Here is a 72,089-nt window from a genome sequence, read left to right on the forward strand (position 1 = left end):
GGCCTGGCTTGCTTGGGTCGCTTTTACGATGCAAGGACCGCTTCTGCGGTCTCGCACCTGCGGTCCACCAACCGCAAGTGCGGTTATAACAGAAGCAACAACATTCAGCTCTTCTCAAAAATCACATTTTGGATCCGTTAACCAGTCGGAATCCACCCGAGGCCCCCGGGACCCCAACCAATCATACCAACCAGTCCCAAAACACATTACGGACTTGCTCAAGGCCTCAAATCATAATAAATAACGCTAAAATCTTGAATCAACCTTCAATCCAAGCTTTATGAACTTTAGAATTTCAAACTTCTACTTTCGATGTTTAAACTTATCAAATCACGTCTGATTGACCCCAAATTTTGCACACAAGTCATATTCAACATTACGAACCTACTCCAACTTTCGGTATCGAATTCCGACCCCGATATCCAAAAGTCCACTCCCTGTCAAACTTCTCAAAAACCTTCAAATTTCTATCTTTAGCCAAATGACTCCAAAATGACCCACGGATCTCCGAATTCACTTCTGATCATGCTCCCAACACCAGAATCACCATACGGGGCTACTCCCAGACTCAGAATCCCAAACGGACATCGATAACACTGAAATGCACTTCAAGCCAAACTTATGAAATTTCTTCCAAAATGCTAACTTCCACAATAGGCGCCAAAACGCTCCCGGGTCATCCAAAATCCGATCCGGGCATATGCCCTAGTCCAAAATCATCATACAAACCTGCTGGAACCTTCATATCCTGATTCTGAGGTCGTTTACTCAAAAATCCAATCCTAGTTAATTCTTTCAACTTAAAGCTTCCGAAATGAGAATTCTATTTACAAATCAACTCCGAACTTTCCGAAATTCAATTCCGACCACGCATACAAGTCATAATACCTAAATGAAGCTACTCATGGCCTCAGATTGCTGAATGACGCGCTAGATCTCAAAACGACCGCTCAGGTCATTACATTCTCTCCCACTTAAACATACGTTCGTCCTCAAACGTTCTAAGAACTGCGCTGGAGTAGTCTGAAATCACTGTTTAACATCTTATGCACCTACCTGTTCTACCATAACTCAGTTGAGCACATGAGCTCAATCAATTCAGAAGATATTCCCTTTTATTCATGCAAATAAGCCTTAGAGCCCAATCCAACATCCGGAATTCTATGCCAGGACTGCTTCAAATATGCGCTCACCGTATCAATAACTACATGTAGCACCAAGGTACGATTGCATACCTTAGGTGAATTCACACCTTGCACCATTTTACTCATAGGACCACAATAACATTCTCTGATCAATTTAGTCGAAATTCCATGACTCTGATGCTCCCCTTGCACCTCATGACATACATAGGTCTTGCTTTAACTCTCACAATACCGCCACAATGAAAGAGATGTGTAGAGATTCATAACCAACTACTGAATCAATAAATCATTGGGTTATACTCCTGACAAGAACCATCACCCCATTCTGAACCAAATAATGGTCTTAGCTCCTTAATATACTTCATATAATCAGATTTCGCTGATCCTAAATCCAATGATTTTGTCTCACCCAGTACGAACTGCTCAGGCAATAAGCCACCCCAGATAGGATCAAAAGTCTCATATGGTGCCACAATGTGCCAATAGGCTACTGATTCGAACGCAATACAAAAGGATAACAAACTCTGAAAAGGAAATCCTATTACCCCGCTCGCGAATCATACATGCGATGCGGTCAACATGCTAAGCAGACACCCCGCTTGCGAATCATACATGCGACGTGGGCACACATCTAATATGAGCTTTCCTCATAAAATAGGAAAAAAACATAAAATAGATGCGAGGAACTGTACTCAGCATCATACTGTTGCGGCGTGCAATGCTATTCACATAACATACCCATGGCGGAGTGCCACCTGATCTACACATAGAGCTCACATAAGGAGATATACATCAAGCTAAATTGCTCATTACAGCAAGATACCGAATATCGGTCACAAGCACGCTAGGTGCATAATACCATTCCTGGGGAGACATATAGCGCTATAAGCTACAACACTTGAGCACAACTGAGGTGCGATATACGATCTGAATCTTAAGAGCCATTCTGCTCATATAACATCATCGCTACACGGAACCGCAACACATAAGAAATTCACCAAGCCGCCTCACAACTCACACAACGCAATATATCATTACATGAAATAGCTGACAACGAAATAACACCCCAACTACTCTTCCATAAGGAGCACATCGCTGAAATGAACACATCTGCCCTGATATAGAGCCCATATTCACATTTAAATCCATCCATATGCCTCAAGCTGATTCTGATCACACTGAACTAGGCTAATAACCTTTCAAAGGTACATAATAACTCCCTTTTTTTCTCAAAACACATAAAAACATCATAACCAGAGTAATCCTCCCTAGTCCACAACCCAAAAACCGAGTGCCCTTCAGGCATCAATTCTCAATTTAACGACATCACTACAATCTTCATACTTGGTTTAACTCTTCAATCAATTAAGGGGGTACATGCCACACTTATACAAAATTCTGTGGGGCACGCTCCCACAACCTTTCATAATAGATAACAAGTCTGTACATCCAAACCACCAGTTGCACTAACACTAAAAAGCGATCAAGAATCCTTAACCAGGATGCAAAGCCTTTTTCACAAAACACCGACCTCAGGTGACGCTGAGGACAATACCAACTCACTTTAAACATCCAAACTCCTTTCCTGCTCATCCGAGATCATGACATCCTTGTCAACACCGGATCGCAACCTTGATCCTCACTTCAAATTCCACACCACTCACTGCACCCAACTTGCCAATATACGATAGAACACGATTTTCATCATAATTATGGAACCACCAATAGATTAACACTTCATCATATAAAAACTTTTCACTTAACTCTCTTCAGGAGAATCATAGCAACATAGGTGAATTCTCATAACCGTAGAATATTCAAATCTCTAAGTAGTGGTCTAAGCCACCATTGCCCTTATGGGATCTGCCTATACATAACAGACCATAATAGTAGAATACTTATGAACAACCTCAATTACGGTGGCCGACAAGCCTCACACGTACCGTCACAAATCACTTGCATAACTTGATCACGCTGAAGGAACTGATCACTCCCACCAATATGCCAATTAAATTATGGTTAGCCAATCTATCTTCTTCCAATTTATCCTTGATTGACTTAGAAATAATAATAACTTCATTCAACACATAACACACTCCATCCGCACTTATCCCAAGTGACCTTGATTCACGAGACCATGCCGTCTCAAATCCCACGAACCATTTCATACCTCCCTTGTATGCATATTCGCATCCTCATCTGGTATGTTCCTTCTGAAAATCCCTCTATGAATTCAAAGTCTCTTCTCATTTTCCTCCCAAATGCTACACTGCAAGTCAAAACATCATAGGATATTTCGGGCCTCTTCTCATATGCTGCTATAAAATCTTGATTCTTAACCGTACCTATAGGCTCGAAATCATCAGGCACCACACTTTAACCTTTGCATCCACTAGGACCGTTGTTGAGAGCCACTCGCTCCGACTTGGCCTCGAATATAATCAACTCCATGAATCTTCTAGCATATGAATACCCTCTCGACGAAGCACCCGGCAGAATCACTTCCCTTGAAACCCGCATCTATACAAGGCGCAAATCCTGAATCCTTTCCCAAGTCTGAACATAAGCCGACAAGGCCAACTATAGCACACATTTAACAATCCTTTTGCTCGAATTACCACTTATGTTTCTTTCTCGTAGCTGAAATAACCCATGAATATACTAATAACTAGAAACCTCGCAAGTAGTTAACTATGCAACCCAATCATAGGCGGTGGGACTCTCCCACTTAGCTTGAAGCCATTATTACACCACTCTAGAATTCACCAGGATTCTTTATCTCTTATTGACATAACCTTGCGCAATCAACTGCCAAAATTCTCGGAATCTTTCTGTAAACCCCCATTTTATACTCTGAATCATCAACCACATTCGCACGACCAATCTATTTGTTGTATAACCAATAGAATTTTTCGTAAAAACTTCGCCAACCATGGGACCGGTGATCTGCTCACTTGAGATAACCCACCTGTGGAATTTACGTGCTGACATCTTCCAACGCTGCTGCACGGTGTACAATCACTACAACATCAATAACCCATCCTGAGTCCGAGCTTACTCTCTAGCTACACAAGTCCATCCACCGCCTCGTGGACATCAATTAATTGTGCGGCAACATCCTTCCAATTCAAAGTTATGTTGTATCCTTCTTCATTTCAAGCAACTCATTTCCGTTATATAGCCGCATAATAGCCCATACTTCAAATTAAATCCATAGGCCCCAATAACCAATCACTAAAATTCCCAATCATTCCAAACTCTCCTTAAGGTGCGTAGTCATCCTACCACAAAGCCCATATGCAACTCTGCCACTTTTCCACTTTGGCGGAACTCACCTTTTTAATCGACTACTCGACGTTTGCTTCTTATACTTGGCCTTCTAGAAATTTTAGCCACCGCCTGACACTTCCCACATGTCCTTCCTCGTCCTTTGCTGCTCAGTTGTTGCCTTAAATAAAATCTATTTCGTAGCACTTGAACCCACAAATTGTTACTAACTTTAATCCTTTCTAGAGATCATCTTTCACGAGCCGTCGACATTAGGAACACCGATTCAATCCTGAACCACCGCACCCCGCGATCTCTGACAGTCGTTTCTCCAATATTATTTCACAATATTGAGGACGACAACACTACATCGCAAATCCCAAGGGCAAATTGCAGAAGACCATAACACCGACAAACTTAACACATACAATCGAGGACAACAACACTGCATCGCAAATGAAAATTCCACCACGCTCGAAAATACCAAGTCTCGTTACTCCATTACCCCAAATCTGGACATTCATAGGCCAATTGATTTTCCTCCGCCGGAAATGAAATATCAGATCTCTGAATCGTGCATTGAGTAGACTTCCTTTCAAATCATTCACCGTCCAACACATAGGAAAGGATCCTACCATCATGTAGTTACTGCGCGATAACTAATGAGCATCATAGCAACCTGTGCATAGACTCCAAGCTCTTAGAAGCACCACTACCGAGCCGAAATGATAGAAAAATCCTTCTGCAAGGCGAGGACAATAGCCCAACCAACTATACCGGGAAAAACATCCCACACCACATTTGTAGTACCATTACGATTCTTCAATTCTCGATTTATAACCAGCGGTTCACGTCGCATAAGATTGAGTAGGAAGGAAACAAGGGCATAAGCCTCAAGGAATCAAATCGCACGATGAGGAATCAAGAAGGGCAGTACTCCTAACAGCCCTATAACCTCCCGAAGATAAGTACAGACATCTCAGTACCGATCCGCAAGACTCTAATAGACTTGCTCATGGCTCATGAGACCTAAGGGAATCCAATGCTCTGATACCATATTGTCACGACCCAAAATCCACTAAGGGTCGTGATGGCGACGTACACTGCTGTCAGGCAAGCAAACCAAGTTACTTGATTAAGTTCTCATGTTAACAATTTTGAAAACTAAGGTTTTCCTTCAATTTTACTAGTAAAAGACAATCTTTACAATGTAAAAAAAAGAATGTTTGGGAGTAAATACAAGATACCCCATAATAATCCTGGAACCAGATGTCACAAGTGCATGAGCATTTACTAAAAAGGAAATAAAATGCAACAACCGTCCGGAATACAATATTGGACAGAAAATAAATACAAATAACTGAAAGAGACTCTGCTGGCTATGGGTCGCCTTGAGAAGTGCAGCTCACCTATGTCTCCATATCAACCATGCTGCTACGCCTAGTAGGCCACTAGAGATACATATTCATGTGCAACAAAAATGCACAGAAGTGTAGTATGAGTACAAAAACAACGTGTACTCCATGAGTATCCCGTCTAATCTCGAAGAAGTAGAGACGAGACGTCGACTTTGAAATTTACTAGTGGTCCAATAACAATATAGTGAAAATGTGAGGAAATCATGGATTTTTATAAAGCAATATAAACTCGTAAAAAAAATAGATAACAGGTAAACAACATCTCAAATATGTTTGGAGGGCAAATATTATCACATAACATTCTCAGGCAAGCAATACAAGCATGCGCATATCATGCCGAGGTCGTACGGTCCGATCCAACAGAAATGTAAAATGTGCACTGCTGAGGGTCGAACGGCACGAACCATAGATGCATCTATTACCCCGCTCGCGCATCATACATGCGACGCGGTCAACATTAAATAAACAAATACCCCGCTCGCGAATCATACGTACAATGCGGGCACACATAGATATACACAGTCAAACTGCCAATTAAGGGTTTATCGGGAAATGTTTATTCCAATAAAAGCCAATTCTCCTTTAATGATTTAAGAAAAAATGAAGGTTAATCTGTTTGAAATTCGTTTACCAATTCGATTTATTTTAAGAAATTCAAGTTGTCAATAAGCTTACAAATAATCCATGTACAACATGCTTTTGAGTCCTAGACTACCCGGACAATAGCATAATAGTAGCTACGCATGGACTCTCGTCACCTCGTGCGTACGTAGCCCCCACAAATAGAAGCACATAACTAATTAACTCACCTATGGGGACAATTCCCTCTTACAAGGTTAGAAAGAAGACTCACCTCGCTCCGAAGATCCATAACCGTCATTCCACGCCCTTCCGAAGATTCAAATTGATGCACAACGCTCCAACACTAGCCAATATTATGCAAATACATTAATATATGCTCAATTACTCATTACAATTAAATTTATAACAATTTTTAACCCCGATCGAAAAGTTAACAAAATTGCCCTCGGGCCCACGTGCTCAGATTCCGAATTTTTTTTCGAACATAAGGTTTACCCATGAGCTCACGAACTCAAATATATGATTTTCTCTTAATTCCATACCCAAAATCGTGGTCAAAATCCAAGATTATCAATTATCTAGGTTTTCCTCAAATCTCAAAATTTCTACCCATTTACATGCTAAAATCCACAAAAAATCGATATATTTAACTCAATATAGGTGGGTTAGGTTACCTTATCGTTGATAATGAAAATCCTCTCTTGAAGCTCTCCAAAATCGCCCTTACCAAATGAAAAATGGAAGAAAAATGACCATCTCCCGATTTTCAAAAGAACTCACTGCCTCAGCGATTTCCACATCTGCAGTCAGGGGACCGCATCTACTGTCCCTCATCTGCGAGAAGATGACCGCATCTGCGAAATGGGGAGAGAAGGCTGGAACCACTTTTGCGGTTTGGAGGCCGCATTTGCGGAGCAGCATCTGTGGCTTGGGAGCCGCTTCTGCGTTTCCTGGCCTGGCTTGCTTGGGCTGCTTCTATGATGCAAGGACCGCTTCTGCGGTCTTGCAGGTGCAGTTATGACAGAAGCAGCAACCTTCAGCTTTTCTCAAAAATCCCATTTTCGATCCGTTAACCACCCGGAATCCACTCGAGGCCCCCGGAACCCCAACCAATCATACCAACCACTCTCAAAACACATTATGGACTTGCTCGAGGCCTCAAATCATAATAAACAATGCTAAAATCTCGAATCGACCTCCAATCCAAGCTTTATGAACTTTAGAATTTCAAACTTCTACTTTCGATGTTTAAACCTATCAAATCACGTCCGATTGACCCCAAATTTTGCACATAAAATGACATTGATAACACTGAAATGCACTTCAAGCCAAACTTATGAAATTTCTTCCAAAATGCTAACTTCCACAATAGGCGCCAAAACGCTCCCGATCATCCAAATCTCAATCCGGGCATACTCTCAAGTCCAAAATCATCATACGAACCTGCTGGAACCTTCAGATCCCGATTCTGTGGTCGTTTACTCAAAAATCCAATCCTAGTTTATTTTTTCAACTTAAAGCTTCCAAAATGAGAATTCTCTTTCCAAATCAACTCCGAATTTCCTAAAATTCAATTCTAACCATGCGTAGAAGTCATAATACCTGAAATGAAATTGCTCATGGCCTCAGACTGCTGAACGATGCGCTAGAGTTCAAAACGACCGGTTGGGTCGTTACACTTGCAGCACTTTGAAAGAGGTTTATTGCAGTGTTTCTCACTCTTCTTTGCGTTAGATTCTTTTCCAAATGATATATGCAAATACCATGGTAGCACTCAGGAAAATCTTTTGCAATTCCATTTGCAATGGCCTTGTGTCGATCTGACAAAAACATTAAATCTTTACGAATCCCGATTGCTTTTCTTAATTCTCTAAAATACCATTCATATGATTCGTTATTCTCTGAATCCGCTACGCCAAATGCTACAGGGAAAATCTGGTTATTTTCATCTTTTGTAACAGCCACTAACATAACACCTCTATATTTATTTTTTAAAAATGTTCCATCAACAGCAATAAGTGGTCTACAATACTTCCACCCAGAAATTGACGCCCCATACATAAAAAATATGTAAACAAACCTGTTAGATTGAAAAGTAAATAACATTCAGTTATACTATATGATAAGCTGAATACTAATAACATAGTGGACAACAAGCTTAAAGACGACAGACTTTCATTAAAATATACTGAAATCAAACTTAAGTATTATATACTGCATTAAAGATCATAAAAAAAAAAGAAGACAAATAATCACTTAAAAAATGTAATGACAAATAAAACAAAGTTCTAGGTTAAATAGAAATAATCCAGTATAATATACTGGAGAGAAAGCTTATACACGACAGACGTCCCGTAAAATATACTGGACTCAAACAAAACTCAACTATGTTATAATATTCATCCAGTATAACATATTGGAGGACCAAAATTTACACAAGATTTCAGTATAATATACCTGACAAAATTTATTACAAAATTTAATAAGCAAAAAAACATTAGAAAAAACCATAATCAAAAGACAGATTTCCCGTAAAAATATTACACCATATTTATATATGAAGGCCACTATATTATAATTAAACATAAGAAATTTACCTATTTTCTGCATCTCTCTGAATATAGTATATGATCCTGGATTTTTTTGTTCGATCATATACAAATATGATGGAAGATGCTCATAATTTTGTTCAGTTGTTCCTCTTAATAAAGATAACCCTTTTTGAATAGCATGCCATGCTTTTCCATAACCAATATCTATTCCGTGTGCTCTTTTTATTTCTGAAATCATAAACTTAGGCTTTACTTTAGTAGCTATGTCCCTTAAATTGTCAATCATGTAATCTCTAATCACATTTGAAGTTGCTTGTCTTTAATGTGACTTTCTGATATCAACCGAGCCCTCATGTGTCCTCTGAAATTTAACTGTTCTAAAAAGTGTTGATTCCTTAATTCTTGAACCTCGAACAGTCCAACCACACTTTTCATCAGTACATACGAAAGAGTATCTCGTGTTACTTGACCTCTCAACATAGAACTCAAAGTGCTCATTTATAGCTGCTAAGCAAAAACAACTAATCATAGCATTTTTGTCTTGAAAAACAGATCCGAGTTTTACATCATCCAATGATGCATTTTCCTTTAGTATTATTGATGGGGATTCTTTTGCCTTTCCTTTTGTTTTCCTTTTTCTTCCTTCAATAGTGTCTAGTGATTCAATGTGTTGATCTTTCACAGGAATTACAATTTTATTTTCCATTGTAATGTCATAAATTGGCATCTTCTACTGTTCTGCTATTTGAGATATCAGCATCACTTGCTCTTCCGGAACATATGTAGTTCTGTGCAATAATTGTTGATTGTCAATTTCCATTATTGCATTACCTTCTGGTTGTTGATTTTGTATTTCTTAAATTTCAATAACAAATTTGGAACCCTTATAATATGGATCACTTTTTAAAAGCATCATACACAAGGTGAGATCTTCATCTTTTGTCACTTGTATTCCCTTAGTAGTACCTAGGTTGATATTAAGTCATACTTTTGCTTCAAACTTGTTGTTGTCGAACTCTATAACTTGAAAAATTTTACTCATGAATTTTTCAAATGAAGTCTCATCATTTATAAGGAGAAGCTTCATTTTATGATCTAAGTACTTGTAATCTGCTGTCCATTTGCCATCGAATGCGATAAGCAAGAAATTTATATGCATCATGTATTTAATGAACCCAAATAATTAGATATTTAGAAGTTATACTATTTAAAAATATAACTCCAGTATAATAAGCTGGAAATATTTGAGATATTCATATTAATTAAGCAAATTCCAGCTTATTATACTGAGGTTACTGGAGTCACACATACTTCCAGTATAATATATTGGAAGTGTCTAAGTTTTACATATTAAATTAACAAACGTCCAGCATTCTATACTGGTGTTTTGTTCTATACCATTTTGTTTACAATTTTTTGTAGTAGTTTGGATGAAAGATACTTCCAGTGTAATACCTTGGAGTTTTTTGAGTTTTGCAGATTAATACAAAAAGCTCTGGCGTATTATACTTGCGTTTTGTTTATTTTTGGAATCAAGCACTGTAAAACTATTTTATGAGATATTTTCAGTATAATAAGCTGGAAGTATCTCAGCTTTAGATATTATTTAGAAAGGTCCAGCAAATTATACTGGCGTTATGTTTTGCGGGATTTTATATTGTTCTTTGTGGTTTTTGAACAATCTAGATTTTATTAGTTACGATCTAAATTACAGAAAAGAAGATATATAATACAATTAAGCACAGATTAATGCATTGAGAAAATTAGACATTAACACAGATTAAAGCATTAAAAGCAAACCAGAAAATTCGAAGAATCAAAAATTCTTACTGATACCTTGAATTTTCTTGTTTGAATTACAAAGAGAAGAATCATAGATTATCACAATTAAATCTGTGATTGTAGAAGAAATTCAAACTAGTTAAATTCAAATAATCAAATAAATAATTGAGAGAGCTACTTCGATTTGTAGATTGGCACCGCAAGATTGTGCTAAAGAATAATATGAGGTCAAGTCGCGTAAATTTAATAAACAGAGTAGAGGTATTTTAGTCAACAAATTGTTACCGTGCTAATTTCGCGGTAAATATCGTTGACCTTTGATTTTGTGGCTAAATTTGATTGACCAGGCATAAAACTTGCCATTTATAATTTTTTCGCTCGAATGTTTCATGAATACAAAGATATTTCTCCAATTTGCCTTCGATGCTTGCTATATTATTTTATGTTAATGGAGACTCTGAATGCATGACTCTGCCTGCTGTTGCCAATATCAAGCCCGGGTGTGAGTATTCTTTCTGGCCTTCGATTGATTAATATGGCCTTGCGCGGAACCTTTTGCGATCCCTTGGATCAAATCTGGATCGGGCCGATGAACTCGGGTCTCCGGGACCTTGACTTCGAGTAGAATGAAAGTAACGTTTTGGGCCATGAAACCATGATTTATTACTTAAATTCCGTGGTAACCTTTGAGAAGAAATTTGCTTGGAGGCCTGTGGATAGGGACTGCCTTTGATCTCTCGAGGGCAGTCCCCGAGCGGAGGTTCGTTCAAATTCAGACTACCTAGAAACTCGCTTTGAGCTTAGTGTAAATAGCCTTAAAGCGTTGTAGATAGATCTTGAAAGAGGGTCTGTCCGATCTCAGATCCGGGGCCAAGCCCATACGGGTGGAGTTTAAATGCTTATTTCCTTGAAGCTTGATTCCCTTTTGACCAAAAACACCCGAGGTTGGGTACCACCTCGGGTCTCGTAATGATGTCATTGGCTTCCTGGAGCCTAACCTTCCCTTTTGACAAAAAACACTCGAGGTCGGGTACCACCTCGGGTCTCGTAATGATGTCATTGGCTTCTTGGAGCCTAACCTTCCCTTTGATGGAGGTCATCGAGGTTGGGTACCACATCGGAACTGGCGATGATGGTGTTGGCCTTTCAGAGCCTAACTTCTTTTTGATGGAAGTCCTCGAGGTCGGGTACCACTTTGGAACTAGCGATGGTGTTGTTAGCTTTTCAGGGCCTAACTTCTTTTTGATAGACGTCCTCGAGGTCGGGTGCCACCTCGGTGCTGGCGAAGGCGCCATCGACTTCATGGAGCCTAGCCTCGTACTGATGGAGATCCTCGAGGTCGGGTACCTCCTCGGGACTGGCGAAGGTGCTTTTAGTCGGTTTCGAGGCAAGCGGATCGTCGCCATTTTTTCCATGAGTATATATACAGGGATGTTTTTGCTTTTTGGAGATCCTACCATTTCAAGCAGTTGCCCTTCTCTTTCAACGTCAATCCTTTAGTTATTTCAGTACTAATGTACTTGCACAAATTCCTGCTTTAGTTCTCCAATTTTGCCGAAATCATGACCGCTGCATCGGGGTCTGCCCAGCAGAGAAGGGAGAGCTCTGCCTCCGACATTCAGGACCAACGAGAGTATGCCTTGAATGTTGCTTCTTTGATAGGAGAAGAACATCTTGGTTTAGTGATAAAAGACTGCGGATAGGGGGAAAAGGTAATGTTACAGATATTTTCCCCGGGTGAGGGCATCATGGATCGTGCCGATGGATTCTTGAATGTGTACACATACCCTTTCACACTAGGACCTCTTGATAGGGTTGTGCTCGACTTCTGCCTAGAGTATCGGGTTACCTTGGCGCAGATCCATCCGTCATTTTGGCAAACAGTGATGATGATGAGATTTTTCGCGGAGAAGGCGGGGCTTGACTTTACTCTTAGTCATTTTATCAGGCTGTACCGGCCCTTACACTATCGAGGTCTGATGACCTTGCGATGCCGATCGACCACACCTTTTGTTTTTGACGATGAAGAAGACGGAGATCGGGGGTGGATGAGTCACTTTGGTGCGGACCGCTAACATTGTCCCCATGGAGCTTATGCCATTCCCTGAGGAATGGAACTATGCTCGTAAGTGGAGCATCTCGTGCTTTCTCAGTTCTGTCTATGATGAACGCCTGGTTTCGTAACCGTGCCTTCTTATCTTTTCCCGCGGCGGTTTCATGGGCACCGGGCGACGTTCTTGATTTGCCAAATTGGGTCCAAAAGTTGGCGACCCACTCGACCTGTGATAAGCACAAGTGGCGAGTTGTGTCCCAAGGCAAGTGGGAAGCGAAACACCATGGTGAGTGTTATGTTATACTTTCCCCTCCCTTCCTTCATTTGAAGAGGCATTTTCACTTTATGTGTATTAAGCTTGCTATTGTAGGCATTGAAGAGCCTTTTGAGGCGAGGCCGCGCTCCTTTGGAGAGTGGCAAGGGTTGCCAACTCTCGGGTTAAAGAATGATAACAATAAGCGAGAGATGCTTTCACAGGGCGATGTCGCTCAAAATAGGTTGAACGGGACTGGGGCTTCGGAGTAGAAGCGTCGTTCTAGCCTGCCATGTCTCCAGTTCCTGGTTCTGGAAAGAGGGTTTCTCCATTGTTGTCGCCCTCTTTTTCCGTCGATAGTACGTTGAGGGATACTAAAAATTCTAAGTCACACACACCAAGCGACCGTGCTTCGACCTCAATCGACTCATTTAGGGATATAAGAACTGGATTGGCAGGTGTGCGCTCGGCCTTCAAGGAAGCCCAACGACTTCACTTTGCGGTGAGTTTCGGCATAGGTCTTTCGAGCTTCATGCCTTCCCTTTCTTACTGGGTTTCCTTTTTGCAGGCATTCGACAAGCTTAAGTTTGGGTTGCTTCATTGTGAGGCCAGGCTGCGGAAAGCTCTGGATGAGGAAAGATCCCTTAGGCTCCTTTGTGAGGTGGGCCGGAGCTTGAATTACTAGACCCATCTGAAGGAGCATGTAATTTTCTGCCCTGGGTGAGCATGCATTCCGCCTCCTGGTTCTTAATACTAATGCTTAGTCTATTTCAGTTGCAGAAAAAGATAGAGGCCTTGGAGCGCCTTCAAGACGAAGTTAGCCGGACAAGGTATGAACATGATAAGCTGAAAGCTCGGGCGGAGGCTCAAGCTTTAGAGGGGAAGGATGCTTTGGCAAAAGTTCCTGCTTTAGAAGCTCAACTTTGCTTAGCTCGTGATAATGCTTCGGCTCAGACAGAAATAATTGCAAAACTCGATCCCGAGCTTTCGAAAGTCAGGGCTAAGATCGTTGATGCCCGGGCAGAAGTTGCAATGAGTTGTACTAAGGCTGACCAGGAGATGGAAACCTATTCAAAGGATGCTTCCAATGCTCAAGCTGAGCTAAGAAGGATCCTCGACCGCGAAGGGAGGATAGAAGAATATGCTCGCTGCAAATCTCGAAGAAAGCCTCGAGGAGATTTGTGCTAGGGGTTTCGCCCTTTCGGAAGAATTGGCACTAGCAAGGGCGAACGAGCGTGATGCTCGACTGCTTTTGCCCGATACCGAAAAAAGCGAAGATAAGGCCGGTAGGCCATAGCCCTTGGGGGCATAGATTTTGTTGTCTGCATGTAGCACTTTCGTAACATGTTTGTAGATGGATATTGTGTTTTTTCACATATGTGTATAAAAGAAAACCTCGCAGCTTTATTTCTTTTGTATCTTTATTCTGCCTTGGATTTGGCCAGGTGGACTGGTCCTTGAGGTGGTAGGGATCCTTAGAGTCGTGATATGGCCCCGGGGCTCATTAGACTGGCCCGTAGGTTCTTACGTACTTTCGCTCTTAGGCATGTTTAGGCCACCTATTTTAGGCTCAGTCCCCAAGTTGGGCATCGACTCAAGCTTATTTGACCTTCGAATGGCTGAAATTTAGGCTGGCGACAGTGGCTCTTATGTTTTTGGTCGATGCGACCTTTTGGTATATGTGGGCTGGTGATAATGGCTCTTACGCCTTGGGCCAATGCGGCCTTTTAGTGTATGTGGGCTGGCGACTATAGCTCTTATGCTTTTTCCCTTAGGCATATTTGGTTAACTATTTTGGGTCCAGTCTCCGAATCGGGTTACGACTTGAGCTCATTTTGACCCTCAAGTTTTCAAATTTCAGGCTGGCGAAAGTGGCTCTTACGCCTTGGGTCGAAGCGACATTTTGTGTGTGCGTCCATGAGGCTCATTAGGCTGGCGACAATGGCTCTTATGCACTTGGTCGATGGACCATTTATGCAGGCTTTATTATCCTCTCATTAAGGGCTTTTGAAGTAAATTTTGCCTGACCTGTCATCAGTTCAGGAAGAACCTCGATTTTGAGCAACTTGCGGCGATGTTCGAGCACTTTGGGAGGTTTGGCTTGGAGGCTGAGTAGCTCGAAGTCTGTGATCTGGAGCCAACATGGTCGAAGCTCTTTTGCCTATTCGAGGGTAGCCTATTTAACTGGTTATTTCCGAAGTAGATTCGGAGTAATTGAAGGCCTGTGTGGGTTGGCGACAATGGCTCTTACGCCTTGTAGCGACGGTTTGGCGTCCCCGAATCGCGTTAGTTCGGCTGGTATAGCCGTGTGACCGGAGTCACTTGTGTTTGGCCGGATCCTTTGAGTCCCGAGTGAAGTAGTTTCGGCATCTATATTGAGGGTATGCCTTTTTAGGGGTCTTACAAGTTCGATATATAGCCGAAACTTTGGGATCGGGTTTATGCCTTTAGTGAGGTCTTACAAGTTTTACATGCCATCGAGCTCTTACAGTTTTTGCATGCCATTGAGGTCTTACAGTTTTTGCATATTGTTGAGGTCTTATAGTTTTTGCATGTCATTGAGGTCTTACAGTTTTTACATGCCGTTGAGGTCTTACAGTTTTTGCATGCCGTTGAGGTCTTATAGTTTTTACCTGCCGTTGAGGTCTTATAGTTTTCGCATGTCGTTGAGGTCTTACAAATATAGTTGCTGCCTTACGTAGGTCTTACGAGATCGAGTCTACCCGCTCGAGGTATTAGGGCCTCGGGTTTTGATAAGTCGATGGAGATGGCGCTTGACGGCAGTCCCCGAGTTGTTGAGGGTTTCTTGACTCGGGAGCCATTATTTGCAAACTTTGTATTTCCTCGTCGAGGGCTTACGATTTTGGAGATCCCGACCCTAAGGTCCTACGTTTTTTGAGATTTTGACGCCAGTCCCCGAGTATTCGGGGTACTTTCAGCATTGGAGATGTTTTGAGATTTTCATGTTGCCTTATCTAAGGGCTTATGATTTTGGAGTCCCGACCCGGATTTCATTCAGGTGTTGAATCATGGATGCCAGTCCCCGAGTATTCGGGACGTTTTCGGCGGAGAAGTAGTTTTCGCTGAGGTACCGAGCTTCTCTTGGAGTGCGAGACATTTTGATAAAAGATATTCTTCAATTGTCTGATACAAGTGTACATGTTTTTGTTGCCCGGGGACCGGCTATACGGGCACAGTTCATTCGACCATTTGTCCCGGTACATCATTTTCCTATATGGACCCTATTTGGCGTTTCTTGGCTTTTCCAAGCAGATGGCCTTCAGGGGGGGATGCCCCTCAGTGTTCCAGGTTGATTGCAAAAGAAGCCTCGAACACTTGTTAAGTCTCCCTTAGGTAGCATGCAGATGTTGCCTCGTTAAAAACCTTGCCGGTAAAACCCTTTTCAGGATAAAAACTCGGTCGACGGAAAAGAGTGCAACTAATGCTTTAAAACCTTAAGGTCTTCGAGCTAGGTTAACACTCTGACTATTTCCATCGGGCGCCTGCATAAGGGTTAGTCTGAAATATGAAATGAAAAGGGAGATGGTTATACCTTAGTGCGAGATACGCCGGTGATGTTTCGAGGATCGATACGTCCTGGTTACTCAAGACAAGGATGCGGTATAGTCCCTTACATTATGTAATTGGGCTTAATCGAAGGTGCAGCTTGATTACCTTTCGGCTCTTTTGCGGGCGGAGATATTGGTGTCGGTACCACGTCGTGCACCACGAACATTTCCCTTGCTGCATGTTGTTCCCTGTATACGGTTTAACTCCATCATTTGTTGGGAATTTCATCATTTGGTGGAGAGTAGATGGTACTGCTCTCATGCAGTGTATCCACGACCATCCGAATAAGGTGTTGTACCTCATGTCTCTCTCGATGACATGGAATTAAGGATTTTGAGTTGTGCCGGCCATGGTGACTGGGAGGGTGATTTCTCCTTTCGTTGTTTCACTTTCCATATTGAATCCGTTGAGGACTCGAGTGGCGGGCACGATTTGGTTAAGCAATCTGAGCTGCTTTATCACCCTCGACCTGATGATGTTGGCCTAGCTACCTGGATCTACGAGTACATGTTTTATTTGAAAAGAATTCATAAGGAAAGAGATTACCAGTGCGTCATTGTGAGGTTGGGACAAGGTCTCGGTGTCTTCTTCGCTGAAAGTGAGGGCATCTTCGAGTATGTACCCCCGTGTTCGCTTTTCTCTAGTGATGGATATTTTTGTCCTTCTCATCACGGGTTCCTATGGGGCATCCACGCCTCCCAAGATCATGTGGATGACATGTTGTGGCTCATTTGTTTCGTTATTCTTGGCATCCTCTCTTTCTCAGAACTAATTTTTGGCTCGGTCGCTGAGGAATTCCCGGAGGTGGCCTTTGTTAAGTAGTCGAGCTACCTCCTCTCGTAGTTGGTGGCAATCCTTGGTCCTGTGGCCGTGCGTGTTGTGAAACTCGCACACTAAGTTATGATTCCTCTATGAAGGATCCGATTGTACAGGCCAGGGCCACTTGGCGTCTCTGATTTTACTGATGGCGAACACGATATCCAATACATCGATGTTGAAATTGTATTCTGACAAGTGAGGTGCCCCCGTTGGCCCTGTGTTCCTATCCAATCTAGCTCTGTTGATAAGTCCCAGAGGATCTTGTCCTTGGTCTATCCTTCGATCATTGCGAGGTGGGTTGCGCCTTGGGGCGTTCCTACTATCTTCGATGTACGGCTGATATCTTTTTTTGTTTGATTTTGGATCCTTTTCTAGGAGCTTGCTCGGGTATACTGAGCCCAAGGGGGCTCCCAACTGGTCATCTTCGGCCCTGATTTTCGACTGGTACCGGTTTTGAACGTCCGACCAGGTCACAGCTAGATACTCGATAAAATTTTGTTTCAACTACTTTGAAGCCACCGAGCTTCATTCATTCAGACCTTGAGTGAAAGCCTGCACTGCCCAATCGTTGGAGACTGGCGTTAGCTTTATCCGTTCCATTTGAAAGCGAGATACGAATTCTTGCAGCATCTCGTTCTCCCTTTGCTTAATTTTGAAAACGTCGGATTTCCTCGTTGCTACTTTGATGGCACCGCCATGTGCCCTTTATGAAGGAGTCTGCTAGCATGGAGAATGAGTCTACGGAGTTAGGAGCTAAGTTATGATACCACATCATGGCTCTCTTCGAGAGTGTTTCTCCAAATTTTTAGTAATACAGACTGGATCTCGTCGTTCTTTATATCGTTGCCCTTTACTGCACAAGTGTAGGTAGTAACGTGTTTATTGGGGTCTGAGGTCCCGTTGTACTTTGGGAGTTCCGGCATTCTGAAATTCTTTGGAATGGGTTTTGGGGCCGCTTCTTCGGGGAACGACATTTGTATGAACTTCTTCGAATCCACACCTTTCAGGATCGGGGGTGCGCCCGAAATCTGGTCAACCCTGGAGTTGTATGTTTCAGCCTTCTTATCTTTGGCTTCTATCATTTTCTCGCCCGATTTGATCCTTTTGGTGAGGTCCTCGAGCATTTTTACAATGACAGAGTCAGCCATCGACCCGTTATTGCTCGATCTCTCCGGTACCTGTTTGGCTAAGGAAGCTGTCCCCGGAGCTACCGTGCTAGGAGTTTTCTGGTGACTTTGCAGCTGATCAATAGCCAGTTGTTGTACTTGCAACATTTCAAAAATAACATGAAGGCTAACCTCATGTTCTTCCCTAGTTGGGGTTTTCTGTGCTTCTTGTTGATCCCCTTGGTACACGCTTCTGTTAGTGTGAGAGCTTATGTCGATGCTCTGGGCATCGTGTGAAACCGCGTCCATGGGGACTGGCTCTGGTTCATTTCTAGGGTTTTGTGGTGGCACAGCAATGCCTGGAACAACCACACCGTTTTCCCCATGGTCCTCAACATTGTTGTTTTCATCTCCGTTTACCGAGGTAGACATTTCGACCTGAAATCGAAGATCTTGGACAACAAAAAGTGTGAAAGATAACTTGCGTTATGTAGTAAAACCAGCAAGAAAATAATCACTATCCAAATTGTTTACCGTGAAAATGGTAATAACAATTAAATTTGTTGATGAGACTCTAAAAATACGTGATCTATTTTTATGCTAGTTTGTTAAGCAGTTGATGTTAAGTATATGAGATTTAGAGACGAGATAAAGTTAAGGAGAGAGTTATAATCAAACCGTTAGGTCAACTATTCGTGGCCTCGAGCCTGCTGATTTGGGGCCTCGAGGTCGATTCCAAGGCTCGAGCTCGAGCTATCGTGGGTGATGGGGGTAGGGCTAACAGCTGTGAAATAATCAATGAAGGCTCGTTATGGCCAATGATATGCAATAAATTATGAACTAATATTAAGATAATAAATGAAAACAATAATATCAAGAGAATATGTTAGAGGGTGAAATAGAGAGTTCTTGTATATTTTCGTGTGGAGCAACCGAAGTGACCAACCCTTACAAAGTGAAAGGGATCCCCTTTATATAGGAGGGAAACCCCATTACAGTACAACAAGCATTAATTATAAAGATATGAAGATGGGACCACTAGATGACACCCTGACTCGGGTCTTAGAGTAGCTCTCTATGCTCTGTCAGTCCTAGCCACGTGCCTAGGGAAATCCCTGTTTCTACTATGACTGTGGTCAATATTACCCTAAGACCAAGTGCTGACGAGCCTCGAGGGAGGAGACTCGATCATAACCTTGTAGCCTCGAGATTTTGAGATAGTCTTCTGAGGTGCTTTGATAATGAGAAATTGGACCCTCCAATTTCACCGAACACACAACTGCTTCTAGACTATTAATCTTTCTATATGCCAACCCATTGTCGTCGGTGTTTCAAAAGATATCTTATGATTCTATTGGTTGCAACTTGCAACCCAGTGATCATGATAGGATTAAGCAAGTACTTGTCGAGGAAATATACTGTGTAAGTTATGATATTCATCTAAGCATATATCAAATTGTTCACAGCACTGGCATAAGGAACATCTTTCATAGGTTCTCTTTATTTTATTATTTATGTAAATTATTAGTTACAGTTTACAAACTATATAGTCGCTCAAGTACGATGGCCAAAAACCTTGATACAGTCCCTATGATGAACTGAACTTAATCGATTCTCCAGCAATTTATAGGGTACAATTTGTAAGAAAAATCTAAATAGTTATTAAAAACTACAAAACATAAAGAAAAAGGATAAATAGGTTTTTATTATAGTATAACTAAGTAAATCTCCCAATTTATAGAGATAATCCATATATAACGGTCAACTATTCACAAATTCATCCAATAACAATAATCATCCATTTAATGCATTCAAAAATTTGATACCCATATCATGGATCAAACCCCCAGTTGACGATATTCACAATTCTATAACGCCAATTGCATTACCCATTAAATTTCCATTACACCCTATGCCATCCATCTAATTTTATGGCGCCTATTGCATAAGACATCCAATTTGACTTTGGAAATCCAAAATCCCCAATCCTATACATGGGTTAAACCCTAACTCATCAATAACTCTATTATGATGACAATTAATTATGATTTTCGTTTTTGATGTGTGGCTATAATTCTATAGTTTCGTATATTATTTGCATTGCATTTTATATGCTTTAATGATAAATTACACTTTTTGTTTATGCGTAATGGAGTCTATTTTGTGTGTAAGTGAATTGAAGATGAAAGTAGAGCAAAAGAAATTTTGCTCGAAAACAATGAAAAGGAGAAACCTGGCGAGGCCAGGCAAAGGCCAACTTAACCAGGCTTTAGCCTGGCGAGGCCAGCCAAAAGGCCAGGCTGAAGCTGGCACAACAAGGATAAGGCCAGGCTGAAGTTGGCGTTAGGCTGGCGACACCAGGCCTGGGGCCAGGTCCAGTACGAGTTTTGAAGATTTATTTCGTCTCCTGGTTTGACTTAGACTTGACCTACACGTTTAGGTCTTTTCCTACACATATAAATAAACCTAAAAATGCCACTTTGACGGGAGACAATCGAGAGAGATCGAGATTGGACAGATTTAAGAGGGGATTCGACCTAAGAAGGCAAGAACACACTAGGAGCAAGGCAGAGAATTCTTCTACGAGTTTTTCACTTCCTTCTTCCTATTTTCATTATTGGTTATGAATTCTAATATTGTAGTTATGCATACTATTATGAATAGCTAATTTGTTATCTAGGGTTTTGATGGAACCTATTGGAGGATGATTTTCATGTTACATTAATATATATTTACTGTAATATTTTTTCTATTTGTTCGACTACGTTATTATTGTGGTTGGTTGAAGAGCTCTCGATCGATTGTGCTTATTTAGTATGTATTACTCGGAAGAGAGTGTATATTTAGGTAGTTGTTGAACGACACCACTCCTAACGTATATGAGGGATCAATACAAAGGGTTTAAAGGTGGGATTAGGGATAACAAAACTTTGGTGCGATCCGAGTGAGTCGTACTTAATGCCAGCTAGCGTAATTCGGAGAATATGTCTAGTAAATTTTAGTAGTTACTCGGGAGAGAATTACGACACTCAGAGCGCTCATGATCAGTAGAGAATACTTAGACAAAATTATAGAGGACGCATCGGGAAGGATTCTGACAACTAGGGAAATCATACTCTAGACCTCCTTAATCTTGTCTCTAAACCTTAGTATCATTAGTTATTAATTTGTTAGTTAATTAGTTAAACACAAATATCTTAATATCTATAAGTTAGGAATTGTTCAAGCTTGTCTTCTTAGTGATAGTGAACAGTTGCATCTAAACCTTAATTCTCTTTGGGATTCGACTCCGGACTTTCAGACCGGATTATATTTGCAGCGACCGCATATCCTTTTTAGGACTAGAGTTGGGCGTGATCAAATTTTGGCGCCGTTGTCGGGGAACTAACGGTGTGGTTGTAGGTGTACATATTGCTAGGTTTCAAGTTTGAACTTTTATTTTATTTTATTTTATTTTTGTATTTGAATTTTTTAAATTTTTTGTTGTTTTACTTATTGATTTGAGAACATGGCATCTTGGAATTATGAGAGTCTTGAAGTTGGTAATTCTACTTGTAAACCTCCTTATCCATATTGTGAAGGCAATCACCCATTGCAAAATTGTCAAAATATTCCTGAGAGCGAGTTATATGCACCAGCTCAATCTTATGTGTGGAATGTTTGTGATATGTGTGGTGATCAAGATATCACTTTAATGGTTTTGCTTATATTTCTTATCTTCCCACAATCCCTTACTATGATGGTTCTACTTTTTCTGGTGAAGTTAATAGGAACAAAGAAACCTAGGAAGCTGACCTGAAGAAGATCAAAGATATGTTAAAGTATTTCATGGAACTATATGATAAGAAACCACTGCAGATACAAATGCAAGATGTAACTATTCACAACTTGGAGGCTCAAGCGAATAAACTAATTGAACTTTGTCACGCGCAACAAGCTTACATTGTGGAGAGTAGCCAAGAAGAGCATGAATTGGCTACAAAAATTGCCATTATAATTGAAGATTTAAAAAAATATGAGGAGGTGCTAGTGAAGGAGGTCAGATTAGAGAACCAACAATCTATCCAACTAAAAGTTGAGGATGCCGATGTTGAAGAAGTAATACTAGAGTCAACCAAGGACGTTGAAGATACAAATTTAGTTGACTCTAGTGTGACTGGTGTGGAGGAGTTTAAAAATCTTGAAGTTCATGTATTTGAGTGCGTTGGACCTCATTCCAAACACTTCTCTACATTATGTTCAGATGGTGAAATAAAAATTGATCTGCATGAGCCAATGCAAGAGAGGTAGATGAGCCCTATATTTTGAAATTTTCAAGGTCGTCTAGGAAAAATGACATTCCTCGGTTGAAAGCCAAAAAGTTCAGAAAGTACCATTTATTTTTGGCTCGCAACAATTTGTATGGGCCCAGGAGCATGATCATAGAGTAGAATCAAAACTTGGGGTTCAATTCATAAGTTCAAAGTGGAGGCAGAAAGTGATTCGCGTCGTGCCGCGATGTTAAATCAAGCGCTTGTTGGGAGGCAACCCAACTTTACTGCTTTCTTTTATTATTACTTTTTATTTTTTATTTTAATTGTATTATTTTTGTAGTGTCGATTTTTGATTTTCTAGGTGTATGGAAAGCAAAGCTATTAGAAGGATGCAACAACAAATCAGATTGTTGGAACTAAGTGTGAGGTACCCGCACGAAGGACCAAGCGTGGGAGAAGTCTCAGTATCCGGTGAGCTGCTTGTGCTTCGGCCTTTAGCATATCAGGGAGTTTTTTTTACCCTATTATTAGTATAGCGTGCATTGGGGAAAATGCACAATTTTAGTGTGGGGTGAGAAGATTGTCTGGATGACTTTCTATGCTACTTTAGCCGTGTTAGTTTAATTGAATAACATTTTTTTAAAAACAATTCTTTGTAGGTGGTGTAGTAATTTCCCCTTAGTTTTTTTAGTGTCGCGGTTCTTTTCCAAGGGTTTTGTTTGAACCGGGTAGTAGTTTTTCCTTTTATTTATTATTTATTTTTAGAGTAGATTAGAATTAGGAAATAAATGGAGGAAGAATGATGAGATTCCTAGGCACCATTGGCTTGTTTGATAGTAGCGTATTCAGGATTTGGTATGTGTAATATCTTCCCTATGAGTTAAAATTGCTTATGATGCCTTGGTTATTTGGACAACATGTTTTGTGATGTCTACGTCTCATTTTCTTGACTTATGTTCACTTTGTGATTAATGCTTAATATCTTGTAGCTCTATGAATACTTGCATTAGTTTGAAAATCGAAATGTGACCGTCCTTAGTGAATCATGTGCCACGTGTGGTGAGATTTTGTGTAGTTCATGTATTGTACTTGTGTCTAGAACTTGCCCGGTATGTGAGTTGAAGCGAAATTTTAGGTGAAGCTCGGTGTGAAAAATGATTTTAGACTTTCTTTGATGTCTTTTCGAGCGTTATCGCTATCACAAATAAAATTTGTCCCTAGCTAATCCTTTTGAGCTTACAGACTTTTATTTGGAACCCACATTACAAGCATATAACCTTTTTGTTCTTAATTAATATTTTTGATCCTTTTACCTTTTAAAACACGTTAATTATGAAATAAGCGCTAAAAGAAGTAAGAAGGGACTAACTGTGGGGTGGCTTTTGAGTGGAACAAATGAAAGGAAGAAAGGTGCACTTGTTTTGTAAAGTAATATATCACTAGCGAAAACTGCAAAGGAAAAAAAGAAAGGAAAATAGAGATTAATAAATTGTTGTCATGTTCTTGCTAGTGGGTATGAATTAAAGTAATGTTTAAAGAAGAAAGGTACGTTGTTAGGGATGATTTTGTTTGTGAAATTGAAGGGGATTGAGGAATTTGCGCATAAAGATTATTAAGTGATGTGTAAAGTGCTTAGGAGGGTGAACCAGTATTCCTAAATATATCCTTCCCATTCCTTAGCCCACATTACAACCTTTAAAAATTCCTAATTGATTTTAGATCGAGTAAGCTTATATTAGTAGATATTTACATTATGGGCAAGCCTATGGTATCAATTGCATGCATGTGATTTCTTTTGTGAGAGTGAGCGATATTCTTTGATATATACGCGTCCTTAAAATATATTTGCATGTGATTTCTTTTGTGAGAGTGAGCGATATTCTTTGATATATACGCGTCCTTAAAATATATTTGAACATTTTATTTGAATATGTGGATTCAACTTACTCTCTTATTCTTGTGGTGAGGGTAGAGCGATATTCTTTGATATATACGCGTCCTTAAAATATATTTGAACATTTTATTTGAATATGTGGATTCAACTTACTCTCTTATTCTTGTGGTGAGGGTACATGGTTCCACGAGGGATAGGTAACGTTATTGGACTTCTCTCTGTGATGTTGGGTGTTCAAGCCATGAGTGCATTGCGACATTGAGTTTGTTTTTGAGGTTAGGATTGTTAGGAGCATGTTGTCTTTGTTGTGAATATTAGTGAAGTATGGCATAAGAAAAGGGAAGTGTATGTGATTGCATATGCTAAAGTTTAATTGTTGCTATAAACCATGGTCATTGGTGTGGTGTGCCTCAATTGTGTAAAAACAAAGTGCTCAAGGTTGTGTCTATAAGTGTAGTTTGATTGCTCGAGGACGAGCAATGTTTAAGTGTGGGGTATTGATGTTTGGCTATAATTCCATAGTTTCGTACATTATTTGCCTTGCATTTTATATGCTTTAATGATAAATTACACTTTATTTGCGCGTAATAAAATCTATTATATATGTAGGTGAATGGAAGATGAAAGTAGAGCAAAAGGGATACTTAAACGTTGAGTGTGCTTGAGAACAGTGAAAAGGAAAGACCTGGCGATGCCAGGCAAAGGCCAGGTTGAGGCTAGCTTTAGGCTGGCGCTACAAGGATAAGGTCAAGCTGAAGCTGGCGTTAGGCTGGCGACGCCAGGCCTGAGGCCAGGTCCAGTCCGAGTTTTGAAGATTTATTTCATCTCCTGGTTTGACTAGGACTTGACCTACACGTTTAGGTCTTTTCCTTCAAATATAAATAGACCTAAAAATGCCACTTTGAGGGGAGACAAGCGAGAGAAATCGAGATTTGACATATTTGAGAGGGGATTCAATCTAAGGAGGCAAGAACACTGTAGGAGCAAGGCGGAGAATTCTTCTATGAGTTTTTCACTTCCTTCTTCCTATTTTCATTATTGGTTATAAATTCTAGTATTGCAGTTATGCATACTATTATTAATAGCTAATTTGTTATCTAGGGTTTTGATGGAACCTATTGGAGGATGATTTTCCTGTTACGTTAATATAGATTTGCTGTAGTATTTTCTCTATTTGTTCAACTACGTTATTATTGTGGTTGGTTAAAGAGCTCTCAATCGATTGTGCCTATAATCTTTCACTTAGACACTTAAATTAGGCCTCTTTCCAATTAAACACGTTTCTTAGGCAATTCTCATACCAATTAGACACGTTTTTTGCTGGCTTATTAATTAACCAAACACGTGTTCTGCAATCTCCGTCTACGTGGCAAAAGTAGCCATTAAAATCATGTCACATCAGTTTTTTGTCCACCTCAGCTATATAGTGTTATTTCCACTAAAATTCAACTCCGGCAACATGGTTAGAGGCACTTCTCGAATCCGATGCCAAAAACGAAGTGGTTCTTAACCCTTCTTCTCCCATTTTACACTCACCCAACAAACCACCACCCCATCCATCAACTACTCAGCAGCAGCTTTCGGAGCTTGTTAAGCCGGAAACTAGGTTCACCGGCGATCAGGGTCTGTTTGAATCCGGCGGTAGTAGTAATTTTCTCCGGCAGTAGAGTTCGCCGGGGGAGTTTCTTTCACATATTGACTCAGATGATTACTTCTCAGGGGTAGCCATTGGAGGGGAGCAAAGAAGCTGCCGTAGGTGGCAATGGGTCAAACTCAAAGAGATAGATAGTGAGATAATAAAAGGGGGAAAAAGAATAGTTGGCGAACCCTTTAGATTTAAGTGTGAAAACAAGAAAAATGAATAAAAGAAAAGTTTCATATGGAAAAATGAAAGGAAAAAAAACAAATGTACTATACGATAGTGGGGGAGCTGATATGGCGGGAAAATGAAGAAGATGATGGAACGCAGTTTGGGGTTGGGGGGGGGGGGGGCGAGGGGATGGGGGATTTAGTGAAAATAGGGTTTTTTGTGGTCAAATATATTTTTAATATTTAATTAATTTGAAAATGCCATGTTTATTTCATTCACGCGCTCAAGGAGACTAAGAAATACTTTCTTTGCCATGTCATAGTTTTGTGTTTAATTGGTACAGTTTGAAATGAATTTTTGTGTCTAATTGGAATGAGGCCTAATTTAAGTGTCTAAGTGAAAGATTGTGTCAACTTTAGGTGTCTCCGTATGTATTACGCCTTATTATTATGGTTGGTTGAAGAGCTCTCAATCGACTATGCCTATTTAGTATGTATTACTTGGGAGAGAGTGCATATTTAGGTAGTTGTTGAACAACATCACTCCTAACGTATATGAAGGATCAATACGAAGGGTTTAAATGTGGGATTAGGGATAACGAAACCTTTGTGCGATCCGAGTAAGCCGTACTTAATGCCAGCTAGCGTAATTCGGGAGAATATGTCTAGTAAATTGTGGTAGTTACTCGGGAGAGAATTATGACACTCAGAGCACTCATGATCAGTAGAGAATACTTATGCGAAATTATAGAAGACGTAGCGGGAAAGATTCCGACAACTGGAAAAATCATACTCTAGACCTCCTTAATCTTGTCTCTAACCCTTAGTATCTTTAATTGTTAATTTACTATTTTAATTTGTTAGTAAATTAGTTAAACACAAGAATCTTAATGTCTATAAGTTAGGAATTGTTCAAGCTTGTTTTCTTGGTGATAGTGAACAGTTGTAGCTAAACCTTAGTTCTTTGTGGGATTCGAATTCGAACTTTTAGACCGAATTATATTTGCAGCGATCGCTTATCCTTTTTAGGATTAGAGTTGAGCGTGATCAATTTTATACTAGTCTTAGGTTAATTAGACGTTACATTTGCAAGTCAAAAATTTTAAAGTGGAAAGTATCTGGGATGCCCTTTATATGTGCTGTTGGAACTGCTAGTCCATCTGTTGGCAGCTATGCAGCCATGCAAAGGAACTTTGAAGCTAATGGAAAAACTGATACCCAGATTCTTTTGGACTGGTGGAGATTCAACAGGTAGATATCATTCGGCTTCTTGGAAGAAGTTGTGCTTTCAATATAAGGAAGGAGGAGCCAACTTCAAGTGGTTACAAGATATTTACAATGCATTTATAGCCAAGCAACGGTGGAATGTGATGACAAAAGATTCATTGGGGAAAGAATACATGTATTGCTCCAGGTCACACCTTGTGAGGAGAATGCTACAAGGGGACATTCTCGAAGTTGCAGGGAAATGTGTAAGATGAGGAAAGAGTTAGAGAAAGGCATTAGATGGCTATTTGGAGATGGTAGAGCTAATTTCTGGTATGACAATTGGTCAGGAGAGGGGGTCTTGGTGGGGCTACTAGAGGAAGGGGCTAGCTGTGAAACTTGATGTCTGAAGCTGTACAGGTAGCTGTGAAACAGAAGCAACTTTGCAATAACAAAGAACAAGACATATTGAAGAATCCAGTTCCAGAAATTAATTCAAGTCTAGTTTGTTTTGTCTTGATCTTGTAATAGATGTTTTGAGTTGTAATCTTATTTAGTTTGGATTCGAAGCAGTTTGTAAGAACTCTTGAGTGACAATCTTTTGTCCTAGACTAAGAAATTAATTTGGAATAAGTAGCTATGATCAGTTGGATTGTAAACAGTAGACTAGATTTTGTCTCTTAGGTTGTAAAAGAGCTTTATAACCTGAAACAGCTCGTTGTTTTCGTGAAGTTTGTGAAAACAATCTTGGAGTTGGGTCGTGATTTTTACTCCCTTGAGCAAGGAGTTTTCCACGTAAATTATTTTTGTTTCTTTATTTTCCACATTTATTAGCTACAGGAATCGCAAGAACCAATTTAAGAACAAGATTATGAGGAAAATAAAAAATTCTTGTTGAAAATTCTAATTGGTCGATACACTATTTACTCCTCCTCTAGTGTATAAGTGGTGCATAATTTTCACAGGTATTAGAGCAGACTCTTATTTACTAGGCTTACACCTTTGAGAGATTCAGAAGATGAGTGCACCACCAGGGATGAATGAGGGCCAGTCCACCACACGCCCACCTTTGTTCAATGGCAAGTACTACTACAGCGGGTGGAAAGTGATGATGGTGAACTTTTTAATTGCTGAAGATAACTAGTTATGGAATATTATTCTGGACGGATCAACTATTCCAATCAAGCTTGATACCGGAGGAACAGAAGTTCACAAGGAAATAAGTGAATTTAGTGATATTGATCGCAAACTCATAGAGAAAAATGCCAAAGCCAAAAAAGATACTATATGGCTTGAGCCGTGATAAGTATAACAAAATTTTTGTATGCACCAATGTAAAGGACTGGTACTCAAGGCATCCAAAGATGCTGGTTCTGATGAAGAAGAAGAAATTGATATAAGTCTACTGGCAGACAATTGCAGAGGTTTTTGAAAAACTCAAAAGGAAATGGAAAGAGAGAAGCTCCTAGCAAATCAAAGGCTCTAGAAAGGACAAACTTTAATGGCTGCTGTAAATATGGAAAGCTTGATCATATAGTCAATGATTGACCACAATAAAAAAAATGAATGAAAAAAGGAACATGTCAAGAAATAGAAGAAGGATCTAAAAAGGGACAGTCAACTTGGTTATAGTTACAATAAAGCTCATATAGCTACAATAAAGGCGGCAGAGGAGGCCGCGAAGCAAGCATTTCTGACTGCATGTAAAGATAACAGTGATGACAATCAGGATGAAGATGAAGAAACTAATGAGCCATTGTCCTTATTTGCTATGACTGAAGGAGATAATCAACAAGCTTGGCCACAGGGAGATCCAATAAATTGTCCACCCTCGTTTACTAGACAACACTTTGATTGGTGGAAGGATATAATGAGAACCTTTCTGCAAGCTGAAGACTTTTGACATGTGGATGATTGTGAATCATAGACCTTTTATACCAACAAAGATTGATAACGAAGGAAAGAAAGTTGCCAAACTAGAAGAAGAATTCAATGCTGATAGCAAGATGATGCTAGAGAAAAATGCCAAAGCTAAGTTGATTCTGTATAATGTTCTAAGTTTTGAGGAGATATATAGGTTTTTTAAATGCAATATTGCTAATGAAATCTGGGAAAGGCTACTCGTAATGCATGAAACAACTCACTCAGACATGGCACTAATGGTCTTGGTAAATATTAATTCTGAGAAGGTTAATGTTAATGTGTCCATGATGGGCATGAGTGACTCTGAATCTGTAAAGGAAAACGAGGAGATAAATATCCCTGACCTTAAATATAATCTTCATCTTTTTCCTAAGAAAATGCTGTTTGTTGTGGTGCTCTTATTAAATAATAAGATTAAAAAATTGAGTGCTGGAAAAAATAATTATTTAATAATTTTTTAATTGATAAGTTTGAATGCCATAATCTTGAGTTCAGCATGTCTGAGCTCAAAAAAGAAAAATAAATTTGAGAAACAAGTTCTTATTTTAAAATCTAAAATTGAAGAACTCAGATTGGAAAATGAAAAATTAAAGAAAGCACCACGTACAAGAAAATTTGAGATCAGTGATATATAAGAGTCCCTTGAAAAGAAATTAAAATTGACCAAAGAAAACGTGTGCAACCAAGTTGAACGTAATACAGTAATTCAAGAGGACTTGAACAAGGTTAAATATAAACTGACTAGAACCTCCAAGTGGAACAGGTCCTTAGAAGCTCTATAATGGTCAAACTAAACCACAACAGAAATAAAACTTTCTTACTATATTACAAATCTCTCCCTAAGGTTGATCATAAGTATGTAACCTCTGCAACTAGTAAGCTATGTACACATTGTGAAAATACTGGTCACTATAGAAAAAACTTACTTAGCAATGTCCCATGCAGAAAATAAAAGGGTTCCAGTTCAAAATCAGAAAAAAAAAAAAAAGACTTCTGTTGTAACAAACTCAAACTTATCAAGCTGGACAAAAAAACTATTTGATTCATCCTTTCAATTATAAGAGGATACCCAAGCTAGTCTGCATTTCTAAATCTAACCCTGATTTATATTGCAGGCTAAAGTGAGAGAAAACACCCAAGACTGGTATATTGATAGTGGCTGCTCAATACACGTGATAGGCAAGAAGATAAATTTTCTTCAACTAACAACCTTTAAAGGAGGGAATACGACTTTTGGGAATGGTAAGAAAGATAAAATCACAGGAATGGGTAAGATTAGTAAGTCACTCCCTCAGAGTATAGAAAATGTGTATTGTATGAATAGATTGAACTAATATCTACTGAGTGTCTCCCATATATATGACAGGTGGAATAGGGTCCAGTTTGACTCTATTGGGTGTCTTATCATAAGTGTAAAATCTGGTGAGATAATACTTAAGGAAAAGAGACATCACAATGTGTACGTTGCATCTATTATATTTCTACTTGACAATGAGGTTATATGTCTTCGTATGCTTGATGATGATCCTCTATTATGGCATAAACTACTAGGTCATAAGAGCTTGACTCAACTTAATGAATTGGCATCAAAAGATTTAGTTGTGGGATTGCCAAAAATTAGCTTTAAAATTATTAAAGTGTTTGATGCATGTGTTAGAAGTAAGTATGTCAGGTCTTTCTTTATATCTAAGAAGGCTGTCAGTACCTCTAGACCTCTGAAGTTGTTACATATGGATCTTTGTGGTCATATGAGGGTTATGAGTAGAGGCAATAAAAGATACATTCTAGTTATAGTTGATGACTACACTAGATATACCTGGACTATATTTCTTTCCAGTAAAGATGATCTTTGATATTTTTTGCATATTTGTCTGAATGATAAAAATAACTAGGTCTTCAGCTTGTTAGCATTAGATCTGACCATGGTTCAGAGTTTGAAAATGTCAAGTCCGCTGAATTCTATATCATGCATGACATTGATCATAATTTTCTACCCCCAGAACGCATCAACAAAATAGAATAGTGCGGAGAAAGAATAGAGCTCTAGAGGATATGAGGGGAACCATGTTGATCTCTAGTGGGCTGCCCAAAATTTTTTGGGCAGTAGCAATTGACACTTTATGTTACCTCTTAAATAGATGCATGATTAGACACCTATTAGGTAAAACTCCCTATGAATTTCTTAAGGGAAGAAAATCTAACGTATCACATTTTAGAATTTTTTATTGCAAATGCTATGTTCACAATAATGGCAAGGAAGCTCTAGAAAAGTTTGATGCTAGAAGTGTTGAAAAAATGTTCTTGGATTATTCACCACATAATTAGGCATATGAAATTTTTAATAAACAAACTATGTGTGTCGAAGAAAATGTGTACATTGCATTTTGACGAGTCTGATTCTTCATTTGAGAAAAATATGCAGTATAATGATCAATAGCTTGGTTTTGTAAGATAAGAGAATTCTGATCTACAAATTCTCTTGAAAGTGAAAAATATGAGGAAAGACAGTCCAACACCGATGAAGATGAAGCATCACACTCAGGGGAGACCTTAATTCTACCTGACGAGGAAGAAGAAAATGGGTTAACAAAACATGTTCCTTCTGTTGGTCTCCAAAATGAGCAAATTCCTCCACTTGATCTACAAATTGAGCACGTTCAACAACCTTAAAGGAAGCCCTGGAAACATCAAAGTACTCACACTCTTGATAACATAATCTCCGATCCAAATTTAGGAATTCAAACTAGATCATCCATGAGGAATCTTTGTGCTTTCAATGCATTCTTATCCATCATTGAGCCAAAAATATAAAGAAAGCTTAGCACGATGTAGATTGGATAGTTTCTATGCATGAGGAATTGCATTAATTTGAAAGAATCAAGGTATGTTATCTAGTTCTAGACCTACTTATAGAACAATCATTGGATCAAATGGGCCTTCAGAAACAAGTTGGATGAGTGAGGGACTGTTACAAGGAACAAGACCAATCTTGTAATCCAAGGCTACAATCAGGAAGAAGAAATAGATTATGAAGAGACTTTTGCTCTAGTAGCAAGGATAAAGGCCATTCAGATGTTGATTACTTTTGCAGCCTACATGGAATTCAAATTGCATTAAATGGATGTGAAAAGTGCATTCTTGAATGGTTATCTCAAAGAGAAGTTTATGTAGCTCAACCTCCTGGATATCAGCAGGCAGGGATAGAAGAACACGTCTACAAGCTAGACAATACTTGTATGAACTGAAACAAGCTCCCAGATCTTGCTATGGGAGATTGTCTAAGTTTCTCTTGGAAAATAGTTTCGCTAAAGGTAAAATTGATAATACCTTGTTCCTTAGGAAAAAAAGGTAAAGGTTTTTTGATTATGTAGGTATATATATCGATGACATTATATTTGGTGCTACTGATGAGTCTCTATGCAATGCACTTTCAGGACTGATGAGTAAAAAATTCGGAATGCGCATGATTAGCGAGTTAAATTTCATGGGATTGCAGATTAAGCGAAATCCTCTGAGAACTCTGATTCATCAAAGAAGGAGTGTTTTGAGCTGGAAAATACAAAACATATTGACACTCCCACAGCTACATCTACCAGACTAGACATTAATAAACATAGAAAATATAAAGATAAAAAAAGGTACATGGGTATCATTTTCTTTTGTACTTAAATGTTAGTAGGCCAAACATAGTATACAGTATAGGATTGTGTACTAGGTTCTAATTTAATCCTAACGAATCTCGCAGGAAAGATGCTAAGAGAATTCTCAGATATCTAAAAGGGACTCAACATCTAGGACTGTTGTATCCTAGGATTGGAAACTTTCAACTTGTGGGCGTTTTTATGCAGACTATCTCTTTTTAATAGGAAAAGTACCTCTGGAATGGCTTGTTTTGTTGGTCCTTTCTTAGTTTCTCAGACCACTAGAAAAAGAATTCAGTTGTTCTTTCCACCGTTGAAGTTGAATATGTATCTGATATGTCTTGTTGTGCTTAACTTTTATAGCTTAAGCAATAATTAGAGGATTATGGAATCTTTGATTAAGTTCTTTTGATTACTTATATGATTACTCCCCAATTGATTGGTTAGAAATAGATTTAATACTGATCTAACTGCTGGTTAAAAGTCTTTCTTAGTCTTATATTGTGCACATGCAAGTCGAATGTTGATTTCGGGGAGCTGGGCAAAAGGAAAAGAGGCTCCTAGCTAAAGGTAGCTTGTCTCGCCCAAGAGGAAAAAAGAGTTGAGAACAAAGTGGTGAAAGGATGCGTAACGCGTGGGAATCTGCCGAACAGTTCGGGCAAAATCCTGAAGAAAGGTATGCACTTAGACCAAGGAAATTGTGTTCTTATAAAAGTCTAATAATGTTACCTTTATGTTCAAGAATGGAGATTCTTTGCATAGAGAGATGAACCAAGCAGAGACCCAAGGTCTCCTGTATACAGGTACATATTCATTGTCTACTTAACTGTTGTCATGTACTGTGTTTACTTGTGCCACATCATCTACTATCAATTCTTGCCAAAATTACACTCTAGCCCAAGTTCCCTAAAATCTAACCACCCGTGTGTCACTAACGTTGCAGTCAAATTTATTTTATTCAAATCAAATAAGATCAACTCTTTCTCACTCCCTCAAAATTGAATAGAGAGCAAATGCCACCTAACTTCAATTTCCATCTAAATTTCTCGTCAAAACCCTAGCTTCATTACTCTTTTTAAAATCATCAGTTAAAATTCCTAGATCTTCGAAACCCAAACCTGAACCTCGAGCACGTAGAACTCAATCTTAAACCGCCCAAAACCCTTCTACTTCATATGAATCTCTTGAGAATCCTTTGACAACGATGAAGAAGAAAATGGTTGTCAAAAGGAAACCTCTGACAAAAGAAGAAAAATGATGTTTGCAGGTTGAAGCTCAATGAAAAAGGGAGAGACAAGAAAAGATGATCCGACTAGGAAAGGATACAGATGCCTATTCAAGCAAGGATGAAGCTCAAGCAGAACTCAAGTCTCTACATTCAGACACTAAAGTAATGATTAAAAACCCTTTCTGGCCAAAAATCAAGAACCTGGTCCTTCCCAGTCTTAAACCCTTCCTGGCGCAGTTTGTAACCAGTGATCCAATGGGTCATTTTTTTGTTTTTGCTTTTTTGCTCATGGTTTAGTGCTTTTATTCCTTTTTATGCTTTGTGGGAGAATCTTATCAATAGTTTTCACTGACTTTGCTCTAATTATTTGATGATATTTCTTAGATGGCTAATATCTTTAGATTGACAAGAGAAATTTGAATCCATGAATGCATTTAAAGTAGCCCTAGTGGCCATGAGTGATATATACTAAAATCTGGTTACTTAACTAAATTATGCAACTTTTCTATGATACCAAAAGGGAAAAGATAAGGTGCGTTTTTGCTTTGGATTGTGATGTTTATAACCTATTGAACCTTGTCCTTTATGATTTGTGACTTTAAATGGAAAATGTTTTGACATTGTGTTTGATATTGAGCTGAGTTGAAACAGGTTCCATGCTTTTGAAAAGCATAGAGTTTATCATCATTAAAAAGGGAGAATTTGTTGACCTGAGCGGTTTTGTTTTTGATGATAAACAAAGGAACACATGTATGAACCATGTCCATGGACAGTGTACATAGGTGACAGACAAAATCAAGCAAAAGGCATGTACGTGAAAGTGATAAGCATAACCAGTTATTTCTAATAATCCCTGAACGAAAAGGTTGCATATTTGATAAGGCGCATGACTCCTTACTTGAAGAGAACTCTATCCAAGATAAGGGAATAGTTAGAAGTTGAAGTTGACTAGAACTCTTCCACCAAGGAAAACTAAAGCATTAGAAATCTAGTTAACCCTTATTCTACAAGCTCTATAAATATCAATTTTGTTCTATTTTACAGGTGACACACATATACATAAGTGAAAGTACAAATTGAGATCAAAATAGTAAGGTATTTTGTGATCAATTCCTTTGAGATTCAAGAGTGTGATCCTAAAGCTACATGAACCAGATTGAAGAACTAGTCCCATAAAGAGTTATATGCGTCTTTCTTTATTTCTAGTTCAAAGTGTAGTAGGCGTTTTGAGTTATATCTTTCATCTTTCTTAGAAGAAAATTGTACTAGGTACCTGAGTTGTATTATTCAAGTTAGAGTTAAGTTGAAGTAGTCGCAACAGCCTGTGGCGTGTTGCTACAAGGGTTAGAGTTAATCCTTAGGTTTGCAAGAGGTTGTAAACTCTAGTTGTATTGTTCAAGTTAGAGTTAACTTGAAGCAGTCGCAACATCCTACAAGGGTTAGAGTTAATCCTTAGGTTTGCAAGAGTTTGTAAGCTTTGTTGTTGGCTCAGATTTGTAGTGAAGTATTTCGGAAAAATCCTATTGGGTAGTAGGTCGTGATTTTTTCACCTTTTGAGCCGAGTATTTTCCATGTAAAAATTCTAATAATCTTTACTGTCTGCATTATTTATGCTGCAATTGTAGTGTAAGGAACGCACCGAAGAACCAGGTCATTCGATAATCTAGTGCTTGAGAAAATTGGACACCGCATAAATAACCCCTCTACACCTCTTGTGTGGTATTCAAGTATAAAACATCAATTGGTATCAGATCGGGTTATCCTTGAAGAGGCTAACACCTTAGTTATAGATCAAAATGAGTGCACTACCTCAAAACTATAAAGAGCAATCCACCACTAGGCCACCACTATCCAATGGTCATTATCACTTGGAGATGATTTATGGATGCTTTAAATGTGGTAAACAAGACCACATGATCAAAAACTATCATATGAGGGAGGTCAAGTGAAAAGAGGAGAGATTTGAAAGAAGGAACCGGAGAAGGAACATGTTCATGACAAGAAGAACTACAACAAAAGGTCATACAAAGCAATGGTTGCTACTTGGAAAGAGAGTTTAGATGAGGACAACGATGATGATAATGCTAAACAAACTCTTATTGCAATTGGAGAATCTACAGATGAACCTGATGAAGAATCTGAGATACGCTTTCTAGACCTTAAAGAAAAAATTAAATTCCTTTCTAAAGATAGACTATTAGAATTGTTTCTAATTAGATGAATCTAAGATTATAAGTTTTGAAAAAGTACGATTGTCAAAAGAGTCTAACCTTTTAAAAGAAAAATGCAAAAACCTTGAAATTAGGGCTTGTGAAATCGAAAAAGAAAATTCTGCCCTGAAGAACCAGGTTCATGCACTTGACATAGTTGTCTTAGAACATAGATCTAAAAATATGAAATTGAAGTTAGGAACAGGTAAAGAAATAGCTAGTGTCACACAACTCACACTAGAAGAAGATTTCGAAAAGGTAAAAGATGAGCTACACAAAAGGGATGAATAGGTAAGAGCTTTGAATGAGGACTTGACTAAGGTTAAGCATGAACTTGATAGAACATGTAAATGGAACAGGTCCTCCGATGTACTTTCATGGCTACAATAACACCATTGTAGCAATAGAAAGGGACTTGGCTTTGGAAACTCTGCACCAAAATGGGATTCCAAAAGCAAGTGCATTGCACTTTCTAAGAATAAGATTTGCACTCACTATTGTAATACTGGACACTATATGAGTGAATGTGTAGCAAAAAAAGGCAAGTCTAAGGAACAAAACTTTTATTCTAGGGAAGAATAAGCTGCCAAGTTGGGCAAAGAAAAATCTGATTTATCCATTTGCCCATAGAAAGGGACCCAAACTAGTTTGGCTTCCTAAGACTAACCTCTGGTTTTATTTTGCAAGTCCAAGTGAGAGAGAGCAGCCAAAATGATATATGGAAAGATGTTTCTCAAAACACATGACAAGAAATAAGAAAAAGGTTTCTTTCACTTGTGACCTTTAAAGGAGGTAATGTGTCATGACCCTAAACCCGGACCCAGTCGTGATGGCGCCTCTCATTAAGACAAGGCTATCCAACACTTTCCATTTCAGTATTTAACAGTTAAACAGTAAGAAACAGTCTAAATCATGATAAAATAATCCAAGGTTTAAGAAGATGATAGTATAATATGCGGAATACAACCCAACACGACCCGATAGCGGGGTGTCACTAGTCATGAACATCTAAACAATTCGAAATACTCAGAGAAATCTACAGAGTTAATATAACAACTAGGAACATGGAGAATAAGATAGGGAAGAAGCTCCGAGCTGCGAATGCCAACAGCTACCTAGAGACTCCTCGGATCCGCCTGAGCTGGAAAGATCAACAGTCGGAAGCGGGACCAGATGCGCCTGAATCTGCACACGGGGTGCAGGGAGTAAAGTGAGTACTCCAACTCAGTGAGTAATAACCATAAATAAAGACTGAAAGTAGGAAATCATATAAAACACATTTGCAGACTAATGAAGCAGTAAAATCAGTAAAAAGTATGTGAAAGTCATTTAGCACAATTAAACTTCATGAAAACCTTTTTGAACATTTAAACAGGTAAAGGACAGGCAATTAAGACAAATAAGCACATAAAGGATTGCCCCTCGGACACAGTATCAACAATACCAGCCCCTCGAGCTATATCTCACATCACAATGGGTACCCGCGCTCACTGGGGGTGTGCAGACTCCTGGAGGGGAACCTTACGACCCAAGTGCAATATCAAGTCATCTCGTGGCATCATCACTGGGCTCTCGGCCTCATATCAATCAATCTACCTCGTGGCGTACATACCTCAGGCCCTCAGCCTCATAATCAATATCAAATTGTTCCCTCACAACATAGGCCCTCGACCTTACTCAGTCAAAATCATCACAAGCTACTCGGGCAATAGTAAAACATGATTTTCAACCCAAAATATCATTTAAATGATCATTTAAGTGTTAAAACAGAGTAAACATGGCTGAGTACAAAACAGTGAAATATAACATGACTGAGTTCAAGTATAAAGTCAAAACAGTGAGGAAATACCAATAAAAGTCCCATAACGGTTCAAATAGTTGGCATGAGGCCCAAATATGGCATTCAGCCTAAATAATGACGATAGCAAATAGATTTCAGTCAAATATGTGATAAAATAATCATTCGGGATGGACTAAGTCACAATCCCCAACAGTGCACGACCCCACGCTCATCATCAAGCGTGTGTGTCACCTCAATATAGCACAACGATGTGCAATCCGAGGTTTCATACCCTCAGAACATCATTTACAATTATTACTCACCTCAATTCGGTCAAATCTCTAGCTCGCGACGTCTTTGCCCATCAAATCGGCCTCCACTCGCATCGAATCTATCCAAAATCAGAATGAGAATGTCAAAATATGCTAAGGGAACGAAGCCTAAGCGAAAATAATCAATTTATAACATAAATCCCAAAATTAGCAAAATCCGTCCCCCGGGCCCACGTCTCAGAATTCGATAATTTTTACATCAATAGATTCCTTATCTCCCCACGAGTCCATACATACCAAGAAGTACTGAAATCGAAGTCCAAATGACCCCTCAAATTCTTATTTTAAAGTCTCTTAATCTCTAGCCCTAATTCCTCAATTTTTGGCTTAGATTCCATGATTTATTAGGTAGATTTCACAATAGAATCGAGTTTTAAGTCCAAAATTCTTACCTCCAAGTAGGAGTGGCAAACGGGCGGGTAGGGTCGGATATGGTTCGGGTCAAAAACGGGTAATAGAAAAATAGATCAATCATCCGACCCAACCCATATTTAATACGGATAAACAATAGGTTAACCGGCGGATAATATGAGTTACACATATTATCCATGACTTCTTGTATATGATCACTTTTGGGAGAATTCTTAGTCTCCCTTACTTGAGGAACCCCCAATTTGAGGCTTTACAAATGTAAAAGTTAGACTCCTTTGTTATCCATTCGTTACTCACTGGTTATCCATTTTCTAAATGGATAATATGTTTCTTATCCATATTTGACCCGTTTTTAAAAAGTTTATTATTCAACCCATTTTTAGTGGATAATATGGGTGGTTAACTGTTTTCTTTTAACCATTTTGCCACCCCTACCTCCAAGTGATTCCCTTTGAATCCCTCTTCAATCCCCTTCAATAGGCTCCAAAAACGACCAACAATGGAAGAAATAAACTCCAAATTCGCGGACAAGACGACTATATAAACCTTCTGCCCAGGTCTGAAATCCTTCTTTACGAATGCGATCAAAGCCTCGTGTTCATGAAGCACAAAAGTACCTTGACCAAAATTCCTCTTTCGCGATCGCGACCACCCCATCGCAAACGCGATGCTTTACTCAGACAGACCTTCGAGATCGTGTTTCCCCTATCGCAAATGCGATGAATTAAATTCCCCTGAAGCTCAGCTGCCCATTTCTTCTACGCGAACGCGACAACACTCCCGCTAACGTGATGAACAGATGCCCAGCCCTTCGCGAAAGCAGAGCCTTCCCCGCGAACGCGAAGGCTAAATTCCCAGCTTCTTCAACTGACCCTTCGCGAACGCGAAGGTCATTTTTCTGCAGCACTAACCTGCAATTTTCTGCAGCTCCAAACTTCATGGAATGGCCCGATTGACCACCCGAAATTCACCTAAGGCCCCCAGGACCTCAACCAAAGGCACTAACATATCTCAAAACCTTATTCAAACTTGTACCAATCTTCAAAACCCCTCAAACAACATCAAATCAACCAAACACATCGGATTCAAGCCTAAGTTTCCAAAATCTTCCGAATTCTGCTTTTGATCAAAAACCCAACCAAAACACGTCCGAATGACCTAAAATTTTGCACACATACCCCGAATGACACAACAGAACTACTGCAACTCTCGAAATTCTATTTCGACCTCTATATCAAAATCTCACCTACCAACCAGAAATCGCCAAAAATCCACTTTCACCAATTAAAACCTAAATCTACTCTGGACCTCCAAAATTCATTCCAATCTTGCTCTTAAGTCCCAAATCACCTCTCAAAGCTAACCGAACCATCGGAACTCATATCTAAGCCCTCTAACACATAAGTCAACATCCGGTTGAATTTTCCAACTTAACCTTCCTCAAAAGAGACTAAATGTCTCAAACCTTACCAATTCCTTTACGAACCCTAACTAACCAACCCGATCACTCATAGAACCGATAGACAAATCAATAAGAAGCAGAAATGGGGGAAACGGAGCGGTAAATCATGATACGACTGGCCGGGTTGTCACATCCTCCCCAACTTAAATAAACGTTTGTCCTCGAACGAGTCAAGAAACATACTTGAAGCCTCAAACATGTGAGGATATCTGCTCTGCATCTCCTGCTCGGTCTCCCAGGTAGCCTCCTCCATGGGTCGACCTTTCGACTGCACATTCATTAAAGCTATATCATTTGACCTCAACTTTCGAACCTGACGACCCAAAATAGCTATTGGCTCCACATCATAAGTCAAATCATCATCCAACTAAATCGTGCTGAAATCCAAAACATGAGATGGATCCCCAATATACTTCCGGAGCATAAAAACATGAAATATCGGATGCACACTCGACAAGCTGGGTGGCAAAGCAAGCTCATAAGCCACTTCCCCAAACCTCTGAAGCACCTCAAAAGGCCCAATGAGCCGAGGACTCAATTTGCCTTTCTTCCTAAATCTCATAACACCCTTCATGGGTGAAACCTTCAACAAAAGCTTGTCACCAACCATGTAGGACACATCCCGAACCTTCTGTCAGCATAACTCTTTTGCCTCGACTGCGTTGTACGAAGCCTCTCCTGAATCACCTTCACCTTTTCTAAAGCATCCTGCACCAAGTCTGTCCCCAATAGCCTAGCCTAACCTGGCTCGAACCAACCAACTGGAGATCTACACCGCCTCCCGTACAAAGCCTCATATGGAGCCATCTAAATACTCGACTGGTAGCTGTTGTTATAAGCAAACTCTGCAAGCAGTAGAAACTGATCCCATGACCCTCCGAAATCAATGACACAAGCACGCAACATGTCCTCCAATATCTGAATATTGCACTCGGACTGCCCGTCCATTTGAGGGTGAAAAGTTATGCTCAACTCAATCTGAGTACCCAACTCTCACTGCGCAGACCTCCAAAACTGCAAAGTAAACTGAGTGCCCCTATCTGAAATGATGGAAACTGGGACACCATGCAAACGAACAATCTCCCAAATATAGATCTCTGCTAATCGCTCTGTAGAATAGGTAGTACACATATGAATGAAGTGCACAGACTTGGTCAGCCGATCCACAATCACCCAAATAGCATCGAACTTCATCAAAGTCCGTGGAAGTCCAACTACAAAGTCCATAGTGATCCTCTCCTACTTCCACTCTGGAATATCCATCCGCTGAAGCAAGCCACCCGGTCTCTGATGCTCATATTTCACCTGCTGACAATTGAGACACAGAGCTACAAATCCCACAATGTCTTTCTTCATTCTCCTCCACCAATAGTACTACCTCAAATCCTGATACATATTCACGGCACCCGGATGAATGGAATACCGCGAGCTATGGGCCTCCTCCAGAATTAACTCCCAAGCCCATCCACATTTGGCACACAAATCCGGCCCTGCATCCTCAACACCCCATCATCTCCAATGGTCACATCTCTGGCATCATCGTGCTGAACTCTGTCCTTAAGGACAAGAAAATGTGAATCATCATAGTGGCGCTCTCTGATGCGATCATATAAGAAAGACCGAGAAACCACACAAGCCAATACCCGACTGGGCTCCGATATATCTAACCTCACGAACCGATTGGACAAGGCCTGAACGTCAACTACAAGAGGTCTCTCCCTAATTGGAATATATGCCAAACTCCCCATACTCACCGCCATTCGGCTCAAGGCATTGGCCACCACATTGGCCTTTCCCGGATGGTACACTATAGTGATATCATAATCCTTAATCAACTCCAACCATCTTCGCTACCTCAAATTAAGATCCTTCTATTTTAAACAAGTGTTGGAGGCTATGATGATCAGTAAACACCTCACAAGACACACCATACAAGTAATTCCTCCAAATCTTCAATGCGTGAACTATGGTAGCCAACTCCAAATCATGAACGAGGTAGTTCTTCTCAAAGGGATTCAACTGACAGGAAGCATAAGCAATAACTCTACCCTCCTGTATCAAAACACAACCAATACCAACTCTCGAAGCATCACAATACATGGTATATGAACCTGAAGCTGATGGCAGAACCAACACTGGAGCTGTGGTCAAGGCTGTCTTGAGCTTCTGAAAGCTCTCCTCACACTTGTTTGACCATACAAATGAAGCACCCTTCTGAGTCAACATGGTCAAGGGTGATGTGATAGATGAGAATCCCTGAACAAACCAGCAATAATAACCTGCCAAACTAAGAAAGTTGTGAATATCTGTGGCTGAGGACGGTCTGGGCCAACTCTGAACTGCCTCTATCTTTTTCGGATCAACCTGAATACCCTCGCTGGACACCTTGTGCCCTAAGAAAGCCACTGAACTGAGCCAAAACTCACACTTGGAGAATTTTGCATAAAGTTTCTCGTCCCTCAATCTCTTCAACATAACTCTCAAATGCTCCGCGTGCTCCTCCTGACTACGTGAATACACCAGAATATCATCAATGAAGACTATGACAAACAAGTCAAGATAAGGCCGAAATACACTGTTCATCAAATGCATGAAGGTTGTTGGGGCATTGGTCAACCGAAAAGACATCACCAAGAACTCATAATGACCATATCAGGTCTTGAAAGTTGTCTTAAGAATATCCGAGTCCCTGATCTTCAACTAGTGATAACCTGAACAGAGATCAATCTTGGAGAACACTTTCCCTCCCTGAAGCTGGTCGAATAAATCATCAATGTGAGGCAGAGGATACTTGTTCTTAATTATTACCTTGTTCAATTGCCTATAATCAATGCACATCCTCATAGTGCCATCCTTCTTCTTCACAAATAGAACCGGCGCACCCCAAGGTGACATACTAGGCCGAATAAACCCTTTATCAAGGAGTTCCTGAAGCTGCTCCTTTAATTCCTTCAACTCTGTTGGTGCCATACAATACGGACGAATAGAAATGGGCTAAGTGCCCAGCTCCAGGTCAATACCAAAATCAATATCCCTGTCCGGTGGCATGCCCAACAGGTCTGCAAGAAACACATCAGGAAAATCCCTCACAACTGGACCAAAATCAATACTGGGAGTCTCAGCATCGACATCCCTCATAAAGGCTAGATACGAAAGACAACCCTTCCTAACCATACGCTGGGCTTTCAAGAATGAGATCACTCTATTGGGAACATAATCAGTCACACCTCGCCACTCAATCCGTGGCACACTCAGTATAGCCAATATGATTGTCTTAGCATGACAGTCCGGAATAGCACGACACAGAGATAGCCAATCCATGCCCAAAATAATATCGAAATTCACCATACACAATAATAAAAGATCTATACGAGTCTCCAGACCCCCAATAGTCACCACACACGATCGGTACACATGGTCTACAATAACAATATCGCCCACCGGGGTAGATACACGAATAGGTAAAGCAAGAAACTCACGAGTCATACCCAAATGATGAGCAAAGTATGATGAGACATAATAAAAGGTGGAACCGGGATCAAATAATATAGAGGATCTTTGTGGCAGATTGAAAGAATACCTGCAATAGCAGCATCTAAAGCAATAGCATTGGGTCAGCCTAGAAGTGCATAGAAATGGGCCTGACCGCCACTTGATCGACCTCCCACTTTGGAGCGACCCCTAGCTGACTGACCTTCACCCCTAGCTGGCTGGGCGGGTGGTGGTGAAGTAATTGGCGCTGAAGTCGATGACTGACCCCTCTACTGAGATGAACTCGCAAGATAACGAGGGCACTGCCTCCACATATGACACATCTCACCACACTCATAACAACTCCCAAGTGCTGGAGAAGGGGACTGAAGGGAACCCTTAGCACCAGAGTGACTAGCAGATGCAATTGGCATAGAAGAGCCCTAAACTGATGGAGTACGGGATGAGCTCTGAGCTGGAAGGGCGCTAAGTGATGATTGGCCCTGATGAGAACTGTGATAACCATGATCCAATGACGCCCCAGGATAACCTGAGCGAGCTGGCTGAGCATGCTTGAATAGACGGCCTCTTCCGTGCTGAAAATGACCTCTCGAAGGAGTACCACTATAACTACCAGATCCTCGAGGCCTCTTGGCATCCCTCTCCTCACACTCCTGGTGATAAATAGACTCAATCTCCTGAGCAATGTCTACAACCTCCTCAAAGGTAGCACCAATTACCCTCTCCCTAGTCATGAGAATACGAAGCTGATAAGTGAGGCCATCAACAAACCTCCTAATCCTCTCTCTATCTATCTGAACCAACCAAATAGCATGATGAGTTAACTCGGAGAACCTCAACTCATACTGCGACACGGTCATCTCTCCCTAACGTAACCACTCAAACTGCCTGTGCAGCTCCACTCTGTGAGACTGCGGCACATACTTCTCCAGAAAGAGAACGGAGAACTACTGCTAGGTAAGAGATGCCTCACCAATAGGCCTACACCTCTCAAAATCCTCCCACCAAGTGAAGGCAGCTCCAGAAAATTGATAAGTAGTGAAAGCGACCCCACTGGTCTCAAGAATACCCATTGTACAAAGCATCCTCTAACACTTATCCAAGAAGCCCTGGGCATCCTCTCCCTTGCACCATTGAAGGTCGAAGGCTGAAGTCTACCAAACCTCTCCAACCTACGCTGCTCGTCCTCTGGTATGGTAGGAACTAAATAGTCTTGAGCAGCTGCAACCGGCTGGGCTGGATGTGCCCCCGGCGTCTGAAGTCCCTACACGACCTGCTCAGGTATGCGAGTGACGGGAGTCTGATAGCCTCCCCCGACCTGAGAAGTAGCTGCGGCTATAGTAGCTAAGACCGCATGAGCTAGGCCAGTGCAAACTGATAGGATCTAAGTCAAGGCCTCTTGAAGACCCGGAATCACAATGGGCACCGCTGGTGCCTAAGCTGGTGCTACTGGAGTGTCCATAACTGGAACCTAATCCTGAACTGGGGCGGCTAGTGGATCTACAGTTGGTGCCTTAGCTGCTGTGCGGGCCACACCTCTGCCCCTACCGCAACCACGACTGCATCTTCGGTCTCTAGTGGCCACAGCTGGGGGTACTGGTGGTCGTCCATCCTGATCGGTAGCGCATGTCCTCACCATCTGTGAGATAATAGAATGACAGAAGTTTAGTACTTGGATTAACAGATTTGCGCGACAAGAATTTCAAGAATATGAAGTTTTTCTAAAGGTTCTGCAGCCTCTCGAGGATAAATACAGACGTCTCTGTACCGATCCACGAGACTCTACTAAACCTACTCATGACTCGCGAGACCTATGTAACCTAGGCTCTAATACCAACTTGTCACGACCCTAAACCTGAACTCGATCGTGATGGCGCCTCTCGTGAAGACAAGGCCAGCCGACACTTCCCATTTAGTATTTAACAATTAAACAGTAAGAAACAGACTAAAGCATGATAAAATAATCAAAGGTTTAAGAAGATGATAGCATAATATGTGGAATACAACCTAACACGGCCCGATAGCAGGGTGTCACTAGTCATGAGCATCTAAACAATCCGAAATACTCAGAGAAATATACAGAGTTTAATACAATAACTAGGAATATGGAGAATAAGGTAGGGAAGAAGCTCCGGGCTGCGAACGCTGACAACTACCTAGAGACTCCTCGGATCTGCTTGAGTTGGAAAGATCAATACTCGGGAGCAGGACCAGATGCGCCTGAATCTGCACACGGTGTGCAAGGAGCAAAGTGAGTACACCAACTCAGTGAGTAATAACCATAAATAAAGACTGAAAACAGGAAATCACGTAAAACACATTTGCAAAATATAATGAAAAAGTAAAATCAGTAAAAGATATCTGAAAGTCATTTAGCGCAGTTAAACTTCATGAAAACCTTTTTGAACATTTAAACAGGTAAAGGACAGGCAATTAAGATAGATAAGCACATAAAGGATTGCCCCTCGAGCACAATGTCAACAATACCAGCCCCTCGGGCTATATCTCACATCACAATAGGTACCCGCCCTCACTGGGGGTGTGCAGACTCCAGGAGGGGCCCCTTACGGCCCAAGCGCAATATCAAGACATCTCGTGGCATCATCACTAGGATCTCGGCCTCATATCAATCAAGCCACCTCGTGGCGTACATACCTCAGGCCCTCGGCCTCATAATCAATATCAAACTATTCCCTCACAACATAGGCCCTTGGCGTTACTCAGTCAAAATCCTCACAAGCCACTCGGGCAATAGTAAAACTTGATTGTCCGCCCAAAATATCATTTAAAGGATCATTTAAGTGTTAAAATAGAGTACACATGGCTGAGTATGAAAATAGTGAAATATAATATGACTGAGCTCAAGTATAAAGTCAAAATAGTGAGGAAATATCAATAAAAGTCCCCTAAGGGTTCAAATAGTTGGCACGAGGCCCAAATATGGCATTCAACCCAAATAATGACGATAGAAAATATATTTCAGTTAAATACACGGTAAAATAATCATTCAGGACGGACTAAGTCACAATCCCCAACAGTTCACGACTCCACGCTCGTCATCAAACATGTGCGTTACCTTAATATAGCATAACGATGTGCAATCCGAGGTTTCATACCCTCAGAACATCAATTCAAGGGAGATATAGTTTGTAAGGCTTGTGCAAGGATTTGGTGATAGGATTGCCTAACATTAATTCAAGGGAGATATAGTTTGTAAGGCTTGTGCAAGGGAGAAATAGGTAAGATATTCTTTCAAAAGTAAGAAAATGGTGAGTACTACTAGGTCAATGGGACTGGATAATGAGCATAGATGAGGCAGGAATAGGATGATGAAGCAATTGGCTGGTAAGAAACTCATATTAACCACAACCAAGACTAAAGCTGCACCAGAGGAAGGAACGGGTGATGGAACAGGTCCTTCCACCTAGGGCAACCTGACAGAGGGAACTAAACAGAGAGGAATTGATCCTCAAACCTCGAGGGAACCTGTCCATGAACTTGTTCGTCAGCAACAGAACATTGAAGGAACATCTAGGTGAAACTAGTCGGTTATGAAACCTTAAAAGTATCAAAGTTCTCACCCCATTTGGAAAATAATCACCGATCCAACCTCTGCAATCAAAACTAGATTTTATCTGAAGAACCTTTATGCTTTTGATTCTTTTCTATCTCTTATTAAACCTAAACATATTTTTGAGGCTTTGCAGGATACAAATTGGGTGAATGCAATTCAAGATGAACTCAAACAATTTGAGAGAAGTCAAGTTTGGCATCTGGTACGAAGACCCAATGACAGATTAGTAATAGCACAAAATGGGTCTTCAAAAACAAACTTGACGAATATGGAACAATTACAAGGAACAAGGCAAGATTGGTGGTTCAAGGTTATAGTCAAGAGGAGGGCATAGACTATGATGAGACTTTTGCTCCAGTTGCAAGATTGGAACCAATTAGACTCTTTATAGCCTTTGTTGCTTACATGGAATTCACTCTCTATCTGATGGATGTCAAGAGTGCCTTCCTCAATGGCTATCTAAAAGAAGAAGTGTTCGTCAAGAAACCTCCTGGCTTTGAAAACAAAGAATGTCCTGATCATGTGTACAAGCTTGACAAGGCACTATATGGGCTCAAGCAGGCTCCAAGAGCATGGTATGAAAGATTGTCGAAATTCTTGCTTGAGCATGGATACAAGAGAGGTAAAGTTGACAATACTTTGTTCTTAAAATAAAAAGATAAAGATCTCATGGTAGTTCAGATATATGTTGATGATATAATATTTTGAGCTACTACTTATAAGTTAAGTAAAGAATTTGCTAAGTTAATGGGGAGCGAGTTTGAAATGAGTGTGATGGGTGAACTTAATTTTCTTGTTAGGCTTACAATTAGACAAAATTCAAATGGAACTATGATCCATCAACAAAAGTATGTGAAAGAGTTTCTTAAAAGGTTTAAAATGGACGACTCCAAAGAAATTGACACTCCTATAGCAACAATCACAAAACTATATATAGATGAACCTGGTTCATCTATTGATCGGAAGATGTAAAGGGGAATGATTGGCTCTTTGTTATATCTCACTGCTAGTAGACCCGATATTATTTTTAGTGTAGGCCTTTGTGCTAGATTTCAGGCAAATCTAAAGGAATCTCACTTGACTGCTGTCAAAAGGATCTTGATATACTTAAAAGGCACCACTATTCTTTGCATATGGTATCCAAAAGGTAGTAATTTCAACTTAATGGAATATGATGGTGCTGATTGTGCATATTTTCTTGTGGATAGAAATAGTATTTCAAGTATGGCAGACTTTATGTTTTGTGTCTTGGGCGACAAAAAAACAAAATTCTCTGGTCTTGTCTACTGCTGAAGCTAAGTATGTGGTTGCTGCCTCATGTTGTGCTCAATTGTTGTGGATCAAACAACAACTAATAGATTTTTGAATTGATTTAGGTTGTATACCCATCTTTTGTGATAATACCAGTGCAATTAGTATGACCAGGAACTCAGTTCATCACAAAAAAACTAAGCACATAGATGTTAGGCATCACTTTTTGAGGGACAACTATGAGAAAGGCTTGATCATTGTGGAATTTTGTGCTACTGATAATCAAATAGCTGACATCTTCACAAAAGTGTCGGGATAGGAGGGGGTGGGGGTGGGAAATTTATCTTATCCAATAATTAGTTAATTAATTAGGTAATTAATCAATTACTCACATAATTAAGAATTGTCTCAAATTACTTAAATTTCTACTTATTTTTAATATATTTTATACATCCTACTATCATGGTCATATGGTACATTGTATTGTACTAGTCCATCAATATCAGGTATTTTAGCTCGGCCCGTATTTTGTCCCAAAATGACAAATTTCGGCCAACCTCATTTTCTTCAACTCGTTTACCCTCTCACCTTCACGATTTTACTTATCACTTGTTATAAATATCATAAATACTTATAACCTAAAAAAATAGTCTTTTCCTCATCTTAAAGTACTATTATTACATTATTAAAATAATAAATCGTGGTACCATATAAAATGAATACATATACTATTATTTCGTTAAAATATCCATGTAAAAATACATATATTTTCTCAACTGCTCGTACGCTTAATTCTTAAATTGGTAAAAAGATAACTTTCTTTTCTTGTAAGAAATCAATTTCTATTTTTACAATAAAGAAAATCCCATAAACTTTCTCATATTATATGTATAATTTACCATATTCAAAAATAGTAATAATGGTAACTATCAAAAATTATACTCATAAAATTTTACTAAAATACTTCACTTAAAAGAAAATACCATATTAACATAATATCTAACGATATCAAGGTTGTAAACTTACAGGGTATTATAATAATAAAGTTATATTCAAGCACGTCTAAGTATGTTTCTGAGTCCCCATATGTCCTACTACCATATTGTTTGTTCATGGGTCATATAACATTCCAAAAAGATTATATTGACTTACTTCATTATGCATTGCATTTATTTATACATGTGCATTTACCCATGACTCAGACGATGTTATATACACGTATATATGTATTTATATATGTATATGGGAAAAAGGTTACGGTGTTATATACGCATCACCACCTGATCAGCTGGTATACGATGATGATATTGCCCACAGTGGCTGAAATGATATGATGGGATACCCTCAGAGACTTGATGATATTATGTACGTACAAACCTATGCATTACATGAAATTTATACGCATATGCATGACATTATAAATATTTCATGATTTACAGGGCTATCCAGACTTACAGGTTGAGTCCTTTACTCCATGTTTCTTCCATGTCCTTTATATACTGATTTACATGCCTTACATACTCGGTACATTATTTGTACTAACGTCCTTTTGTTGGGGACACTGCATTTATGCATACACGTATAGACAATCAGTTTGATGAGCCCTCATAGTAGACGAGGTTAGCATTCAGCGAAGGATTGGTAAGACTACACCTCATTCGGAGTGCAGCCGAGTCTATGAGTCGTCGTGTCAGAGTTTTTCTACAGACTTATGGGTAGGCCAGTACCCTATCCCATTTAATGTTAAAAATCTTAGAGACTTTGTAGACAGAGGTTCATTTTGTGCAGTAAGTCAGAGGCCTTAACGGCCCATATGTATTCATGTCTTAAGAATGATAGTTTATTGATATAGTATGGCCTACTTACAGTTGTACATTATGAGTTGTGGCCATATTGGCCCATGTTAGTTACAAAGGGAATGAGTTCCACCAATCGACCTATGTATATTCTAGTTTTGATCGAATGATTATGAGTTACAAAGTGGTTCCCTCGGGCCAGTTCGGCACCGAGTGCCAGCCGCACCTCCCCAGTTTTGACATCTTCACAAAAGCTTTGAGTAGAGATCACTTTGAAAGGAAGAGGTTAGAATTAGGGATGATTAATATCACCTATAAGAAACCGATTCTAACTCAATGTTTGGTTAGATAATTTTGTAAATTTTGTAAATAATAAGATTAGATATTGCTCAGTCTCATATTTTTATTAATATACTCTTATGCCATGTGCCAAAAAGAACCTGGTTCATCGAGCTTATAAGGTATATATTCTAGACATTGCATAATTTGAAATAACTGCATATGGATCATGATCTAAAAAGAGTCCTACTTTATCCTAAACTACATTTGAACCAATCAGTTACAAACGAACTACTTTCACCTCTAAACCCATGCGCCATAATTGTCAAGATTTTTTAGAAAGAGTCCAACGCCTCTTCAAACGGAAACTCCCAAGATGAAAAGACTTCTAACCTCCAAAAAACTGTTTTTACACACTCAACCTTTTCTATCTTTAAATTGATCTGATCTTATCGTCTTATCTTAATAGTTTTCAAAAGATCAAAATCTCCAAAACCTCAAAGCTCTCCCCATTTCTCTCAAGTTTCTGAACTTATCAAATTGCAAACACCATGAGAGTCCCAAAAACTCTGAAAACCCTTCCTCACCACCTAATGAACCTTCACTCACACTTTCAACCACCCAAAGAACCTTCACCAACACTTTCAACCACTAAAACTTCCAAGAAAAAGCATATCAAAATGATTGCATGTAGAAGTGTAGTAAGCAAAGAACAAGTCAAGAAGTTGAATGAGAAGCTACAAGCCAATCAAGTAGAAAAACCACAAAATTTTGATGATTCTATCCAGTCTGCAACTGAGGGGGAAGAACTAGTTTCTTCTGAAACTGAATAGGTAACCTCTAAGTTTTCCACCTCTAACTTTGGTTCTGAATTGCAAAAAATCTTGAGAATCAATTTGTTCTAGTTGGTTCTATAGCTGCTATTGAAAAGAGAAATGTTTTTAGTAAAGATATTGGTGGTAAAATAAAAAGTAGAAATAAAATGAGAGCGAGGGTGTTGAGGCGGATGAGAGAGGAAGGGTGGAAGAACAAGTGGCAGGATTTGATTCACCCATTAATTATGGATTACATGAGGAGACATGTGCAATGGTGGTCTGGAGTGAATAAATTAGTGATAATAAGGAGACTATGAATGAAAGCATGAGGATAGAATCACATGAGATATGTGATGGTTCTGGTGATGGAAGTGCAACAGATGGGCTGGTTCGGTTAAGAAAATGGTTTAATGAACTAGTTCTTTCTCTTGCTAAAATAGACAAGAGTCCTAATTTGCTGCAAAAAGGCGTCAGATGAAGATCAAAGTTGGAAAGAATGCATGAAAGGGCATGGGTGGCACTAAGAGAACGAGTGCTCCTTCTATCCATGTAGCAACTCCTCTCATAAGAGGGAGAACGACAAGGAGCAAGAAGAAGCAGAATGAGGCCAATATAAAAAGAGCCTTATCTGAGAATGCCAAGAAAGTCGGTTAGAAAGAAAAAAAGGGCTGGTAAGCCAAGTGGAGTAGTCCAGATTGAGGAGATGAACTTGGTTCTTGAAGATGAATATGAGGATGTGGAGGTACCCACACCTAGTGCCAAAAAGAGAAAGACTTCTCGAAAGAATTATCGAGAAACAGAGGCTGAGGCTGAGGGCTCAACTATGTCTAAAAGAACTAGGTCTGGAAAAAAGGAGCAAGGAGGCTCAAATAGTAGAAGAAAATGGCTAAGGATGCTGAGATTGAAAGGCTGAAGAAGCAATTGGCTGAAGCAGATGCTGAGAAAGACTCTCTCAAGTGTGAGCTTGCTGAGTAAATGAGAAGAATGATGGTATTCTTCAAGATACATTGAAGATGCTTCAAGCCAAGAACCAAGAACCTAGTCCTTCCCAGTCTTAAATCCTTCATGGCCCAGTTTGTAACCAGTGACCCAATGGCCTATTTTTGTTTGCTTTTTTGCTCATGGTTTAGTGCTTTTATTTCTTTTTATTCCTTGTGGGAGAATCTTATCAATAATATCCACTACCTTTGCTCTAATTGTTTGATGATATTTCTTAGATTGCTAATATCCTTAGGTTGATCAGAGACAATTGAATCCATGATTGCATTTGAATTAGCCCCAGTAGCCATGAGTGATATCTACTAAAATCTGGTTACTTAACTAAATTATGCAACTTTTAGATGATGCCAAAAGGGGGAAGATAAGGTGTGCTTTTGCTTTTGACTATGATGTTTATAACCTATTGAAACTTGTTCTTGATGATTTGTGACTTTAAATGGAAAGTGTTTTGACATTGTATTTGATTATGAACTGAGTTGAAACAGGTTCCATGTTTTTGAAAAGCATAGAGTTTGTCATCATCAAAAAAGGGGAATTTTTTTACCTGAGCGATTTTGGTATTGATGATTGACAAAGGAACACATGCATGAAACAGGTCCATGGACAGTGTACACAAGTGCTGGACATAATCAAGCAAAAGGCATGTACGTAAAAGGGATAAGTATAAGTGGTTATTTTTTTATAATCCCTGGACGAAACAGATTCATATTTGATAAGGAGCATGACTCCTTACTTGAAGAGAACTCTATCCAAAATAAGAGAATAGTTAGAAGTTGAAGTTGACTAGAACTCTTCCACCAAGGAAGAGAAAAGCATTAGAACTCTAGTTAACCCTTATTCTACTAACTCTATAAATATCAATTTTGTTCTCTTTTATAGGTGACACACACATACATAAGTGAAAGCACGAATAGAGAGCAAAATAGCAAGGCATTTCGTGATCAATTCCTGTGAGATTCAAGAGTGTGATCCTAAAGCTACATGAACTAGATTGAAGAACCAGTCCCATAAAGAGTTTTATGTATCTTTCTTTCTTTCTAGTTCAAAGTGTAGTAGGCGTTTTGATTTGTACCTTTCAGCTTTCTTAGAAGCAAATTATACTAGGTACCTGAGTTGTATTATTCAAGTTAGAGTTAACTTGAAGTAGTCGCAACAGCCTGTGGCGTGTTGCTATAAGGGTTAGAGTCAATCCTTAGGTTTGCAAGAGGTTGTAAACTCTAGTTGTATTGTTCAAGTTAGAGTTAACTTGAAGCAGTGGCAACATCCTGTGGCTGGTTGCTACAACGGTTAGAGTTAATCCTTAGGTTTCCAAGAGTTTGTAAACTTTATTGTTGGCTCAGAGATGTAGTGAAGTGTTTTGGAAAAGTTCTATTGGGTAGAATTTCATGATTTTTTAGCTTTTGAGCTGTGTGTTTTTCACGTAAAAATCCTTGTGTTCTTTACTTTTTGCACTATTTATTTTGCAACTGTAGTGTAAGTAACATATAGAAGAATCAGGTCCTTCGTAATCTAGTGCACGCAAAAATTGGACATCACACAAATCACCCCACTCTTGTGTGGTATTGAAGTATAAAATATCAGTTCCTTTAGTGGGTGAAACAAATAAAAATATTCCTAAGGCTACTTTTGAATAAAATATTGACAAAAAGGTGTTGAGGCAGATGAAACCTCTATGATTAGGAAGGATACTAGAGAGTTTGAGGAGGAAATAGTGAATGTGAGTGAACCTCTGGGTGCTGATGCTCAAAAGGAAACAGGTAAGGGTAATAGAGCGTCAGTTGAGAGGGAACAAAGACCTAAATTTGGGGAAGGTAGAAAGGATGTAGTGAAGGATAGGTTAGGATTTGATTAGGAGACGAGACCTGCAGAAAAAGACCAGGCACCAACTGATGACCATTTTTCTACAGCCATTTCCCTGACTGGCAATGAAGTAGTGGTGAGGGATACAACTGGTGGTAAAAATGCTGAGACAGATCAGGCACCAGTTGGTGACCTTCTGTCTGAAGTTGTTTCTCTCATGTCAATGAAGTAATAGAGGAAGAAATTAGGGAAGAAAACTATGAGGGTCAAAGTGGCGATGATAGTTTCAAACTGGTTGAGAACTGTGTCAGGTTCCCCCCAAAGATCTAAAAATGAGAAGGTTAATGAGGAAAACAGGAGAACTAGTTAGAATTAAAAAGGAGGAAACTCATGCTTCTATGCCTCCCCTGGTAGAAGGCCATACACTAGGAGAAGCAAGAAGTAGGCGGAGGTTGAATATAATGAAGCACTTGCGAGGAAGAGGAAAGGAAAAGGAAAGGTAGGTGAATCTGGTGTTGCTGAAGAACCTATTGAGGTTCTTGATTAAGGTGTAGAAGTTAGAGTAGTGAAGAAAAAGAAAGTAGGAAAAGAAAAAAGGCAAAAAAGATGGTTATAAGAAAACTAGTTCTGGTGAGAAAGGATAAGAAAAGGCCAGGGTCTTGAAGTTTTCTAAAGCCAAGGTGCTTAGAGGAAATATAATTTTCGTTATCACTCGAGATGGATTGACAAAACTCGTTGAGAAAAAAACTGGAGAAATAATGTTGAAAGATCATGTTTCTAAAACAAGATAGCAGGCTCTATCAAGAGGAAGTAGTAAAATTCATTATCCACTGTAGTGTAGCTGAAGGAGTAGTAACAAGAAGGGTATGAAGCAACTGACATTGTGTTTTATGATGAGAAAATAGGAGAGATATTGGTAGTTCCTGCCATTGGTTACTGTGAGTATGTGAAGGACATCTGGCCAAGTAGAGAAGAAGGAATTACTCTTGTCTGTCATAAAGAAATTTTCGTAAAAAGAGAAAAAGAAATAGATAAAAGTATGAAAGAGGTAAATGACTCCTTTTCAGAAATTACTGTTTGAATTTATGCATAAACTTGTGTTAAATGAGTAAGAAAGAAGACATGAAGCCAATGCTCTTGAAATGACCTATATGGATCTACTAGAAATGGAAGATAAAATAAATTTACCTAGGTTAATGATCAATCACATAGCTAGAGTGATAGACATGTCTAAGAGTGAGCACTCCATTCCCTATGGTATCTTTCTGTCTAAAGTAATCGTTTATTTTGGAGCTCTTGTTAGCAAGTGAAAATCTACAAATATATAGGATGAGTTGGGAAAGAAATTCTGAACAGTTGTGGGTATAAATATGAGGTTGAAGAGGAACATGTTTCTGATGGTGGTTCTTCTCAAAATGCTAAAATTTCAAAGCTTCAACAATAAGTACATGTTCTACAACAATAGGTAAAGATGCAGGCTATAGAGAATGGCAGAATGAAGACTGTAAATTAAAAGTCGGGGAAGAACTTGACAAGAAAAACTTGAGAAATAATATAGCTTCTCTAGTTGAACATTTCTAGTCATCTGGTCCCACACCTATCCATCCAGCCCAGCCTTCCCAGTCTGACCAGAGTCTCAATTTTTATTTAGTTATGCTTGTTTTTGTGGCCATGTAATTAATAGTTATGACTTAGTTTTTGAGGATTGATGATTATGCCTTAACTAATTTATCATTTTTGCCGGCTAATTCCTATCTTGTATTGATATTTCTGCTTTTTGATAGCTAGCATCCATAGATTGACTGTGCTGAATGTCTTTCACTTGATTGTTTATTATGTAGCTAGTAAACACAAGAAAGATATTCTCAAAAACTAGCAGTTAGTATTATTTTTTTTCTTAATTATGCCAAAAGGGAGAAGTACGGCATGAAAGTGAATAAAAATGAAAGTGGCAAAATCTTCTAATGGCGGTTTTCGCGACCATTTGTATGTCATCATTAAAAAGAATTTTTTTTTGGGAAATTAAATTTTGATAAATTAATAAACTTGTGTCTGGATAAGTTTAAGACCTTGGGTCTACCAGTGGTTACTGTACAACTCAGAGTCCTAGCGAGAATGGGATTCACTTTCGCGCCCGACGACGAGGATGTATATTTACTATGTTGTCCTGACAACCATGTGATAATGCTAGAACATCTTGATAAGTCTCTGTGGCTTGAGTTTAGACCAAGATTTAAGGAAATATTTATAGAAGTAAATTTTACATCTTTGGAAGATCGAAGAAAAATCTTTTTACTTCCTTTATTTGATCAGGTTAGGAGATTTGTTTCAACTGGGTTAACACTCTTCTATCCCTGGCCGTTTACTATGTATTGATATATGTAATATGAGTTTACTTTTTGCACAGATTGCGCACCTACATACAAAATTGGGAGATTCCGTTTTTGTGAGCAGAAACTTTGTTAAAAAATAAGAGCAAGATAAATTGAACAACTCAGTTCAAGAAACTGATTCAAGTCTAGTTTGTTTTGTATTGATATTGTAATAGGTATTTTGAATTTTAATCTTACTCGGCTTGTATTAAAAATAATTTGTAATAACATTTGAGCGACAATCTTCTGTTCTAAACTAAGAAATTAGTTTGGAGTGAATAGCTACGATCAGTTGGATTGTACGCTGTTGATTGACTAGATTTAGTATCTTAGATTATAAAAGAGTTTTAAAACCTAAAATTGCTTGTTTTTAGTGAAGTTTGTGAGGGAAACGGATTCAAGTCTAGTTCGTATTATATTGATATTGTAATAGGTATTTTGAGTTGTAATCTTACTTGGCTTGTATTAAAAATAATTTGTAAGATCACTTGAGTGACAATCTTTTGTTCTAAACTAAGAAATTAGTTTGGAATTAGTAGCTACGATCAGTTGGATTGTAGGCTGTTGAGTGACTAGATTTAGTATATTAGTGTTTACCATTAACAATTATATTTGATTTTGTAGTTCAAAAAATATGTGATTTATTTCAATACTAGTTATTAGGCAATAGATTCTAAGTGTAAGTAAATAGAATAAGATATGCAAATCAATGTTGTCGCAAAACTGGGCCTCGAGCTGGCTAGAACAGGGGGTCTCGAGGTCTAGTTAGGGCAGTTAGCAATGAACAATTGATGAAGAAACAATGGTATCGAAGGCCTCGAAGAGAGCCTTTTGCAGTTAAAAATAGGCAATAAATGAAGAACAATAAGTGAACAATAAATGAACAAGCAATAGATCTGTAGAGTAATTGTTGAGCAAGTTTAGGCAAGAAAAGCAGAGTGTTCTATTGTATTGAATATTCATGTGTGTTACAAAATGATAAGGGTCCCCTTTATATAGGAGGGGGGAATCCCAATATAGTACATGTCTAATAATGACGAGGAAATACTATTGGTACAGCTGTATAATGGCTCAGTACGGATTTGTACTATTCTTGCAGACCTGGTCAGCTCTAACTACGTGTCCTTGGGAGCTTTCCTGCCCTTCCATGACGATCATCGATTTGTACTGCTCCGAGATTGACCATAGTGAACCTTCGATATGCTCCCGTGAGGGACGCACCTCGGGGTCACACTTCAAATTCTACTTCTAGCTTCTCGAGGTCGGGCGTGGAGTGCCACAGTAGCCCCAAAGTTGAACTCCTCGATTTTAATTGTATACAGATAGTCCCCGCGTTTCTTAGAATGAAATGATAAGAAACGATCTTGAGTTCTTGCCTCATCGATACCCCCATTGTGATGTCAGCCACGTGAGATCATTCAATGAAGTGACAAAAAGGTTGTACGGAGGTCTTATCAATACGTTCTCGAAAAGCCCAGAACCGCTATTAGTCGCCCTTTCAACTCCTCCAATACACTTAGATGACTCTTATAAATACTCCAATTCCCTATCTTTTAAACCTTTAGAACATCTTCAAATCTTTGTTAACAGTTTCCTGTCTTCATCCTTCTTCTATGTTCACTTCTTCGTCAGCTTACTTTGAAACTTTGTTATAACTATGGCCAAAACTTCTAAGACAGTACCTCAAAAAGAGGAAGCCCCTTCTTCGTCACATTCGTCTAAGAGCAAAAAGATAGTGTCTCCTCGTATTGAGAAGTGTATTCCTGGGCCCTTTGAGACATCCTACGATTTCAAAATTGATAAACCTTCTTTGATACCGGGCCGATGCGAGCCCATGTCTTGGAACATTAGTCTAATAACCGACATAAAGAAGGTGAAAATAAATTGCCGCTGGGGAGAGGAGGTACAAGTAGAGATCCCTTCATCGTAAGAGGATATAACTACTGTTAGAAACTATGCGTCCACCAGAAAGTATAGAGAACCAGGTTCTCTATGAGTTTCTACTGAAAATACTAATGAACCAAGGTGTATAGTGATCTGGTCCTATATATCAGTTCCCACAGAGCTAACTACTGAACCAGTATGTAAGTGAGCCACAAGATAAGTTCCTACTGTATAGAGAACCAGATTCTCTATCAGCTCCCACTGTAAGCAACAGACTATGAAACCAACCAATATAGGGAATCAGGTTCTCTAATTGTTCCCACAGTAGCTCGACAGTAAGTAAAGAACACAGAAGATTTTTACGTAAAAAAATCCCAACTCAAGGAGACAAAAACCATGATCTACACTTGTAGGATTTCAACTTCACTAACTTGTAAACCCCTATTACAAGCCACTTTGTAATGACTATATTACAAAGGATTCAACTCAACTAACTTGTGGTACTCTCACCACAAGCCACTTTATGACTCTCTCGTTACAAAGACTTTGATTAACTTGTGATACTCTCAGCACAAGCCACTTGGTAATAACTCTATTACAAAAACTTCAATCACTCTAACTTGTAATAATACTATTACAAGCCACTTTGTGACAACTCTAATACAAAAGCTTTACAACTCGACCAACTCTAGCCAAGACACAAACTTAGAGGGTTTGTGATTTTGGGTTTCCTAAAACACAGCTTATAAGAAAGCAAGATAGGAGTTACAATTTAAGAACAAATAACAAAGACTCAACAAACCTAAGGACTTAAGATATCTTCAGTCTTGGATCTGGTCCTTGAGGTTGCAGCAGCTTTGTTCTTGAGAGAGGTTGTTCTTGCACTTGAGAGAGTATTTTTGTCTTTGATTTTGCAAGTCTTGAACCTAAATCTTGTGCCTTGCATATTGTTTATAGTACAAAAGACATCACCTTAGTGATGTCAAATCTTGGTTAATACATGCCTCTTCTCAATAGGAAGTGACTGTTGCACTGTCTGTTGCACTATTGTAGGCAGTCACTTTCTGCTATTGCTTTCCAACTGTATAGTTGACCTATACTTCTGTCAAGGGAACACCAAGGGATCAGGTCCCTAATCTGGTTCATGTGAATCTAATGCACATTGCCTAGATTATCTTGAGTCGATTAACTTGAATGATTGTACCAGGCATGCTTCAGGTCCTTTATCTGGTTCTCTCATGAAGTACGTTGTTTTACCTTCCTTGATGGTATTTATACGTGTGTGACATCACTTACAATGATGTAAGCAAGGTAGGTAAAAAGACTTCCATAGAAAGTTGTATGCTGCATTGTTCCTGTGTAGTAGCGTGTGGAGGCAGTAACTTTCCTGCTGGAGAGTTGACTTCATACAGTCTCCTCGGGAACTGGTAGGGACCTATTTCCTCAGCTGTTCCTTCCACTCTGAAGAGTTGAGTTATATCCCACGCTGGATCCCAACCTAGAACTTTGTGATCTCATGGTCTTGTAAATGTGTAATAGGTTCTGTATCTGGTTCTAGATGGTAAGTTTGTTAGATTATCAAAACATAAAGTAAAGTACTTATGCCCTAGGTACTTGTAACCTATCAATTTCCGCCTTTTTGATGACGACAAACTTAGGATTGATATTCCTCCTTAGAACCAGATCTCCACATTGTTCCCCCTACGAATCAGCCATATTCCCCATGAGAACCGAACATAAGGAGCTGATCACAACTGGTTTCTCAAGACTGTTTGGCAAATCATCAAAACTCAAAGTACCATAACTTATCAATTTTCCCCTTTTTGATGAATGACAAACCCAAAATTATTCCCCCTGAGAAGCAGATTTCTTATCTTCACTTATCACATCTGGTCCGTACCCATCGAACGTTTGTCATCATCAAAACATGACATAGAGTAACTTAGATCAATTCCCCCCTTTTTGATGATGACAAACCCAAAATTATTATTCCTCTTGAGAACCAGATTCCTCACATGTTTCCCTACGGATCAAACCTATAATCAACATATTATCAGCACGTTCCCCCTGCGAAGCAGATCCATCTTTCATGCACAACACAACATATCAATCCGATTCTGTTCTCCCCCCCCCCCATGTTGACACCTATATAACTTCCCCCTTTTGGCATCATCGAAAAGAATAACAGAAGAAGTACCACCAAAAAGAAGTTCAGCAACATTAACTCAGGCAACTTGGGCAACACAGCATAAACAATAACAAGAACAACAAGTGAATGTCAGTGCACAAAATAGAGTGATTGACCATAGTGGAGTAATTATAATAAAAGCACAGTAGTTTCAACAATACATAATATGACAATTTAAACAACTGAAGTACCAATGTCATCAAATATAGGGATCAAAAGAAGATAAGAATTCAATGGAATTTGGAAGGAGTGAAAGACATGGATCATTGGGCAGGATGAAAAGTAAGGGGCTAATGCCTTGATGATCTTATCCATTCATTCATTTATTCTCCTTTGATCAATGATCATCTCTTCTCTCGGTTCCTCCACATGTTTCCTCAATCTTTCATTCTCACCCTTCAACTTTGCATTCTATTCTGCCAGGGGTCCTCGAGGACCAGGTTCTCAACCTACTGAGGAGGTTGAACCATCAATCAGATCACCAATACACTCCCCAAGCTTCGTATCATCAATAACAAATGCAGTCCCATGAGCATCATAGTATCACATAAAACATAGAAGTTCTTTTTACTTCTTCTTCAGAAATATTGGGACTTGGAGGAACAACGAGGTGATTCTATTTTTGGAACTCAACACTCTGACTGACATCACTCTTTGGGACTTAAAAGTCTTCTCCCTACAAACTTAATGGCTCAACCTTTTGTTTCCGTAAGGAACCAGGTTCTTCACTTACACTACCCTTTCTATCCCTGAGCAGCTATGTCTCCATCTTCTTCTTCTCAATCTATTTACCCTTATAATCTACTGCATCTTTCTCAACCAACTTTCTTTTCTCCTTTTTTTGGTAATTCTTTCTCACAAATGGAGATTTTTCCACTTCATTCTCTCTTCCACAGTCACCACATCAGCAGGTTACACCACTTCATCATCGATCAACCTACTTTTCTCAATCTTCTTTACTGGATTGGAAGTTCGTTTAAACACAGAACTCAAAGAGAAAAAGATCGTCATTAAAATTGACTTCATGAGAAGGACTTAAGGGATCAGGTCCATCATTCAGTCATCACATTTACCAATTTCTTCATCCTTCAAGATTTCCACAAATCCAACCACAACTTCAGCCTCACGCTCTAGAATATTAGATCTACCCTGTTTCCTTTCAGTTAAACGTCCATCAAAATTTATCAAAGACTTCTTGGGGTGTTGATTATGATGGAGTTAGGTTTTTGGAAAGTGAGAGAGTTGGGTTCACTTCTGGCATATTTGGAAAGAAGGATTATTTTGAGACAAGGTTGATTTTTGTTTTGAAGAAATGAATAGGTTTTATTTGGGTGTAAGATAAAGAAGTGCTCGGGTCAGTTTAGAAAAGGTTTAACATTTTGGACTTCAAAAGTTAGGAGGAGAGGCAGGATAAAGGCAGAAACAAATTGATGACATGACAGTTTAGCAGCTTACAAAGGCATATAAGTATTGAAGAGACTACTAACCTGAGTCAGAGGAACCGGGTTCCGTGACGGTTTTTGAAACTTTTGAGAAAACACTCCTAGAAGTGCAAAGTCACTTTTACCTGTTTTTGTCCTGAAACTGCCATATGTGTATACCTGTAACAATATAGATTTGAGTTAGATGTCGCCGAAAAACACTTTTTAGCATTGTATATTTCCTTCTTAACATAGCCAACCTTCGATGGACCAGGTCCTCAGTTAAGTTTGATCAACCCCAACTCCAAATGATTTATTTCAAAATGTTCCTTACTCAGCGTCTAGGTGAAGATGTCTGCTACCTAATCCTTCGTCTTTCATAACTTCACACAAATTAGAACCTTTTCAACATTCTCCCTCAAAAAGTGATGTACATGTCACTGCATTTTTTCCTCTTGCGTTGTACCGGGTTCAAGATGTAAATGCACCAAAGTCTTCAAGATGTTGCTTGATTTGTAATAGTTGAGCACAACAAGAAGCAGCAACCACATACTCAGCTTTAGCACTAGAAAGAGTCACACAATTTGTTTCTTTGTATCCCATGAGATCAAGCATGAACCCAGAAAATGTGCCGTTCCAGATGTGCTTTGTCTATCCAGCAGATATTCAACATAATCAACATCAGCATATCCTATTGAGTCAAGGTTATCTCCTGAGGAACAGTAGAGAAACAGGTCCTGCATCCCTTTGAGATATCTTACGGTTCTCTTGGCAGCTTTCAGATGAGATTTCTTTGGATTGGATTGAAACTCAGCATAAAGACCCACACTAAAAATAGTTTCTGATCTGCTATATAAGTGATCCTATGATTCCTCTATACATGGTCAGATTTATAGGGGAACCAGGTTCATCCATCTTAGACAAGTAGCTATGGCGATGGGAGTGTTAAAGTTTTTTGATGTCTCCACGTCAAATCTCTTCAACAGCTTCTTGATGTACTTCTGTTGTCATATCATTGTCCCCTTGGGAGTTTACTTCACTTGTAAATCTAAGAAGAGATTCAGTTCCCCCATCATACTCATTTCTAACTCACTTCCAAAAAGTTATGCAGATTCTTCACATTGACAGTTAACTGTTGCTCCAAAGATGATGCCATCAACATAGATCTGCGCAATGGGTAGGTTCCTTCCTCGTTTCATCAGGAAAAGAGTGTTGTCAATTTTTCCTCTTGTAAAGACATTTTCTAGAAGGAAATTTTGACAACTTTTCACACCAAGCACAGGGAGCCTGGCTCCTATAGCAGTTCTGTCAGCAGGTCGTGGAACTAGGTTCCACACATTGTTCCTCTCAAGTTGACAGAGCTCTTCTTGCATAGCTTAGAACTAGGTTGAATACCAGACTCTAAGGATGTGATTACATTTTGAAGGGATGTGAACTCTTTTGCTTCTAGTTGGATACTTGAACTTCAGAAATGAAGGACCAGGTTTTTCCATATATGAATCATCATTGACATCAACAGAATTATGACTTCCACTCTTTGTTCTGCATCAGGAGTTCCTAATGTTGCATCTCCAACTCATTCTTCAGCTTTAGTGTTAGCAATTCGGGTGTCAGGTTCCTCTTGAGAAGTGGAGGAGGATGTGACATTGTCTTCACTTGCCTCCTTCATCTGACTCATCATATCAGCCTTTCCATTTGAAACATTAGATATTTCCCTTAGCATATGCATCACACACTCTGTGCTCCTTGAAATTTGAATTTGGCAGACCACGAACCAGGTCCTTTTTCAAGCAACTCATATCACCAGCTTGTAGAGACTCAAAATCAGCAACGTAGATGTTCTTGTATCTTTTGGTTACTAAGACCACTTCGCCAATTACCAGATAAGTAACTGTGCACACTTTAGACAAGAACTCTATTTTGTTCCTTTCATCACATATTTGAGTGACTTTCCAACCTTTCCGACACCGAGACTGTACCCCTTCTTTTATTTCCAGAGGAGACATTCCCTCCCTGCAGGGCCTTCAGTGAAAGGAAATCATTTGTTCTTCCAGTAATGAGCTTCGAGCAGTTGCTATCCATGTACCACTGTTGACTTCTCCCTTTCACTATTCCCTGCACACTAAATCAATGATTAGACTTAGGAACCCAAGCAAGCTTGGGTCCCTTATAATGATAAAACGGGCGGATCAAACTTCTTTTTGCCCATGCAGGCAATACATATTTTCCTTTCAGGGTCCCAGCTTCCTCATCAATACGCCTCTTTTCAATAAAAACTTTATTTTTCTATAAACACTGAATTTTGACTTTACAAGAGTACTTGTAATGACCAATTTTACCACAGTGAGTGCACAACCTATTATCAGCCACAGTTACATACTTCCTATGGGGATTATAAGAGGTTTTAGCCTTTTGGAACACGATGTCTTGCCTGTTTCCATCATTACTCCTGTACATAGACGTTGTTACATCAAAGGACTGGGTCCATTTAAGTGACTTATCAAGATCATTTTTAACCCTTTTTAAATCCTCCTGAATTTGTCTATTCTTTTTAAGATCAGCAACAAGAATTGTTTTAATTTTCTTAAGCTCACTATCAAGCTCAAGTTGAGCCTCTCTAGCCACTTCCTCTCCCTTAGTGTTGTCCATCCATTTTTCTGTTTACTTTTTCAACAAATTATGTTCTCTAGTTACTTCTTCCACTTGTTCCCTTAAATCCTCAATGGAAACTACCATATCATCCTTTCTTACTCAGTAGCAGCAATTTTCTCTACTAGAGTATTCTTTTCTTTGCTAAGGTTCTCTATGGTTTTCTTCAAGTCAACAACCACTACCATCAAATCATCTCTAGATTGTTCAGCATCTCCTAGCTCTATAATTAGGGCATCATTATCATTACCAAAACTATAATATGTATTAATTATAATATTTGCTAATGACATCAATTTTTTCGAAGTGTAGGACTTCAGATTTCTCTGAACATCCCTGAAATTTACCTCATTATTGTCATCATCTTCATCCTCATCGGGCTGAGCCATCAATGCAAACAATGAATCATATTCATTTGCTTCATTTTGCACTGCCATCATGGAGCTGCTTCCTACATCTGGTTCCTCTTCTGATTCACTAGAGAAGTCTCCCCATGCAGCAAGAGCTTGCTTCACAACATTGTCAGTTACACTTTTTCGGCTGAATCGTTTGTCAGGAACCGGGTCCCTTTTTGCTACTTTGTTAGCGTTGTGTTTGCAGTGCTCTTGTATAGCAATCTGGTCCTATATCAGTTCCCACAGTGCTAACTACTGAACCAGTATGTAAGTGAGACACGGGATAAGTTCCTACTGTATAGAGAACCAGATTCTCTATCACCTCCCACTGTAAGCAACAGACTGTGAAACCAACCAGTATAGGGAATCAGGTTCTCTAATTGTTCCCACAGTAGCTTGGCAGTAAGTAAAGAACACAGAGAATTTTTACGTGGAAAAATCCTAACTCAAGGGAAAAAAAACCACGACCTACACTTGTAGGCTTTCAACTTCACTAACTTGTAAACCCCTATTACAGACCACTTTGTAATGACTCTATTACAAATGATTCAACTCAACTAACTTTGGTACTCTTACCACAAGCCACTTTGTGACTCTCTAGTTACAAAAACTTTGACTAACATATGATACTCTCACCACAAGACACTTTGTAATAACTCTATTACAAAGACTCCAATCACTCTAACTTGTAATAACACTATTACAATGCACTTTCTCTATTACAAAGGCTTTACAACTCGACTAACTCTAGCCAAGACACAAACTTAGAGGGTTTGTAATTTTGGGTTTCCTAAAACACAGCTTCTAAGAAAGCAAGATAGGAGTTACAATTCAAGAGCAAATAACAAAGACTCAACAAACATAAGGACTTAAGATATCTTCAATCTTGGATCCAGTCCTTAAGGTTGCAGCAGCTTTGTTCTTGAGAGAGGTTGTTGCAAGCACATGAGAGAGTATTTTTGTTTTTTGATTTTGCAAGTCTTGAACCTGAATCTTGTGCCTTGCATAAGGTTTATACTACAAAAGACATCACCTTAGTGATGTCAAATCTTTGTTAGCACATGCCTCTTCTCAATGGTAAGTCACTGCTGCACTGTCTACTGCACTGTTGCAGGCAGTCACTTTCTACAGTTGCTTTCCAACTGTACAGTTGACCTATACTTCTGTTAGGGGAACACCAAGGGATCAGGTCCCTAATTTGGTTCCTGTGAATCTAATGCACACTGCCCAGATTATCTTGAGTCGATTAACTTGAATGATTGTACTAGGCATGCTTCAGGTCCTTTATCTGGTTCTCTCATGAAGTACGTTGTTTTACCTTCCTTGATGGTATTTATACATGTGTAACATCAATTACAATGATATAAGCAAGGTAGGTAAAAATCCTTCAATAGAAAGTTGATTGATGCACTGTTCCTATGCAGTAGCGTGTGCAGGCAGTAACTTTCCTGGTGGAGAGTTGACTTCATATAGTATCCTAGGGAACTAGTAGGGACCTGTTTCCTTAGTTGTTCCTTGGACACTCTAAAGAGTTGAGTTATATCCCGTGCTGGATCCAACCTGGAACTTTGTGATCTCAAGGTCTTGTGAATGTGTAATAGGTTCCGTATCTAGTTCTGGATGGTAAGTTTGTTAGATCATCAAAACATAAAGTAAAGCATTTATGCCCAATGTACTTGTAACCTATCAACTACACATAGAGCTGGTTTCCTCAGTGTATATACATATCCCTTTACCTGAGGTCCTGTAGATTCTTCTTCTCCACCGATAGACCCGGTGATCCTCGATTTTTGTCGACAATATTGAGTGACGCTTGGTCAAATTTATCCCTCTTTTTGGAGAATTATATATTTGATTAGATATTTATCGAACATGGTCGAGGGGATGCCTTTCACTCTTGATCATCTGATAGATTGTATAGCCCTTGTCTCTATCGAGGGGGCCTATTCAAACTTCAGCATCAATCTACCAAAGCATTTTTTCCCAGCATCGATAAAGATAAAGACCAGGGGTGGATGAGCCGCTTCGTTATTCCTCATAAATAGATTTCTTGGCAATATGTTTGACATTTTACGCTTATACAGGCCTTGTGGAAGCCATTTCAATGAGACTGCCTCCTCCTGGCGAAGAAGAGACCCAAAAACCTGCCAAAGATAGAAAGAAAAAGAAGGAGACGCCGGCGGAGTCCCCGAAACCAAAGAGAGCTAAGGCTCGAAAGCCTAGGGCCGATACAACGGTCCTAACTCCATCAGTTGCTGAGAGTCTTCGTGCTGAAGACGAAGATGATGAAGGTTGCCCACTGGAAAATAAGGCAAGATGAAGTGCTGATGCGTCGAAGGTTTCTGGGCAGAAGACTGTCGACTCAGAGGTGGCAATGCGGTCCCACCTCGTATTGAGGAGACCCTGGAGGATTGTTTGGATGCAGTGCCCGAGTTGACCATTGAACAAGATACAAGTTGTGCTGATGGTCACTTGGTTGGCGCATTCGGAGGATCTAGTTCTGAGGCCCTTTGAGAGCGAGAGGAAGCCCTGATAGAGGTTGATGCCACAGGCAATCATCAACCAGGCCCATCGTTTTCCCTAGGGCAAATACGGGACACCCAAAAGAGGGAGACTCCCGATGTGGGGGCATCCCAAGGAGAGGATGATGCATTTGGAGATTTTTTTGTCGGTGTTAAAGAGGATGCTGATCTCGATGCCCCAATCATTCTCGAGGAGGTTGCGAAACTCCAAAAACAGGTGATTTTTGACATAACCTTTATGCCTTGAGTTTTGATCTTTGTTTGTCTAACTTCTTTCCTTCGTGCTATAGGTCACGATGCTGTACGACCAGGCATTCTCCAAGTTACGAGCTGAACTGACTCATTGTGAGGAGGAGTTCGAGAAGCTCGGTTCGGAGTCTAAAGAGCTAAAAACTGTATACGCCCGAAGGGAGGAGGAACTGAACAAACTTCGAGCAAGCTCGGAGAAAGTGCTCCAAGAGCGGGCCAACTTCATCGAGCAAGTAGCTTGGTATTCATGAGTTTTCCTTTTATTTTCATAACTTGGTGTTTATTACATTGACTCGGCATTTGCAGATTTAGCGAAAGGATGCCCTAGCAGGGCAGCTTCGGGAAGAGATTGTGGCCAAAGATGTCGAGATCCTTGAGCTGAAGTGGTACAAGGATAGCATGGCCTGAGAAAGGGCTACTCTCCGAGAGGAGCTGGCCTCGACTCAAATTCTTCTTCAAGGTGCTAAAGAGGAGGCTCAAAAATTCAAGGCGCTTCATGCTGAGTCGGCTACCGCATTATCCACAGCCAAATCTGAAGCCGATGTACTCATATTCTCGTATCGGGAAGATGCTGTTGCAGCGAATACTCAAGCCAAGGAGATATCTGAAGAGGTCGAGCTCAAACTAGCTCGTGCCCTTGCACATGCTCGATTAGAAGCTCGGAGGCGGGCCTTTAAGGAAGTGCATGCCAAGGGTTTCGATCTCTCTGCTGAGATCAAAGAAGCGAAGGCCTTGGAAGAGGAGTCAGCAGCTCCGACTACTTCGGACGAGGGTTCTGCAAATAGCTCGGGTAGTAGCGAAGATGAAGACTAGGCCACCTTTGCTCTTTTTACTTCTTTTTCTTTTGTATGTGGACTCCGAGTGGAATATTTTGTAAATTCACCTTTGTAAATATATTTTTGGAATGCAAAGGATTTTCTTGTTTAATGTCTTCAAAGTTTTTCCTTTTAGTGTTCATGCCAAAGTCAAGCTTCGAACTTGAATTTAACTTGAGATCGGATTGTTCTGGTTTCAATCACATACCTTCCCTAGGTAGGGTTGGTAAGGAATCGATTTGGCTCCTCGATCCATCGAACACTGTGTGGTGACATCATTCCTGTGACATGACCGTGAAGTGACCAAAATGGCCTCGTAGGTACATTTTCCCAAAAAGTCATAATTGCTTTGTTAGAGCTGACTAGCTATCAAAGTTAATGAATAGTCACCGCTCTTCTTATATATACTTGTTTTCCTTTCATTGAGGGCTTTGTTGCTTTGTGCAACTACCTGTCTCTATAGAGTTCCTTTTTTGACGCTAGTTCTAGTACCGCATCAGATCAAAGCTTTCGCCTGATTTTTCATCTTCCCTTTCTTATTTTGAAGGACTCATGGTTACCATGCCCAAATCCGCTTACCAGATAGAGGGAAGTCCCACCTCTACTTCCCGCCTAGTCGATGGTACACCAATTGTGTTTGGCGAGCTAACTTCGAACGGTTTCATCTCGATGAAAGATTTTATGATAGAGAAACCTCTCGATGTTCCGGTCCATCGAGAACATGCATCGAGGTTCATTCGATCAATAGAAGAGAGACACCTCAAGGCTGTGAGGAGAGACTGCGGATGGGGAGAAAAGGTGAGGCTACAGATACCCTCCTGGGAAGAGGATATTATGGCCCACGTAGAGGGGTTTCTAAACATGTACACGTACCCTTTTACGTTGGGTCCTCTCGAGCGACTCGTGCTCAAATTCTGTCGAAGATATCGAGTTACTTTGGCTCAGATCCATCCATCTTTCTGGCGGATCATGTTGATGATAATATTTATCACTGAAAAGGCCGAGCTCAAGTTCACTCTTAGCCACTTCATTAGATTGTATCGACCTTTGCATCATCAAGGTCTAATTATATTATGACGCTGATCCACTAAGACATTTATTGCCAGTGATTATGAAGATAGAGATTGAGGGTGGATGAGTCAGTTTGTTCGAGTGCGGACTGTTGAAATTATTCCTGTAGAGTTCCTGTCGTTTCTCGAGAAATGGAATTTCAAGCGTAAGTGATATACTGTACTTTATTATTCTTGTTCTTGGTGGAGCCAGACTCCGTAAGGATGTTTTCTTTCCTTTTCCCCAGCGATCCCATGGATGCCAAATGAGGTCCCCGATCTTGCGGACTAGGCCCGCAAATTGGCGGCCTCTTTGACTTATGACGAGCGCAAGTGGAGAGATTTGTCGATGGGCAAATGGGAGGCTAAGCAACATGGTATGTGCTATGTAGTCCTTCTCTCGAGGAGTACTTTTCTTTACATACACTAATTTCTTTATTGCATGTATCAGTGAGTTTTTAGAGGTGAGACCGTCCCCTTTCGAGGAGGAGGAAGGACCTTCGACTTCTGAGACAAGGAAGGATAATAAAAGAAAAATATCCTCGAAGGATGAGTATTCCCATAGCAAAGCAGGGCCCGACTGGGGGTGTGAGGAGGACGTTTCCGCTGACGAGAGGGTGGGTGATTTGTGTGGTACCCAATTTTCGCTTAACTGAACTATAGAAGAACCTGGTTCTTCTAGTGTTCCAACTACTACTGTTTGCGGAATAATAAATACAGAAAATAAAGAACACAGAGATTTTTACGTAGAAAACACCTGGCTCAAAAGGTGAAAAAATCACGACCTACTACTCAGTAGGATTTTCCCAAACTTCCACTAAAATCACTAAGCCAAAACAGCATTTACAAAAACTCTTTATAAACCTAAGGATTAACTCTAATCCCATTGTGGCTCACAGCCTCAATTGTTGCAACAACTTCAAATAAGCTATAACTTGAACACTCTAGGTACCTAATACAATTGCTTCTATGAATGTTGAAAGGTACAATTTTAAACCACCTACTACAATTGAACTAGAATAAAAGATAGACACAATCGAACTGGTTCTTCTATCTTGTGAAAGTAGCTTCAGGAGTGCACACTCAAATCACACATAAATTGCTTGCAAAATCGCCTTGCTCTTTTGCTATCAATTTAGTTTAACTTCTGCGTATGTGCATTACCTGTAAAAGAGAACAACACTTACATTTAATAGGTTAGTAATCAGAGTTTGATTGGGACTCAATTGCTACTCTTCTATCGTGGAAGAGTTTATGATGATCTCAAACTCTAACACTATCTTCATCCTAGATTGTGTTCTCTTCATATAAGGAGACTTTCTCCTCTTATCTAATATGCAACCTTTCGATTAAATCAGGAGATATTGCTACTTGATCAGTAGGACTTATCTCCTTCACGTGCATCAATCATGTATAGGTTGATCATGACTGTTGCTTCACAAGATGGACCTGGTCCATGACTGAGTTCTTTTGTCAATCTTCAAAACTTCACCTATTCTTGGGCCAACAAATTCCCCCTTTTTGATGATAAAAAACTTTGTGCTTTTTACTGATTTGGAAACTGTAAGAACTCAGCTTAACCATTAATACTAAACTTAGAAAATTCACTTATTATCAAGGACCAGGTTAATTAGGTTATAAATATCACTTATTTCAGAATATGTAAAGCACAATGTCTCTTCCCCCTTTTAGCATCATTGAAAAGTTGCATACATAGTTTGATTCCCAGATTTTAATAAGTACTCATGGCCACTAGGGCAACTGCAAGTGCAATCATGGTGTAATCATCAGTAATCAAGAAAACATATTTAAACTATCAAGGACAGATTAATCATTGAACAAGAGCAAAACAGTAGTTATCATTGACAGAGATATGTTGCCA

Source organism: Nicotiana tabacum, chromosome 1 (assembly GCF_000715075.1).
Source record: "Nicotiana tabacum cultivar K326 chromosome 1, ASM71507v2, whole genome shotgun sequence".
Lineage (NCBI taxonomy): Eukaryota > Viridiplantae > Streptophyta > Magnoliopsida > Solanales > Solanaceae > Nicotiana > Nicotiana tabacum.